This window comes from Lissotriton helveticus, chromosome 2_1, assembly GCF_964261635.1.
Source record: "Lissotriton helveticus chromosome 2_1, aLisHel1.1, whole genome shotgun sequence".
NCBI classification, from domain to species: Eukaryota; Metazoa; Chordata; class Amphibia; order Caudata; family Salamandridae; genus Lissotriton; species Lissotriton helveticus.
The window spans coordinates 1,727,252,218-1,727,324,306 of record NC_136059.1 but is presented as its reverse complement, the minus strand read 5'-3'; positions in this window follow the sequence as shown (position 1 = coordinate 1,727,324,306).

Sequence of the window (72,089 nt, the reverse complement as noted above, 5' to 3'; positions counted from 1 at the left end):
TTAGTCTGTTCCTGTCCCAGTGCATGATGGGAACAGGGCAAACCAAACTACCAAGCCAATTCTTGTACTGGGAAGGAAACAAGCTTCCGGGGACCGGTTTCTGCCATTTCAGGCGTCGTCGGCCCGGCTTGCATGAATCCTGATGGTGCAATGAGCAAGGGACTCACATCTGAGTATACCCTTCCACGCTTATGGTGGACAAAATGATTCAGAAAAGGGGGTGGTGATGAACAGAGTGCCTGAATTAAGCAGACCACTCTTACCCAGTCCAAAGATCAGGGCTTGATCCATCACCGTTCTTTAGCTCACTGCACCATCCCAGCTCAGAACTTGGCTATATGCAAATTAGTCTGTTCCTGTCCCAGTGCATGGTGGGAACAGGGCAAACCAAACTACCAAGCCAATTCTTGTACTGGGAAGGAAACAAGCTTCCGGGGACCGGTTTCTGCCATTTCAGGCGTCGTCGGCCCGGCTTGTTTGAATCCTGATGGTGCAATGAGCAAGGGACTCACATCTGAGTATACCCTTCCACTCTTATGGTGGACAAAATGATTCAGAAAAGGGGGTGGTGATGAACAGAGTGCCTGAATTAAGCAGACCACTCTTACCCAGTCCAAAGATCAGGGCTTGATCCATCACCGTTTTTTAGCTCACTGCACCATCCCAGCTCAGAACTTGGCTATATGCAAATTAGTCTGTTCCTGTCCCAGTGCATGATGGGAACAGGGCAAACCAAACTAGAAAGCCAATTCTTGTACTGGGAAGGAAACAAGCTTCCGGGGACCGGTTTCTGCCATTTCAGGCGTCGTCGGCCCGGCTTGCTTGAATCCTGATGGTGCAATGAGCAAGGGACTCACATCTGAGTATACCCTTCCACGCTTATGGTGGACAAAATGATTCAGAAAAGGGGGTGGTGATGAACAGAGTGCCTGAATTAAGCAGACCACTCTTACCCAGTCCAAAGATCAGGGCTTGATCCATCACCGTTTTTTAGCTCACTGCACCATCCCAGCTCAGAACTTGGCTATATGCAAATTAGTCTGTTCCTGTCCCAGTGCATGATGGGAACAGGGCAAACCAAACTAGAAAGCCAATTCTTGTACTGGGAAGGAAACAAGCTTCCGGGGACCGGTTTCTGCCATTTCAGGCGTCGTCGGCCCGGCTTGCTTGAATCCTGATGGTGCAATGAGCAAGGGACTCACATCTGAGTATACCCTTCCACGCTTATGGTGGACAAAATGATTCAGAAAAGGGGGTGGTGATGAACAGAGTGCCTGAATTAAGCAGACCACTCTTACCCAGTCCAAAGATCAGGGCTTGATCCATCACCGTTTTTTAGCTCACTGCACCATCCCAGCTCAGAACTTGGCTATATGCAAATTAGTCTGTTCCTGTCCCAGTGCATGATGGGAACAGGGCAAACCAAACTACCAAGCCAATTCTTGTACTGGGAAGGAAACAAGCTTCCGGGGACCGGTTTCTGCCATTTCAGGCGTCGTCGGCCCGGCTTGCTTGAATCCTGATGGTGCAATGAGCAAGGGACTCACATCTGAGTATACCCTTCCATGCTTATGGTGGACAAAATGATTCAGAAAAGGGGGTGGTGATGAACAGAGTGCCTGAATTAAGCAGACCACTCTTACCCAGTCCAAAGATCAGGGCTTGATCCATCACCGTTTTTTAGCTCTCTGCACCATCCCAGCTCAGAACTTGGCTATATGCAAATTAGTCTGTTCCTGTCCCAGTGCATGATGGGAACAGGTCAAACCAAACTACCAAGCCAATTCTTGTACTGGGAAGGAAACAAGCTTCCGGGGACCGGTTTCTGCCATTTCAGGCGTCGTCGGCCCGGCTTGCTTGAATCCTGATGGTGTAATGAGCAAGGGACTCACATCTGAGTATACCCTTCCACGCTTATGGTGGACAAAATGATTCAGAAAAGGGGGTGGTGATGAACAGAGTGCCTGAATTAAGCAGACCACTCTTACCCAGTCCAAAGATCAGGGCTTGATCCATCACCGTTTTTTAGCTCACTGCACCATCCCAGCTCAGAACTTGGCTAAATGCAAATTAGTCTGTTCCTGTCCCAGTGCATGATGGGAACAGGGCAAACCAAACTACCAAGCCAATTCTTGTACTGGGAAGGAAACAAGCTTCCGGGGACCGGTTTCTGCCATTTCAGGCGTCGTCGGCCCGGCTTGCATGAATCCTGATGGTGCAATGAGCAAGGGACTCACATCTGAGTATACCCTTCCACGCTTATGGTGGACAAAATGATTCAGAAAAGGGGGTGGTGATGAACAGAGTGCCTGAATTAAGCAGACCACTCTTACCCAGTCCAAAGATCAGGGCTTGATCCATCACCGTTCTTTAGCTCACTGCACCATCCCAGCTCAGAACTTGGCTATATGCAAATTAGTCTGTTCCTGTCCCAGTGCATGGTGGGAACAGGGCAAACCAAACTACCAAGCCAATTCTTGTACTGGGAAGGAAACAAGCTTCCGGGGACCGGTTTCTGCCATTTCAGGCGTCGTCGGCCCGGCTTGTTTGAATCCTGATGGTGCAATGAGCAAGGGACTCACATCTGAGTATACCCTTCCACTCTTATGGTGGACAAAATGATTCAGAAAAGGAGGTGGTGATGAACAGAGTGCCTGAATTAAGCAGACCACTCTTACCCAGTCCAAAGATCAGGGCTTGATCCATCACCGTTTTTTAGCTCACTGCACCATCCCAGCTCAGAACTTGGCTATATGCAAATTAGTCTGTTCCTGTCCCAGTGCATGATGGGAACAGGGCAAACCAAACTACCAAGCCAATTCTTGTACTGGGAAGGAAGCAAGCTTCCGGGGACCGGTTTCTGCCATTTCAGGCGTCGTCGGCCCGGCTTGCTTGAATCCTGATGGTGCAATGAGCAAGGGACTCACATCTGAGTATACCCTTCCACGCTTATGGTGGACAAAATGATTCAGAAAAGGGGGTGGTGATGAACAGAGTGCCTGAATTAAGCAGACCACTCTTACCCAGTCCAAAGATCAGGGCTTGATCCATCACCGTTTTTTAGCTCACTGCACCATCCCAGCTCAGAACTTGGCAATATGCAAAGTAGTCTGTTCCTGTCCCAGTGCATGATGGGAACAGGGCAAACCAAACTACCAAGCCAATTCTTGTACTGGGAAGGAAACAAGCTTCCGGGGACCGGTTTCTGCCATTTCAGGCGTCGTCGGCCCGGCTTGCTTGAATCCTGATGGTGCAATGAGCAAGGGACTCACATCTGAGTATACCCTTCCACGCTTATGGTGGACAAAATGATTCAGAAAAGGGGGTGGTGATGAACAGAGTGCCTGAATTAAGCAGACCACTCTTACCTAGTCCAAAGATCAGGGCTTGATCCATCACCCTTTTTTAGCTCTCTGCACCATCCCACCTCAGAACTTGGCTATATGCAAATTAGTCTGTTCCTGTCCCAGTGCATGATGGGAACAGGGCAAACCAAACTACCAAGCCAATTCTTGTACTGGGAAGGAAACAAGCCTCCGGGGACCGGTTTCTGCCATTTCAGGCGTCGTCGGCCCGGCTTGCTTGAATCCTGATGGTGTAATGAGCAAGGGACTCACATCTGAGTATACCCTTCCACGCTTATGGTGGACAAAGTGATTCAGAAAAGGGGGTGGTGATGAACAGAGTGCCTGAATTAAGCAGACCACTCTTACCCAGTCCAAAGATCAGGGCTTGATCCATCACCGTTTTTTAGCTCACTGCACCATCCCAGCTCAGAACTTGGCTAAATGCAAATTAGTCTGTTCCTGTCCCAGTGCATGATGGGAACAGGGCAAACCAAACTACCAAGCCAATTCTTGTACTGGGAAGGAAACAAGCTTCCGGGGACCGGTTTCTGCCATTTCAGGCGTCGTCGGCCCGGCTTGCATGAATCCTGATGGTGCAATGAGCAAGGGACTCACATCTGAGTATACCCTTCCACGCTTATGGTGGACAAAATGATTCAGAAAAGGGGGTGGTGATGAACAGAGTGCCTGAATTAAGCAGACCACTCTTACCCAGTCCAAAGATCAGGGCTTGATCCATCACCGTTTTTTAGCTCACTGCACCATCCCAGCTCAGAACTTGGCTATATGCAAATTAGTCTGTTCCTGTCCCAGTGCATGGTGGGAACAGGGCAAACCAAACTACCAAGCCAATTCTTGTACTGGGAAGGAAACAAGCTTCCGGGGACCGGTTTCTGCCATTTCAGGTGTCGTCGGCCCAGCTTGCTTGAATCCTGATGGTGCAATGAGCAAGGGACTCACATCTGAGTATACCCTTCCACGCTTATGGTGGACAAAATGATTCAGAAAAGAGGGTGGTGATGAACAGAGTGCCTGAATTAAGCAGACCACTCTTACCCAGTCCAAAGATCAGGGCTTGATCCATCACCATTTTTTAGCTCACTGCACCATCCCAGCTCAGAACTTGGCTATATGCAAATTAGTCTGTTCCTGTCCCAGTGCATGATGGGAACAGGGCAAACCAAACTACCAAGCCAATTCTTGTAATGGGAAGGAAACAAGCTTCCGGGGACCGGTTTCTGCCATTTCAGGCGTCGTCGGCCCGGCTTGCTTGAATCCTGATGGTGCAATGAGCAAGGGACTCACATCTGAGTATACCCTTCCACGCTTATGGTGGACAAAATGATTCAGAAAAGGGGGTGGCGATGAACAGAGTGCCTGAATTAAGCAGACCACTCTTACCCAGCCCAAAGATCAGGGCTTGATCCATCACCGTTTTTTAGCTCACTGCACCATCCCAGCTCAGAACTTGGCTATATGCAAATTAGTCTGTTCCTGTCCCAGTGCATGATGGGAACAGGGCAAACCAAACTACCAAGCCAATTCTTGTACTGGGAAGGAAAAAAGCTTCCGGGGACCGGTTTCTGCCATTTCAGGCGTCGTCGGCCCGGCTTGCTTGAATCCTGATGGTGCAATGAGCAAGGGACTCACATCTGAGTATACCCTTCCACGCTTATGGTGGACAAAATGATTCAGAAAAGGGGGTGGTGATGAACAGAGTGCCTGAATTAAGCAGACCACTCTTACCCAGTCCAAAGATCAGGGCTTGATCCATCACCGTTTTTTAGCTCACTGCACCATCCCAGCTCAGAACTTGGCTATATGCAAATTAGTCTGTTCCTGTCACAGTGCATGATGGGAACAGGGCAAACCAAACTACCAAGCCAATTCTTGTACTGGGAAGGAAACAAGCTTCCGGGGACCGGTTTCTGCCATTTCAGGCGTCGTCGGCCCGGCTTGCTTGAATCCTGATGGTGCAATGAGCAAGGGACTCACATCTGCGTATACCCTTCCACGCTTATGGTGGACAAAATGATTCAGAAAAGGGGGTGGTGATGAACAGAGTGCCTGAATTAAGCAGACCACTCTTACCCAGTCCAAAGATCAGGGCTGGATCCATCACCGTTTTTTAGCTCACTGCACCATCCCAGCTCAGAACTTGGCTATATGCAAATTAGTCTGTTCCTGTCCCAGTGCATGATGGGAACAGGGCAAACCAAACTACCAAGCCATTTCTTGTACTGGGAAGGAAACAAGCTTCCGGGGACCGGTTTCTGCCATTTCAGGCGTCGTCGGCCCGGCTTGCTTGAATCCTGATGGTGCAATGAGCAAGGGACTCACATCTGAGTATACCCTTCCACGCTTATGGTGGACAAAATGATTCAGAAAAGGGGGTGGTGATGAACAGAGTGCCTGAATTAAGCAGACCACTCTTACCCAGTCCAAAGATCAGGGCTTGATCCATCACCGTTTTTTAGCTCACTGCACCATCCCAGCTCAGAACTTGGCTATATGCAAATTAGTCTGTTCCTGTCCCAGTGCATGATGGGAACAGGGCAAACCAAACTACCAAGCCAATTCTTGTACTGGGAAGGAAACAAGCTTCCGGGGACCGGTTTTCTGCCATTTCAGGCGTCGTCGGCCCGGCTTGCTTGAATCCTGATGGTGCAATGAGCAAGGGACTCACATCTGAGTATACCCTTCCACGCTTATGGTGGACAAAATTATTCAGAAAAGGGGGTGGTGATGAACAGAGTGTCTGAATTAAGCAGACCACTCTTACCCAGTCCAAAGATCAGGGCTTGATCCATCACCGTTTTTTAGCTCACTGCACCATCCCAGCTCAGAACTTGGCTATATGCAAATTAGTCTGTTCCTGTCCCAGTGCATGATGGGAACAGGGCAAACCAAACTACCAAGCCAATTCTTGTAATGGGAAGGAAACAAGCTTCCAGGGACCGGTTTCTGCCATTTCAGGCGTCGTCGGCCCGGCTTGCTTGAATCCTGATGGTGCAATGAGCAAGGGACTCACATCTGAGTATACCCTTCCACGCTTATGGTGGACAGAATGATTCAGAAAAGTCGGTGGTGATGAACAGAGTGCCTGAATTAAGCAGACCACTCTTACCCTGTCCAAAGATCAGGGCTTGATCCATCACCGTTTTTTAGCTCACTGCACCATCCCAGCTCAGAACTTGGCTATATGCAAATTAGTCTGTTCCTGTCCCAGTGCATGATGGGAACAGGGCAAACCAAACTACCAAGCCAATTCTTGTACTGGGAAGGAAACAAGCTTCCGGGGACCGGTTTCTGTCATTTCAGGCGTCGTCGGCCCGGCTTGCTTGAATCCTGATGGTGCAATGAGCAAGGGACTCACATCTGAGTATACCCTTCGACGCTTATGGTGGACAAAATGATTCAGAAAAGGGGGTGGTGATGAACAGAGTGCCTGAATTAAGCAGACCACTCTTACCCAGTCCAAAGATCAGGGCTTGATCCATCACCGTTTTTTAGCTCACTGCACCATCCCAGCTCAGAACTTGGCTATATGCAAATTAGTCTGTTCCTGTCCCAGTGCATGATGGGAACAGGGCAAACCAAACTAGAAAGCCAATTCTTGTACTGGGAAGGAAACAAGCTTCCGGGGACCGGTTTCTGCCATTTCAGGCGTCGTCGGCCCGGCTTGCTTGAATCCTGATGGTGCAATGAGCAAGGGACTCACATCTGAGTATACCATTCCACGCTTATGGTGGACAAAATGATTCAGAAAAGGGGGTGGTGATGAACAGAGTGCCTGAATTAAGCAGACCACTCTTACCCAGTCCAAAGATCAGGGCTTGATCCATCACCGTTTTTTAGCTCACTGCACCATCCCAGCTCAGAACTTGGCTATATGCAAATTAGTCTGTTCCTGTCCCAGTGCATGATGGGAACAGGGCAAACCAAACTACCAAGCCAATTCTTGTACTGGGAAGGAAACAAGCTTCCGGGGACCGGTTTCTGCCATTTCAGGCGTCGTCGGCCCGGCTTGTTTGAATCCTGATGGTGCAATGAGCAAGGGACTCACATCTGAGTATACCCTTCCACGCTTATGGTGGACAAAATGATTCAGAAAAGGGGGTGGTGATGAACAGAGTGCCTGAATTAAGCAGACTACTCTTACCCAGTCCAAAGATCAGGGCTTGATCCATCACCGTTTTTTAGCTCACTGCACCATCCCAGCTAAGAACTTGGCTATATGCAAATTAGTCTGTTCCTGTCCCAGTGCATGATGGGAACAGGGCAAACCAAACTACCAAGCCAATTCTTGTAATGGGAAGGAAACAAGCTTCCGGGGACCGGTTTCTGCCATTTCAGGCGTCGTCGGCCCGGCTTGCTTGAATCCTGATGGTGCAATGAGCAAGGGACTCACATCTGAGTATACCCTTCCACGCTTATGGTGGACAGAATGATTCAGAACAGTCGGTGGTGATGAACAGAGTGCCTGTATTAAGCAGACCACTCATACCCAGTCCAAAGATCAGGGCTTGATCCATCACCGTTTTTTAGCTCACTGCACCATCCCAGCTCAGAAATTGGCTATATGCAAATTAGTCTGTTCCTGTCCCAGTGCATGATGGGAACAGGGCAAACCAAACTACCAAGCCAATTCTTGTACTGGGAAGGAAATAAGCTTCCGGGGACCGGTTTCTGCCATTTCAGGCGTCGTCGGCCCGGCTTGCTTGAATCCTCATGGTGCAATGAGCAAGGGACTCACATCTGAGTATACCCTTCCACGCTTATGGTGGACAAAAGGATTCAGAAAAGGGGGTGGTGATGAACAGAGTGCCTGAATTAAGCAGACCACTCTTACCCAGTCCAAAGATCAGGGCTTGATCCATCACCGTTTTTTAGCTCACTGCACCATCCCAGCTCAGAACTTGGCTATATGCAAATTAGTCTGTTCCTGTCCCAGTGCATGATGGGAACAGGGCAAACCAAACTACCAAGCCAATTCTTGTACTGGGAAGGAAACAAGCTTCCGGGGACCGGTTTCTGCCATTTTAGGCGTCGTCGGCCCGGCTTGCTTGAATCCTGATGGTGCAATGAGCAAGGGACTCACATCTGAGTATACCCTTCGACGCTTATGGTGGACAAAATGATTCAGAAAAGGGGGTGGTGATGAACAGAGTGCCTGAATTAAGCAGACCACTCTTACCCAGTCCAAAGATCAGGGCTTGATCCATCACCGTTTTTTAGCTCACTGCACCATCCCAGCTCAGAACTTGGCTATATGCAAATTAGTCTGTTCCTGTCCCAGTGCATGATGGGAACAGGGCAAACCAAACTACCAAGCCAATTCTTGTACTGGGAAGGAAACAAGCTTCCGGGGACCGGTTTCTGCCATTTCAGGCGTCGTCGGCCCGGCTTGCTTGAATCCTGATGGTGCAATGAGCAAGGGACTCACATCTGAGTATACCCTTCCACGCTTATGGTGGACAAAATGATTCAGAAAAGGGGGTGGTGATGAACAGAGTGCCTGAATTAAGCAGACCACTCTTACCCAGTCCAAAGATCAGGGCTTGATCCATCACCGTTTTTTAGCTCACTGCACCATCCCAGCTCAGAACTTGGCTATATGCAAATTAGTCTGTTCCTGTCCAAGCATGATGGGAACAGGGCAAACCAAACTACCAAGCCAATTCTTGTACTGGGAAGGAAACAAGCTTCCGGGGACCGGTTTCTGCCATTTCAGGCGTCGTCGGCCCGGCTTGCTTGAATCCTGATGGTGCAATGAGCAAGGGACTCACATCTGAGTATACCCTTCCACGCTTATGGTGGACAAAATGATTCAGAAAAGGGGGTGGTGATGAACAGAGTGCCTGAATTAAGCAGACCACTCTTACCCAGTCCAAAGATCAGGGCTTGATCCATCACCGTTTTTTAGCTCACTGCACCATCCCAGCTCAGAACTTGGCTATATGCAAATTAGTCTGTTCCTGTCCCAGTGCATGATGGGAACAGGGCAAACCAAACTACCAAGCCAATTCTTGTACTGGGAAGGAAACAAGCTTCCGGGGACCGGTTTCTGCCATTTCAGGCGTCGTCGGCCCGGCTTGCTTGAATCCTGATGGTGTAATGAGCAAGGGACTCACATCTGAGTTTACCCTTCCACGCTTATGGTGGACAAAATGATTCAGAAAAGGGGGTGGTGATGAACAGAGTGCCTGAATTAAGCAGACCACTCTTACCCAGTCCAAAGATCAGGGCTTGATCCATCACCGTTTTTTAGCTCACTGCACCATCCCAGCTCAGAACTTGGCTAAATGCAAATTAGTCTGTTCCTGTCCCAGTGCATGATGGGAACAGGGCAAACAAAACTACCAAGCCAATTCTTGTACTGGGAAGGAAACAAGCTTCCGGGGACCGGTTTCTGCCATTTCAGGCGTCGTCGGCCCGGCTTGCATGAATCCTGATGGTGCAATGAGCAAGGGACTCACATCTGAGTATACCCTTCCACGCTTATGGTGGACAAAATGATTCAGAAAAGGGGGTGGTGATGAACAGAGTGCCTGAATTAAGCAGACCACTCTTACCCAGTCCAAAGATCAGGGCTTGATCCATAACCGTTTTTTAGCTCACTGCACCATCCCAGCTCAGAACTTGGCTATATGCAAATTAGTCTGTTCCTGTCCCAGTGCATGGTGGGAACAGGGCAAACCAAACTACCAAGCCAATTCTTGTACTGGGAAGGAAACAAGCTTCCGGGGACCGGTTTCTGCCATTTCAGGCGTCGTCGGCCCGGCTTGCTTGAATCCTGATGGTGCAATGAGCAAGGGACTCACATCTGAGTATACCCTTCCAAGCTTATGGTGGACAAAATGATTCAGAAAAGAGGGTGGTGATGAACAGAGTGCCTGAATTAAGCAGACCACTCTTACCCAGTCCAAAGATCAGGGCTTGATCCATCACCGTTTTTTAGCTCACTGCACCATCCCAGCTCAGAACTTGGCTATATGCAAATTAGTCTGTTCCTGTCCCAGTGCATGATGGGAACAGGGCAAACCAAACTACCAAGCCAATTCTTGTACTGGGAAGGAAACAAGCTTCCGGGGACCGGTTTCTGCCATTTCAGGCGTCGTCGGCCCGGCTTGCTTGAATCCTCATGGTGCAATGAGCAAGGGACTCACATCTGAGTATACCCTTCCACGCTTATGGTGGACAAAATGATTCAGAAAAGGGGGTGGTGATGAACAGAGTGCCTGAATTAAGCAGAACACTCTTACCCAGTCCAAAGATCAGGGCTTGATCCAACACCGTTTTTTAGCTCACTGCACCATCCCAGCTCAGAACTTGGCTATATGCAAATTAGTCTGTTCCTGTCCCAGTGCATGATGGGAACAGGGCAAACCAAACTACCAAGCCAATTCTTGTAATGGGAAGGAAACAAGCTTCCGGGGACCGGTTTCTGCCATTTCAGGCGTCGTCGGCCCGGCTTGCTTGAATCCTGATGGTGCAATGAGCAAGGGACTCACATCTGAGTATACCCTTCCACGCTTATGGTGGACAGAATGATTCAGAAAAGTCGGTGGTGATGAACAGAATGCCTGAATTAAGCAGACCACTCTTACCCAGTCCAAAGATCAGGGCTTGATCCATCACCGTTTTTTAGCTCACTGCACCATCCCAGCTCAGAACTTGGCTATATGCAAATTAGTCTGTTCCTGTCCCAGTGCATGATGGGAACAGGGCAAACCAAACTACCAAGCCAATTCTTGTACTGGGAAGGAAACAAGCTTCCGGGGACCTGTTTCTGCCATTTCAGGCGTCGTCGGCCCGGCTTGCTTGAATCCTCATGGTGCAATGAGCAAGGGACTCACATCTGAGTATACCCTTCCACGCTTATGGTGGACAAAAGGATTCAGAAAAGGGGGTGGTGATGAACAGAGTGCCTGAATTAAGCAGACCACTCTTACCCAGTCCAAAGATCAGGGCTTGATCCATCACCGTTTTTTAGCTCACTGCACCATCCCAGCTCAGAACTTGGCTATATGCAAATTAGTCTGTTCCTGTCCCAGTGCATGATGGGAACAGGGCAAACCAAACTACCAAGCCAATTCTTGTACTGGGAAGGAAACAAGCTTCCGGGGACCGGTTTCTGCCATTTCAGGCGTCGTCGGCCCGGCTTGTTTGAATCCTGATGGTGCAATGAGCAAGGGACTCACATCTGAGTATACCCTTCCACTCTTATGGTGGACAAAATGATTCAGAAAAGGGGGTGGTGATGAACAGAGTGCCTGAATTAAGCAGACCACTCTTACCCAGTCCAAAGATCAGGGCTTGATCCATCACCGTTTTTTAGCTCACTGCACCATCCCAGCTCAGAACTTGGCTATATGCAAATTAGTCTGTTCCTGTCCCAGTGCATGATGGGAACAGGGCAAACCAAACTACCAAGCCAATTCTTGTACTGGGAAGGAAACAAGCTTCCGGGGACCGGTTTCTGCCATTTCAGGCGTCGTCGGCCCGGCTTGCTTGAATCCTGATGGTGCAATGAGCAAGGGACTCACATCTGAGTATACCCTTCCACGCTTATGGTGGACAGAATGATTCAGAAAAGTCGGTGGTGATGAACAGAGTGCCTGAATTAAGCAGACCACTCTTACCCAGTCCAAAGATCAGGGCTTGATCCATCACCGTTTTTTAGCTCACTGCACCATCCCAGCTCAGAACTTGGCTATATGCAAATTAGTCTGTTCCTGTCCCAGTGCATGATGGGAACAGGGCAAACCAAACTACCAAGCCAATTCTTGTACTGGGAAGGAAATAAGCTTCCGGGGACCGGTTTCTGCCATTTCAGGCGTCGTCGGCCCGGCTTGCTTGAATCCTGATGGTGCAATGAGCAAGGGACTCACATCTGAGTATACCCTTCCACGCTTATGGTGGACAAAATGATTCAGAAAAGGGGGTGGTGATGAACAGAGTGCCTGAATTAAGCAGACCACTCTTACCCAGTCCAAAGATCAGGGCTTGATCCATCACCGTTTTTTAGCTCACTGCACCATCCCAGCTCAGAACTTGGCTATATGCAAATTAGTCTGTTCCTGTCCCAGTGCATGATGGGAACAGGGCAAACCAAACTACCAAGCCAATTCTTGTACTGGGAAGGAAACAAGCTTCCGGGGACCGGTTTCTGCCATTTCAGGCGTCGTCGGCCCGGCTTGCTTGAATCCTGATGGTGCAATGAGCAAGGGACTCACATCTGAGTATACCCTTCCATGCTTATGGTGGACAAAATGATTCAGAAAAGGGGGTGGTGATGAACAGAGTGCCTGAATTAAGCAGACCACTCTTACCCAGTCCAAAGATCAGGGCTTGATCCATCACCGTTTTTTAGCTCTCTGCACCATCCCAGCTCAGAACTTGGCTATATGCAAATTAGTCTGTTCCTGTCCCAGTGCATGATGGGAACAGGTCAAACCAAACTACCAAGCCAATTCTTGTACTGGGAAGGAAACAAGCTTCCGGGGACCGGTTTCTGCCATTTCAGGCGTCGTCGGCCCGGCTTGCTTGAATCCTGATGGTGTAATGAGCAAGGGACTCACATCTGAGTATACCCTTCCACGCTTATGGTGGACAAAATGATTCAGAAAAGGGGGTGGTGATGAACAGAGTGCCTGAATTAAGCAGACCACTCTTACCCAGTCCAAAGATCAGGGCTTGATCCATCACCGTTTTTTAGCTCACTGCACCATCCCAGCTCAGAACTTGGCTAAATGCAAATTAGTCTGTTCCTGTCCCAGTGCATGATGGGAACAGGGCAAACCAAACTACCAAGCCAATTCTTGTACTGGGAAGGAAACAAGCTTCCGGGGACCGGTTTCTGCCATTTCAGGCGTCGTCGGCCCGGCTTGCATGAATCCTGATGGTGCAATGAGCAAGGGACTCACATCTGAGTATACCCTTCCACGCTTATGGTGGACAAAATGATTCAGAAAAGGGGGTGGTGATGAACAGAGTGCCTGAATTAAGCAGACCACTCTTACCCAGTCCAAAGATCAGGGCTTGATCCATCACCGTTCTTTAGCTCACTGCACCATCCCAGCTCAGAACTTGGCTATATGCAAATTAGTCTGTTCCTGTCCCAGTGCATGGTGGGAACAGGGCAAACCAAACTACCAAGCCAATTCTTGTACTGGGAAGGAAACAAGCTTCCGGGGACCGGTTTCTGCCATTTCAGGCGTCGTCGGCCCGGCTTGTTTGAATCCTGATGGTGCAATGAGCAAGGGACTCACATCTGAGTATACCCTTCCACTCTTATGGTGGACAAAATGATTCAGAAAAGGGGGTGGTGATGAACAGAGTGCCTGAATTAAGCAGACCACTCTTACCCAGTCCAAAGATCAGGGCTTGATCCATCACCGTTTTTTAGCTCACTGCACCATCCCAGCTCAGAACTTGGCTATATGCAAATTAGTCTGTTCCTGTCCCAGTGCATGATGGGAACAGGGCAAACCAAACTACCAAGCCAATTCTTGTACTGGGAAGGAAGCAAGCTTCCGGGGACCGGTTTCTGCCATTTCAGGCGTCGTCGGCCCGGCTTGCTTGAATCCTGATGGTGCAATGAGCAAGGGACTCACATCTGAGTATACCCTTCCACGCTTATGGTGGACAAAATGATTCAGAAAAGGGGGTGGTGATGAACAGAGTGCCTGAATTAAGCAGACCACTCTTACCCAGTCCAAAGATCAGGGCTTGATCCATCACCGTTTTTTAGCTCACTGCACCATCCCAGCTCAGAACTTGGCAATATGCAAAGTAGTCTGTTCCTGTCCCAGTGCATGATGGGAACAGGGCAAACCAAACTACCAAGCCAATTCTTGTACTGGGAAGGAAACAAGCTTCCGGGGACCGGTTTCTGCCATTTCAGGCGTCGTCGGCCCGGCTTGCTTGAATCCTGATGGTGCAATGAGCAAGGGACTCACATCTGAGTATACCCTTCCACGCTTATGGTGGACAAAATGATTCAGAAAAGGGGGTGGTGATGAACAGAGTGCCTGAATTAAGCAGACCACTCTTACCTAGTCCAAAGATCAGGGCTTGATCCATCACCCTTTTTTAGCTCTCTGCACCATCCCACCTCAGAACTTGGCTATATGCAAATTAGTCTGTTCCTGTCCCAGTGCATGATGGGAACAGGGCAAACCAAACTACCAAGCCAATTCTTGTACTGGGAAGGAAACAAGCTTCCGGGGACCGGTTTCTGCCATTTCAGGCGTCGTCGGCCCGGCTTGCTTGAATCCTGATGGTGTAATGAGCAAGGGACTCACATCTGAGTATACCCTTCCACGCTTATGGTGGACAAAGTGATTCAGAAAAGGGGGTGGTGATGAACAGAGTGCCTGAATTAAGCAGACCACTCTTACCCAGTCCAAAGATCAGGGCTTGATCCATCACCGTTTTTTAGCTCACTGCACCATCCCAGCTCAGAACTTGGCTAAATGCAAATTAGTCTGTTCCTGTCCCAGTGCATGATGGGAACAGGGCAAACCAAACTACCAAGCCAATTCTTGTACTGGGAAGGAAACAAGCTTCCGGGGACCGGTTTCTGCCATTTCAGGCGTCGTCGGCCCGGCTTGCATGAATCCTGATGGTGCAATGAGCAAGGGACTCACATCTGAGTATACCCTTCCACGCTTATGGTGGACAAAATGATTCAGAAAAGGGGGTGGTGATGAACAGAGTGCCTGAATTAAGCAGACCACTCTTACCCAGTCCAAAGATCAGGGCTTGATCCATCACCGTTTTTTAGCTCACTGCACCATCCCAGCTCAGAACTTGGCTATATGCAAATTAGTCTGTTCCTGTCCCAGTGCATGGTGGGAACAGGGCAAACCAAACTACCAAGCCAATTCTTGTACTGGGAAGGAAACAAGCTTCCGGGGACCGGTTTCTGCCATTTCAGGTGTCGTCGGCCCAGCTTGCTTGAATCCTGATGGTGCAATGAGCAAGGGACTCACATCTGAGTATACCCTTCCACGCTTATGGTGGACAAAATGATTCAGAAAAGAGGGTGGTGATGAACAGAGTGCCTGAATTAAGCAGACCACTCTTACCCAGTCCAAAGATCAGGGCTTGATCCATCACCATTTTTTAGCTCACTGCACCATCCCAGCTCAGAACTTGGCTATATGCAAATTAGTCTGTTCCTGTCCCAGTGCATGATGGGAACAGGGCAAACCAAACTACCAAGCCAATTCTTGTAATGGGAAGGAAACAAGCTTCCGGGGACCGGTTTCTGCCATTTCAGGCGTCGTCGGCCCGGCTTGCTTGAATCCTGATGGTGCAATGAGCAAGGGACTCACATCTGAGTATACCCTTCCACGCTTATGGTGGACAAAATGATTCAGAAAAGGGGGTGGCGATGAACAGAGTGCCTGAATTAAGCAGACCACTCTTACCCAGTCCAAAGATCAGGGCTTGATCCATCACCGTTTTTTAGCTCACTGCACCATCCCAGCTCAGAACTTGGCTATATGCAAATTAGTCTGTTCCTGTCCCAGTGCATGATGGGAACAGGGCAAACCAAACTACCAAGCCAATTCTTGTACTGGGAAGGAAAAAAGCTTCCGGGGACCGGTTTCTGCCATTTCAGGCGTCGTCGGCCCGGCTTGCTTGAATCCTGATGGTGCAATGAGCAAGGGACTCACATCTGAGTATACCCTTCCACGCTTATGGTGGACAAAATGATTCAGAAAAGGGGGTGGTGATGAACAGAGTGCCTGAATTAAGCAGACCACTCTTACCCAGTCCAAAGATCAGGGCTTGATCCATCACCGTTTTTTAGCTCACTGCACCATCCCAGCTCAGAACTTGGCTATATGCAAATTAGTCTGTTCCTGTCACAGTGCATGATGGGAACAGGGCAAACCAAACTACCAAGCCAATTCTTGTACTGGGAAGGAAACAAGCTTCCGGGGACCGGTTTCTGCCATTTCAGGCGTCGTCGGCCCGGCTTGCTTGAATCCTGATGGTGCAATGAGCAAGGGACTCACATCTGCGTATACCCTTCCACGCTTATGGTGGACAAAATGATTCAGAAAAGGGGGTGGTGATGAACAGAGTGCCTGAATTAAGCAGACCACTCTTACCCAGTCCAAAGATCAGGGCTGGATCCATCACCGTTTTTTAGCTCACTGCACCATCCCAGCTCAGAACTTGGCTATATGCAAATTAGTCTGTTCCTGTCCCAGTGCATGATGGGAACAGGGCAAACCAAACTACCAAGCCATTTCTTTTACTGGGAAGGAAACAAGCTTCCGGGGACCGGTTTCTGCCATTTCAGGCGTCGTCGGCCCGGCTTGCTTGAATCCTGATGGTGCAATGAGCAAGGGACTCACATCTGAGTATACCCTTCCACGCTTATGGTGGACAAAATGATTCAGAAAAGGGGGTGGTGATGAACAGAGTGCCTGAATTAAGCAGACCACTCTTACCCAGTCCAAAGATCAGGGCTTGATCCATCACCGTTTTTTAGCTCACTGCACCATCCCAGCTCAGAACTTGGCTATATGCAAATTAGTCTGTTCCTGTCCCAGTGCATGATGGGAACAGGGCAAACCAAACTACCAAGCCAATTCTTGTACTGGGAAGGAAACAAGCTTCCGGGGACCGGTTTTCTGCCATTTCAGGCGTCGTCGGCCCGGCTTGCTTGAATCCTGATGGTGCAATGAGCAAGGGACTCACATCTGAGTATACCCTTCCACGCTTATGGTGGACAAAATGATTCAGAAAAGGGGGTGGTGATGAACAGAGTGCCTGAATTAAGCAGACCACTCTTACCCAGTCCAAAGATCAGGGCTTGATCCATCACCGTTTTTTAGCTCACTGCACCATCCCAGCTCAGAACTTGGCTATATGCAAATTAGTCTGTTCCTGTCCCAGTGCATGATGGGAACAGGGCAAACCAAACTACCAAGCCAATTCTTGTAATGGGAAGGAAACAAGCTTCCAGGGACCGGTTTCTGCCATTTCAGGCGTCGTCGGCCCGGCTTGCTTGAATCCTGATGGTGCAATGAGCAAGGGACTCACATCTGAGTATACCCTTCCACGCTTATGGTGGACAGAATGATTCAGAAAAGTCGGTGGTGATGAACAGAGTGCCTGAATTAAGCAGACCACTCTTACCCTGTCCAAAGATCAGGGCTTGATCCATCACCGTTTTTTAGCTCACTGCACCATCCCAGCTCAGAACTTGGCTATATGCAAATTAGTCTGTTCCTGTCCCAGTGCATGATGGGAACAGGGCAAACCAAACTACCAAGCCAATTCTTGTACTGGGAAGGAAATAAGCTTCCGGGGACCGGTTTCTGCCATTTCAGGCATCGTCGGCCCGGCTTGCTTGAATCCTCATGGTGCAATGAGCAAGGGACTCACATCTGAGTATACCCTTCCACGCTTATGGTGGACAAAAGGATTCAGAAAAGGGGGTGGTGATGAACAGAGTGCCTGAATTAAGCAGACCACTCTTACCCAGTCCAAAGATCAGGGCTTGATCCATCACCGTTTTTTAGCTCACTGCACCATCCCAGCTCAGAACTTTGCTATATGCAAATTAGTCTGTTCCTGTCCCAGTGCATGATGGGAACAGGGCAAACCAAACTACCAAGCCAATTCTTGTACTGGGAAGGAAACAAGCTTCCGGGGACCGGTTTCTGTCATTTCAGGCGTCGTCGGCCCGGCTTGCTTGAATCCTGATGGTGCAATGAGCAAGGGACTCACATCTGAGTATACCCTTCGACGCTTATGGTGGACAAAATGATTCAGAAAAGGGGGTGGTGATGAACAGAGTGCCTGAATTAAGCAGACCACTCTTACCCAGTCCAAAGATCAGGGCTTGATCCATCACCGTTTTTTAGCTCACTGCACCATCCCAGCTCAGAACTTGGCTATATGCAAATTAGTCTGTTCCTGTCCCAGTGCATGATGGGAACAGGGCAAACCAAACTAGAAAGCCAATTCTTGTACTGGGAAGGAAACAAGCTTCCGGGGACCGGTTTCTGCCATTTCAGGCGTCGTCGGCCCGGCTTGCTTGAATCCTGATGGTGCAATGAGCAAGGGACTCACATCTGAGTATACCATTCCACGCTTATGGTGGACAAAATGATTCAGAAAAGGGGGTGGTGATGAACAGAGTGCCTGAATTAAGCAGACCACTCTTACCCAGTCCAAAGATCAGGGCTTGATCCATCACCGTTTTTTAGCTCACTGCACCATCCCAGCTCAGAACTTGGCTATATGCAAATTAGTCTGTTCCTGTCCCAGTGCATGATGGGAACAGGGCAAACCAAACTACCAAGCCAATTCTTGTACTGGGAAGGAAACAAGCTTCCGGGGACCGGTTTCTGCCATTTCAGGCGTCGTCGGCCCGGCTTGTTTGAATCCTGATGGTGCAATGAGCAAGGGACTCACATCTGAGTATACCCTTCCACGCTTATGGTGGACAAAATGATTCAGAAAAGGGGGTGGTGATGAACAGAGTGCCTGAATTAAGCAGACTACTCTTACCCAGTCCAAAGATCAGGGCTTGATCCATCACCGTTTTTTAGCTCACTGCACCATCCCAGCTAAGAACTTGGCTATATGCAAATTAGTCTGTTCCTGTCCCAGTGCATGATGGGAACAGGGCAAACCAAACTACCAAGCCAATTCTTGTAATGGGAAGGAAACAAGCTTCCGGGGACCGGTTTCTGCCATTTCAGGCGTCGTCGGCCCGGCTTGCTTGAATCCTGATGGTGCAATGAGCAAGGGACTCACATCTGAGTATACCCTTCCACGCTTATGGTGGACAGAATGATTCAGAACAGTCGGTGGTGATGAACAGAGTGCCTGTATTAAGCAGACCACTCATACCCAGTCCAAAGATCAGGGCTTGATCCATCACCGTTTTTTAGCTCACTGCACCATCCCAGCTCAGAAATTGGCTATATGCAAATTAGTCTGTTCCTGTCCCAGTGCATGATGGGAACAGGGCAAACCAAACTACCAAGCCAATTCTTGTACTGGGAAGGAAATAAGCTTCCGGGGACCGGTTTCTGCCATTTCAGGCGTCGTCGGCCCGGCTTGCTTGAATCCTCATGGTGCAATGAGCAAGGGACTCACATCTGAGTATACCCTTCCACGCTTATGGTGGACAAAAGGATTCAGAAAAGGGGGTGGTGATGAACAGAGTGCCTGAATTAAGCAGACCACTCTTACCCAGTCCAAAGATCAGGGCTTGATCCATCACCGTTTTTTAGCTCACTGCACCATCCCAGCTCAGAACTTGGCTATATGCAAATTAGTCTGTTCCTGTCCCAGTGCATGATGGGAACAGGGCAAACCAAACTACCAAGCCAATTCTTGTACTGGGAAGGAAACAAGCTTCCGGGGACCGGTTTCTGCCATTTTAGGCGTCGTCGGCCCGGCTTGCTTGAATCCTGATGGTGCAATGAGCAAGGGACTCACATCTGAGTATACCCTTCGACGCTTATGGTGGACAAAATGATTCAGAAAAGGGGGTGGTGATGAACAGAGTGCCTGAATTAAGCAGACCACTCTTACCCAGTCCAAAGATCAGGGCTTGATCCATCACCGTTTTTTAGCTCACTGCACCATCCCAGCTCAGAACTTGGCTATATGCAAATTAGTCTGTTCCTGTCCCAGTGCATGATGGGAACAGGGCAAACCAAACTACCAAGCCAATTCTTGTACTGGGAAGGAAACAAGCTTCCGGGGACCGGTTTCTGCCATTTCAGGCGTCGTCGGCCCGGCTTGCTTGAATCCTGATGGTGCAATGAGCAAGGGACTCACATCTGAGTATACCCTTCCACGCTTATGGTGGACAAAATGATTCAGAAAAGGGGGTGGTGATGAACAGAGTGCCTGAATTAAGCAGACCCCTCTTACCCAGTCCAAAGATCAGGGCTTGATCCATCACCGTTTTTTAGCTCACTGCACCATCCCAGCTCAGAACTTGGCTATATGCAAATTAGTCTGTTCCTGTCCCAGTGCATGATGGGAACAGGGCAAACCAAACTACCAAGCCAATTCTTGTACTGGGAAGGAAACAAGCTTCCGGGGACCGGTTTCTGCCATTTCAGGCGTCGTCGGCCCGGCTTGCTTGAATCCTGATGGTGCAATGAGCAAGGGACTCACATCTGAGTATACCCTTCCACGCTTATGGTGGACAAAATGATTCAGAAAAGGGGGTGGTGATGAACAGAGTGCCTGAATTAAGCAGACCACTCTTACCCAGTCCAAAGATCAGGGCTTGATCCATCACCGTTTTTTAGCTCACTGCACCATCCCAGCTCAGAACTTGGCTATATGCAAATTAGTCTGTTCCTGTCCCAGTGCATGATGGGAACAGGGCAAACCAAACTACCAAGCCAATTCTTGTACTGGGAAGGAAACAAGCTTCCGGGGACCGGTTTCTGCCATTTCAGGCGTCGTCGGCCCGGCTTGCTTGAATCCTGATGGTGTAATGAGCAAGGGACTCACATCTGAGTTTACCCTTCCACGCTTATGGTGGACAAAATGATTCAGAAAAGGGGGTGGTGATGAACAGAGTGCCTGAATTAAGCAGACCACTCTTACCCAGTCCAAAGATCAGGGCTTGATCCATCACCGTTTTTTAGCTCACTGCACCATCCCAGCTCAGAACTTGGCTAAATGCAAATTAGTCTGTTCCTGTCCCAGTGCATGATGGGAACAGGGCAAACAAAACTACCAAGCCAATTCTTGTACTGGGAAGGAAACAAGCTTCCGGGGACCGGTTTCTGCCATTTCAGGCGTCGTCGGCCCGGCTTGCATGAATCCTGATGGTGCAATGAGCAAGGGACTCACATCTGAGTATACCCTTCCACGCTTATGGTGGACAAAATGATTCAGAAAAGGGGGTGGTGATGAACAGAGTGCCTGAATTAAGCAGACCACTCTTACCCAGTCCAAAGATCAGGGCTTGATCCATAACCGTTTTTTAGCTCACTGCACCATCCCAGCTCAGAACTTGGCTATATGCAAATTAGTCTGTTCCTGTCCCAGTGCATGGTGGGAACAGGGCAAACCAAACTACCAAGCCAATTCTTGTACTGGGAAGGAAACAAGCTTCCGGGGACCGGTTTCTGCCATTTCAAGCGTCGTCGGCCCGGCTTGCTTGAATCCTGATGGTGCAATGAGCAAGGGACTCACATCTGAGTATACCCTTCCAAGCTTATGGTGGACAAAATGATTCAGAAAAGAGGGTGGTGATGAACAGAGTGCCTGAATTAAGCAGACCACTCTTACCCAGTCCAAAGATCAGGGCTTGATCCATCACCGTTTTTTAGCTCACTGCACCATCCCAGCTCAGAACTTGGCTATATGCAAATTAGTCTGTTCCTGTCCCAGTGCATGATGGGAACAGGGCAAACCAAACTACCAAGCCAATTCTTGTACTGGGAAGGAAACAAGCTTCCGGGGACCGGTTTCTGCCATTTCAGGCGTCGTCGGCCCGGCTTGCTTGAATCCTCATGGTGCAATGAGCAAGGGACTCACATCTGAGTATACCCTTCCACGCTTATGGTGGACAAAATGATTCAGAAAAGGGGGTGGTGATGAACAGAGTGCCTGAATTAAGCAGAACACTCTTACCCAGTCCAAAGATCAGGGCTTGATCCAACACCGTTTTTTAGCTCACTGCACCATCCCAGCTCAGAACTTGGCTATATGCAAATTAGTCTGTTCCTGTCCCAGTGCATGATGGGAACAGGGCAAACCAAACTACCAAGCCAATTCTTGTAATGGGAAGGAAACAAGCTTCCGGGGACCGGTTTCTGCCATTTCAGGCGTCGTCGGCCCGGCTTGCTTGAATCCTGATGGTGCAATGAGCAAGGGACTCACATCTGAGTATACCCTTCCACGCTTATGGTGGACAGAATGATTCAGAAAAGTCGGTGGTGATGAACAGAGTGCCTGAATTAAGCAGACCACTCTTACCCAGTCCAAAGATCAGGGCTTGATCCATCACCGTTTTTTAGCTCACTGCACCATCCCAGCTCAGAACTTGGCTATATGCAAATTAGTCTGTTCCTGTCCCAGTGCATGATGGGAACAGGGCAAACCAAACTACCAAGCCAATTCTTGTACTGGGAAGGAAACAAGCTTCCGGGGACCTGTTTCTGCCATTTCAGGCGTCGTCGGCCCGGCTTGCTTGAATCCTCATGGTGCAATGAGCAAGGGACTCACATCTGAGTATACCCTTCCACGCTTATGGTGGACAAAAGGATTCAGAAAAGGGGGTGGTGATGAACAGAGTGCCTGAATTAAGCAGACCACTCTTACCCAGTCCAAAGATCAGGGCTTGATCCATCACCGTTTTTTAGCTCACTGCACCATCCCAGCTCAGAACTTGGCTATATGCAAATTAGTCTGTTCCTGTCCCAGTGCATGATGGGAACAGGGCAAACCAAACTACCAAGCCAATTCTTGTACTGGGAAGGAAACAAGCTTCCGGGGACCGGTTTCTGCCATTTCAGGCGTCGTCGGCCCGGCTTGCTTGAATCCTGATGGTGCAATGAGCAAGGGACTCACATCTGAGGATACCCTTCCACGCTTATGGTGGACAAAATGATTCAGAAAAGGGGGTGGTGATGAACAGAGTGCCTGAATTAAGCAGACCACTCTTACCCAGTCCAAAGATCAGGGCTTGATCCATCACCGTTTTTTAGCTCACTGCACCATCCCAGCTCAGAACTTGGCTATATGCAAATTAGTCTGTTCCTGTCCCAGTGCATGATGGGAACAGGGCAAACCAAACTACCAAGCCAATTCTTGTACTGGGAAGGAAACAAGCTTCCGGGGACCGGTTTCTGCCATTTCAGGCGTCGTCGGCCCGGCTTGCTTGAATCCTGATGGTGCAATGAGCAAGGGACTCACATCTGCGTATACCCTTCCACGCTTATGGTGGACAAAATGATTCAGAAAAGGGGGTGGTGATGAACAGAGTGCCTGAATTAAGCAGACCACTCTTACCCAGTCCAAAGATCAGGGCTGGATCCATCACCGTTTTTTAGCTCACTGCACCATCCCAGCTCAGAACTTGGCTATATGCAAATTAGTCTGTTCCTGTCCCAGTGCATGATGGGAACAGGGCAAACCAAACTACCAAGCCATTTCTTGTACTGGGAAGGAAACAAGCTTCCGGGGACCGGTTTCTGCCATTTCAGGCGTCGTCGGCCCGGCTTGCTTGAATCCTGATGGTGCAATGAGCAAGGGACTCACATCTGAGTATACCCTTCCACGCTTATGGTGGACAAAATGATTCAGAAAAGGGGGTGGTGATGAACAGAGTGCCTGAATTAAGCAGACCACTCTTACCTAGTCCAAAGATCAGGGCTTGATCCATCACCCTTTTTTAGCTCTCTGCACCATCCCACCTCAGAACTTGGCTATATGCAAATTAGTCTGTTCCTGTCCCAGTGCATGATGGGAACAGGTCAAACCAAACTACCAAGCCAATTCTTGTACTGGGAAGGAAACAAGCTTCCGGGGACCGGTTTCTGCCATTTCAGGCGTCGTCGGCCCGGCTTGCTTGAATCCTGATGGTGTAATGAGCAAGGGACTCACATCTGAGTATACCCTTCCACGCTTATGGTGGACAAAGTGATTCAGAAAAGGGGGTGGTGATGAACAGAGTGCCTGAATTAAGCAGACCACTCTTACCCAGTCCAAAGATCAGGGCTTGATCCATCACCGTTTTTTAGCTCACTGCACCATCCCAGCTCAGAACTTGGCTAAATGCAAATTAGTCTGTTCCTGTCCCAGTGCATGATGGGAACAGGGCAAACCAAACTACCAAGCCAATTCTTGTACTGGGAAGGAAACAAGCTTCCGGGGACCGGTTTCTGCCATTTCAGGCGTCGTCGGCCCGGCTTGCATGAATCCTGATGGTGCAATGAGCAAGGGACTCACATCTGAGTATACCCTTCCACGCTTATGGTGGACAAAATGATTCAGAAAAGGGGGTGGTGATGAACAGAGTGCCTGAATTAAGCAGACCACTCTTACCCAGTCCAAAGATCAGGGCTTGATCCATCACCGTTTTTTAGCTCACTGCACCATCCCAGCTCAGAACTTGGCTATATGCAAATTAGTCTGTTCCTGTCCCAGTGCATGGTGGGAACAGGGCAAACCAAACTACCAAGCCAATTCTTGTACTGGGAAGGAAACAAGCTTCCGGGGACCGGTTTCTGCCATTTCAGGTGTCGTCGGCCCAGCTTGCTTGAATCCTGATGGTGCAATGAGCAAGGGACTCACATCTGAGTATACCCTTCCACGCTTATGGTGGACAAAATGATTCAGAAAAGAGGGTGGTGATGAACAGAGTGCCTGAATTAAGCAGACCACTCTTACCCAGTCCAAAGATCAGGGCTTGATCCATCACCATTTTTTAGCTCACTGCACCATCCCAGCTCAGAACTTGGCTATATGCAAATTAGTCTGTTCCTGTCCCAGTGCATGATGGGAACAGGGCAAACCAAACTACCAAGCCAATTCTTGTAATGGGAAGGAAACAAGCTTCCGGGGACCGGTTTCTGCCATTTCAGGCGTCGTCGGCCCGGCTTGCTTGAATCCTGATGGTGCAATGAGCAAGGGACTCACATCTGAGTATACCCTTCCACGCTTATGGTGGACAAAATGATTCAGAAAAGGGGGTGGCGATGAACAGAGTGCCTGAATTAAGCAGACCACTCTTACCCAGTCCAAAGATCAGGGCTTGATCCATCACCGTTTTTTAGCTCACTGCACCATCCCAGCTCAGAACTTGGCTATATGCAAATTAGTCTGTTCCTGTCCCAGTGCATGATGGGAACAGGGCAAACCAAACTACCAAGCCAATTCTTGTACTGGGAAGGAAAAAAGCTTCCGGGGACCGGTTTCTGCCATTTCAGGCGTCGTCGGCCCGGCTTGCTTGAATCCTGATGGTGCAATGAGCAAGGGACTCACATCTGAGTATACCCTTCCACGCTTATGGTGGACAAAATGATTCAGAAAAGGGGGTGGTGATGAACAGAGTGCCTGAATTAAGCAGACCACTCTTACCCAGTCCAAAGATCAGGGCTTGATCCATCACCGTTTTTTAGCTCACTGCACCATCCCAGCTCAGAACTTGGCTATATGCAAATTAGTCTGTTCCTGTCACAGTGCATGATGGGAACAGGGCAAACCAAACTACCAAGCCAATTCTTGTACTGGGAAGGAAACAAGCTTCCGGGGACCGGTTTCTGCCATTTCAGGCGTCGTCGGCCCGGCTTGCTTGAATCCTGATGGTGCAATGAGCAAGGGACTCACATCTGCGTATACCCTTCCACGCTTATGGTGGACAAAATGATTCAGAAAAGGGGGTGGTGATGAACAGAGTGCCTGAATTAAGCAGACCCCTCTTACCCAGTCCAAAGATCAGGGCTGGATCCATCACCGTTTTTTAGCTCACTGCACCATCCCAGCTCAGAACTTGGCTATATGCAAATTAGTCTGTTCCTGTCCCAGTGCATGATGGGAACAGGGCAAACCAAACTACCAAGCCAATTCTTGTACTGGGAAGGAAACAAGCTTCCGGGGACCGGTTTCTGCCATTTCAGGCGTCGTCGGCCCGGCTTGCTTGAATCCTGATGGTGCAATGAGCAAGGGACTCACATCTGAGTATACCCTTCCACGCTTATGGTGGACAAAATGATTCAGAAAAGGGGGTGGTGATGAACAGAGTGCCTGAATTAAGCAGACCACTCTTACCCAGTCCAAAGATCAGGGCTTGATCCATCACCGTTTTTTAGCTCACTGCACCATCCCAGCTCAGAACTTGGCTATATGCAAATTAGTCTGTTCCTGTCCCAGTGCATGATGGGAACAGGGCAAACCAAACTACCAAGCCAATTCTTGTACTGGGAAGGAAACAAGCTTCCGGGGACCGGTTTCTGCCATTTCAGGCGTCGTCGGCCCGGCTTGCTTGAATCCTGATGGTGTAATGAGCAAGGGACTCACATCTGAGTTTACCCTTCCACGCTTATGGTGGACAAAATGATTCAGAAAAGGGGGTGGTGATGAACAGAGTGCCTGAATTAAGCAGACCACTCTTACCCAGTCCAAAGATCAGGGCTTGATCCATCACCGTTTTTTAGCTCACTGCACCATCCCAGCTCAGAACTTGGCTAAATGCAAATTAGTCTGTTCCTGTCCCAGTGCATGATGGGAACAGGGCAAACAAAACTACCAAGCCAATTCTTGTACTGGGAAGGAAACAAGCTTCCGGGGACCGGTTTCTGCCATTTCAGGCGTCGTCGGCCCGGCTTGCATGAATCCTGATGGTGCAATGAGCAAGGGACTCACATCTGAGTATACCCTTCCACGCTTATGGTGGACAAAATGATTCAGAAAAGGGGGTGGTGATGAACAGAGTGCCTGAATTAAGCAGACCACTCTTACCCAGTCCAAAGATCAGGGCTTGATCCATAACCGTTTTTTAGCTCACTGCACCATCCCAGCTCAGAACTTGGCTATATGCAAATTAGTCTGTTCCTGTCCCAGTGCATGGTGGGAACAGGGCAAACCAAACTACCAAGCCAATTCTTGTACTGGGAAGGAAACAAGCTTCCGGGGACCGGTTTCTGCCATTTCAAGCGTCGTCGGCCCGGCTTGCTTGAATCCTGATGGTGCAATGAGCAAGGGACTCACATCTGAGTATACCCTTCCAAGCTTATGGTGGACAAAATGATTCAGAAAAGAGGGTGGTGATGAACAGAGTGCCTGAATTAAGCAGACCACTCTTACCCAGTCCAAAGATCAGGGCTTGATCCATCACCGTTTTTTAGCTCACTGCACCATCCCAGCTCAGAACTTGGCTATATGCAAATTAGTCTGTTCCTGTCCCAGTGCATGATGGGAACAGGGCAAACCAAACTACCAAGCCAATTCTTGTACTGGGAAGGAAACAAGCTTCCGGGGACCGGTTTCTGCCATTTCAGGCGTCGTCGGCCCGGCTTGCTTGAATCCTCATGGTGCAATGAGCAAGGGACTCACATCTGAGTATACCCTTCCACGCTTATGGTGGACAAAATGATTCAGAAAAGGGGGTGGTGATGAACAGAGTGCCTGAATTAAGCAGAACACTCTTACCCAGTCCAAAGATCAGGGCTTGATCCAACACCGTTTTTTAGCTCACTGCACCATCCCAGCTCAGAACTTGGCTATATGCAAATTAGTCTGTTCCTGTCCCAGTGCATGATGGGAACAGGGCAAACCAAACTACCAAGCCAATTCTTGTAATGGGAAGGAAACAAGCTTCCGGGGACCGGTTTCTGCCATTTCAGGCGTCGTCGGCCCGGCTTGCTTGAATCCTGATGGTGCAATGAGCAAGGGACTCACATCTGAGTATACCCTTCCACGCTTATGGTGGACAGAATGATTCAGAAAAGTCGGTGGTGATGAACAGAGTGCCTGAATTAAGCAGACCACTCTTACCCAGTCCAAAGATCAGGGCTTGATCCATCACCGTTTTTTAGCTCACTGCACCATCCCAGCTCAGAACTTGGCTATATGCAAATTAGTCTGTTCCTGTCCCAGTGCATGATGGGAACAGGGCAAACCAAACTACCAAGCCAATTCTTGTACTGGGAAGGAAACAAGCTTCCGGGGACCTGTTTCTGCCATTTCAGGCGTCGTCGGCCCGGCTTGCTTGAATCCTCATGGTGCAATGAGCAAGGGACTCACATCTGAGTATACCCTTCCACGCTTATGGTGGACAAAAGGATTCAGAAAAGGGGGTGGTGATGAACAGAGTGCCTGAATTAAGCAGACCACTCTTACCCAGTCCAAAGATCAGGGCTTGATCCATCACCGTTTTTTAGCTCACTGCACCATCCCAGCTCAGAACTTGGCTATATGCAAATTAGTCTGTTCCTGTCCCAGTGCATGATGGGAACAGGGCAAACCAAACTACCAAGCCAATTCTTGTACTGGGAAGGAAACAAGCTTCCGGGGACCGGTTTCTGCCATTTCAGGCGTCGTCGGCCCGGCTTGCTTGAATCCTGATGGTGCAATGAGCAAGGGACTCACATCTGAGGATACCCTTCCACGCTTATGGTGGACAAAATGATTCAGAAAAGGGGGTGGTGATGAACAGAGTGCCTGAATTAAGCAGACCACTCTTACCCAGTCCAAAGATCAGGGCTTGATCCATCACCGTTTTTTAGCTCACTGCACCATCCCAGCTCAGAACTTGGCTATATGCAAATTAGTCTGTTCCTGTCCCAGTGCATGATGGGAACAGGGCAAACCAAACTACCAAGCCAATTCTTGTACTGGGAAGGAAACAAGCTTCCGGGGACCGGTTTCTGCCATTTCAGGCGTCGTCGGCCCGGCTTGCTTGAATCCTGATGGTGCAATGAGCAAGGGACTCACATCTGCGTATACCCTTCCACGCTTATGGTGGACAAAATGATTCAGAAAAGGGGGTGGTGATGAACAGAGTGCCTGAATTAAGCAGACCACTCTTACCCAGTCCAAAGATCAGGGCTGGATCCATCACCGTTTTTTAGCTCACTGCACCATCCCAGCTCAGAACTTGGCTATATGCAAATTAGTCTGTTCCTGTCCCAGTGCATGATGGGAACAGGGCAAACCAAACTACCAAGCCATTTCTTGTACTGGGAAGGAAACAAGCTTCCGGGGACCGGTTTCTGCCATTTCAGGCGTCGTCGGCCCGGCTTGCTTGAATCCTGATGGTGCAATGAGCAAGGGACTCACATCTGAGTATACCCTTCCACGCTTATGGTGGACAAAATGATTCAGAAAAGGGGGTGGTGATGAACAGAGTGCCTGAATTAAGCAGACCACTCTTACCTAGTCCAAAGATCAGGGCTTGATCCATCACCCTTTTTTAGCTCTCTGCACCATCCCACCTCAGAACTTGGCTATATGCAAATTAGTCTGTTCCTGTCCCAGTGCATGATGGGAACAGGGCAAACCAAACTACCAAGCCAATTCTTGTACTGGGAAGGAAACAAGCTTCCGGGGACCGGTTTCTGCCATTTCAGGCGTCGTCGGCCCGGCTTGCTTGAATCCTGATGGTGTAATGAGCAAGGGACTCACATCTGAGTATACCCTTCCACGCTTATGGTGGACAAAGTGATTCAGAAAAGGGGGTGGTGATGAACAGAGTGCCTGAATTAAGCAGACCACTCTTACCCAGTCCAAAGATCAGGGCTTGATCCATCACCGTTTTTTAGCTCACTGCACCATCCCAGCTCAGAACTTGGCTAAATGCAAATTAGTCTGTTCCTGTCCCAGTGCATGATGGGAACAGGGCAAACCAAACTACCAAGCCAATTCTTGTACTGGGAAGGAAACAAGCTTCCGGGGACCGGTTTCTGCCATTTCAGGCGTCGTCGGCCCGGCTTGCATGAATCCTGATGGTGCAATGAGCAAGGGACTCACATCTGAGTATACCCTTCCACGCTTATGGTGGACAAAATGATTCAGAAAAGGGGGTGGTGATGAACAGAGTGCCTGAATTAAGCAGACCACTCTTACCCAGTCCAAAGATCAGGGCTTGATCCATCACCGTTTTTTAGCTCACTGCACCATCCCAGCTCAGAACTTGGCTATATGCAAATTAGTCTGTTCCTGTCCCAGTGCATGGTGGGAACAGGGCAAACCAAACTACCAAGCCAATTCTTGTACTGGGAAGGAAACAAGCTTCCGGGGACCGGTTTCTGCCATTTCAGGTGTCGTCGGCCCAGCTTGCTTGAATCCTGATGGTGCAATGAGCAAGGGACTCACATCTGAGTATACCCTTCCACGCTTATGGTGGACAAAATGATTCAGAAAAGAGGGTGGTGATGAACAGAGTGCCTGAATTAAGCAGACCACTCTTACCCAGTCCAAAGATCAGGGCTTGATCCATCACCATTTTTTAGCTCACTGCACCATCCCAGCTCAGAACTTGGCTATATGCAAATTAGTCTGTTCCTGTCCCAGTGCATGATGGGAACAGGGCAAACCAAACTACCAAGCCAATTCTTGTAATGGGAAGGAAACAAGCTTCCGGGGACCGGTTTCTGCCATTTCAGGCGTCGTCGGCCCGGCTTGCTTGAATCCTGATGGTGCAATGAGCAAGGGACTCACATCTGAGTATACCCTTCCACGCTTATGGTGGACAAAATGATTCAGAAAAGGGGGTGGCGATGAACAGAGTGCCTGAATTAAGCAGACCACTCTTACCCAGTCCAAAGATCAGGGCTTGATCCATCACCGTTTTTTAGCTCACTGCACCATCCCAGCTCAGAACTTGGCTATATGCAAATTAGTCTGTTCCTGTCCCAGTGCATGATGGGAACAGGGCAAACCAAACTACCAAGCCAATTCTTGTACTGGGAAGGAAAAAAGCTTCCGGGGACCGGTTTCTGCCATTTCAGGCGTCGTCGGCCCGGCTTGCTTGAATCCTGATGGTGCAATGAGCAAGGGACTCACATCTGAGTATACCCTTCCACGCTTATGGTGGACAAAATGATTCAGAAAAGGGGGTGGTGATGAACAGAGTGCCTGAATTAAGCAGACCACTCTTACCCAGTCCAAAGATCAGGGCTTGATCCATCACCGTTTTTTAGCTCACTGCACCATCCCAGCTCAGAACTTGGCTATATGCAAATTAGTCTGTTCCTGTCACAGTGCATGATGGGAACAGGGCAAACCAAACTACCAAGCCAATTCTTGTACTGGGAAGGAAACAAGCTTCCGGGGACCGGTTTCTGCCATTTCAGGCGTCGTCGGCCCGGCTTGCTTGAATCCTGATGGTGCAATGAGCAAGGGACTCACATCTGCGTATACCCTTCCACGCTTATGGTGGACAAAATGATTCAGAAAAGGGGGTGGTGATGAACAGAGTGCCTGAATTAAGCAGACCACTCTTACCCAGTCCAAAGATCAGGGCTGGATCCATCACCGTTTTTTAGCTCACTGCACCATCCCAGCTCAGAACTTGGCTATATGCAAATTAGTCTGTTCCTGTCCCAGTGCATGATGGGAACAGGGCAAACCAAACTACCAAGCCATTTCTTTTACTGGGAAGGAAACAAGCTTCCGGGGACCGGTTTCTGCCATTTCAGGCGTCGTCGGCCCGGCTTGCTTGAATCCTGATGGTGCAATGAGCAAGGGACTCACATCTGAGTATACCCTTCCACGCTTATGGTGGACAAAATGATTCAGAAAAGGGGGTGGTGATGAACAGAGTGCCTGAATTAAGCAGACCACTCTTACCCAGTCCAAAGATCAGGGCTTGATCCATCACCGTTTTTTAGCTCACTGCACCATCCCAGCTCAGAACTTGGCTATATGCAAATTAGTCTGTTCCTGTCCCAGTGCATGATGGGAACAGGGCAAACCAAACTACCAAGCCAATTCTTGTACTGGGAAGGAAACAAGCTTCCGGGGACCGGTTTTCTGCCATTTCAGGCGTCGTCGGCCCGGCTTGCTTGAATCCTGATGGTGCAATGAGCAAGGGACTCACATCTGAGTATACCCTTCCACGCTTATGGTGGACAAAATGATTCAGAAAAGGGGGTGGTGATGAACAGAGTGCCTGAATTAAGCAGACCACTCTTACCCAGTCCAAAGATCAGGGCTTGATCCATCACCGTTTTTTAGCTCACTGCACCATCCCAGCTCAGAACTTGGCTATATGCAAATTAGTCTGTTCCTGTCCCAGTGCATGATGGGAACAGGGCAAACCAAACTACCAAGCCAATTCTTGTAATGGGAAGGAAACAAGCTTCCAGGGACCGGTTTCTGCCATTTCAGGCGTCGTCGGCCCGGCTTGCTTGAATCCTGATGGTGCAATGAGCAAGGGACTCACATCTGAGTATACCCTTCCACGCTTATGGTGGACAGAATGATTCAGAAAAGTCGGTGGTGATGAACAGAGTGCCTGAATTAAGCAGACCACTCTTACCCTGTCCAAAGATCAGGGCTTGATCCATCACCGTTTTTTAGCTCACTGCACCATCCCAGCTCAGAACTTGGCTATATGCAAATTAGTCTGTTCCTGTCCCAGTGCATGATGGGAACAGGGCAAACCAAACTACCAAGCCAATTCTTGTACTGGGAAGGAAATAAGCTTCCGGGGACCGGTTTCTGCCATTTCAGGCATCGTCGGCCCGGCTTGCTTGAATCCTCATGGTGCAATGAGCAAGGGACTCACATCTGAGTATACCCTTCCACGCTTATGGTGGACAAAAGGATTCAGAAAAGGGGGTGGTGATGAACAGAGTGCCTGAATTAAGCAGACCACTCTTACCCAGTCCAAAGATCAGGGCTTGATCCATCACCGTTTTTTAGCTCACTGCACCATCCCAGCTCAGAACTTTGCTATATGCAAATTAGTCTGTTCCTGTCCCAGTGCATGATGGGAACAGGGCAAACCAAACTACCAAGCCAATTCTTGTACTGGGAAGGAAACAAGCTTCCGGGGACCGGTTTCTGTCATTTCAGGCGTCGTCGGCCCGGCTTGCTTGAATCCTGATGGTGCAATGAGCAAGGGACTCACATCTGAGTATACCCTTCGACGCTTATGGTGGACAAAATGATTCAGAAAAGGGGGTGGTGATGAACAGAGTGCCTGAATTAAGCAGACCACTCTTACCCAGTCCAAAGATCAGGGCTTGATCCATCACCGTTTTTTAGCTCACTGCACCATCCCAGCTCAGAACTTGGCTATATGCAAATTAGTCTGTTCCTGTCCCAGTGCATGATGGGAACAGGGCAAACCAAACTAGAAAGCCAATTCTTGTACTGGGAAGGAAACAAGCTTCCGGGGACCGGTTTCTGCCATTTCAGGCGTCGTCGGCCCGGCTTGCTTGAATCCTGATGGTGCAATGAGCAAGGGACTCACATCTGAGTATACCATTCCACGCTTATGGTGGACAAAATGATTCAGAAAAGGGGGTGGTGATGAACAGAGTGCCTGAATTAAGCAGACCACTCTTACCCAGTCCAAAGATCAGGGCTTGATCCATCACCGTTTTTTAGCTCACTGCACCATCCCAGCTCAGAACTTGGCTATATGCAAATTAGTCTGTTCCTGTCCCAGTGCATGATGGGAACAGGGCAAACCAAACTACCAAGCCAATTCTTGTACTGGGAAGGAAACAAGCTTCCGGGGACCGGTTTCTGCCATTTCAGGCGTCGTCGGCCCGGCTTGTTTGAATCCTGATGGTGCAATGAGCAAGGGACTCACATCTGAGTATACCCTTCCACGCTTATGGTGGACAAAATGATTCAGAAAAGGGGGTGGTGATGAACAGAGTGCCTGAATTAAGCAGACTACTCTTACCCAGTCCAAAGATCAGGGCTTGATCCATCACCGTTTTTTAGCTCACTGCACCATCCCAGCTAAGAACTTGGCTATATGCAAATTAGTCTGTTCCTGTCCCAGTGCATGATGGGAACAGGGCAAACCAAACTACCAAGCCAATTCTTGTAATGGGAAGGAAACAAGCTTCCGGGGACCGGTTTCTGCCATTTCAGGCGTCGTCGGCCCGGCTTGCTTGAATCCTGATGGTGCAATGAGCAAGGGACTCACATCTGAGTATACCCTTCCACGCTTATGGTGGACAGAATGATTCAGAACAGTCGGTGGTGATGAACAGAGTGCCTGTATTAAGCAGACCACTCATACCCAGTCCAAAGATCAGGGCTTGATCCATCACCGTTTTTTAGCTCACTGCACCATCCCAGCTCAGAAATTGGCTATATGCAAATTAGTCTGTTCCTGTCCCAGTGCATGATGGGAACAGGGCAAACCAAACTACCAAGCCAATTCTTGTACTGGGAAGGAAATAAGCTTCCGGGGACCGGTTTCTGCCATTTCAGGCGTCGTCGGCCCGGCTTGCTTGAATCCTCATGGTGCAATGAGCAAGGGACTCACATCTGAGTATACCCTTCCACGCTTATGGTGGACAAAAGGATTCAGAAAAGGGGGTGGTGATGAACAGAGTGCCTGAATTAAGCAGACCACTCTTACCCAGTCCAAAGATCAGGGCTTGATCCATCACCGTTTTTTAGCTCACTGCACCATCCCAGCTCAGAACTTGGCTATATGCAAATTAGTCTGTTCCTGTCCCAGTGCATGATGGGAACAGGGCAAACCAAACTACCAAGCCAATTCTTGTACTGGGAAGGAAACAAGCTTCCGGGGACCGGTTTCTGCCATTTTAGGCGTCGTCGGCCCGGCTTGCTTGAATCCTGATGGTGCAATGAGCAAGGGACTCACATCTGAGTATACCCTTCGACGCTTATGGTGGACAAAATGATTCAGAAAAGGGGGTGGTGATGAACAGAGTGCCTGAATTAAGCAGACCACTCTTACCCAGTCCAAAGATCAGGGCTTGATCCATCACCGTTTTTTAGCTCACTGCACCATCCCAGCTCAGAACTTGGCTATATGCAAATTAGTCTGTTCCTGTCCCAGTGCATGATGGGAACAGGGCAAACCAAACTACCAAGCCAATTCTTGTACTGGGAAGGAAACAAGCTTCCGGGGACCGGTTTCTGCCATTTCAGGCGTCGTCGGCCCGGCTTGCTTGAATCCTGATGGTGCAATGAGCAAGGGACTCACATCTGAGTATACCCTTCCACGCTTATGGTGGACAAAATGATTCAGAAAAGGGGGTGGTGATGAACAGAGTGCCTGAATTAAGCAGACCCCTCTTACCCAGTCCAAAGATCAGGGCTTGATCCATCACCGTTTTTTAGCTCACTGCACCATCCCAGCTCAGAACTTGGCTATATGCAAATTAGTCTGTTCCTGTCCCAGTGCATGATGGGAACAGGGCAAACCAAACTACCAAGCCAATTCTTGTACTGGGAAGGAAACAAGCTTCCGGGGACCGGTTTCTGCCATTTCAGGCGTCGTCGGCCCGGCTTGCTTGAATCCTGATGGTGCAATGAGCAAGGGACTCACATCTGAGTATACCCTTCCACGCTTATGGTGGACAAAATGATTCAGAAAAGGGGGTGGTGATGAACAGAGTGCCTGAATTAAGCAGACCACTCTTACCCAGTCCAAAGATCAGGGCTTGATCCATCACCGTTTTTTAGCTCACTGCACCATCCCAGCTCAGAACTTGGCTATATGCAAATTAGTCTGTTCCTGTCCCAGTGCATGATGGGAACAGGGCAAACCAAACTACCAAGCCAATTCTTGTACTGGGAAGGAAACAAGCTTCCGGGGACCGGTTTCTGCCATTTCAGGCGTCGTCGGCCCGGCTTGCTTGAATCCTGATGGTGTAATGAGCAAGGGACTCACATCTGAGTTTACCCTTCCACGCTTATGGTGGACAAAATGATTCAGAAAAGGGGGTGGTGATGAACAGAGTGCCTGAATTAAGCAGACCACTCTTACCCAGTCCAAAGATCAGGGCTTGATCCATCACCGTTTTTTAGCTCACTGCACCATCCCAGCTCAGAACTTGGCTAAATGCAAATTAGTCTGTTCCTGTCCCAGTGCATGATGGGAACAGGGCAAACAAAACTACCAAGCCAATTCTTGTACTGGGAAGGAAACAAGCTTCCGGGGACCGGTTTCTGCCATTTCAGGCGTCGTCGGCCCGGCTTGCATGAATCCTGATGGTGCAATGAGCAAGGGACTCACATCTGAGTATACCCTTCCACGCTTATGGTGGACAAAATGATTCAGAAAAGGGGGTGGTGATGAACAGAGTGCCTGAATTAAGCAGACCACTCTTACCCAGTCCAAAGATCAGGGCTTGATCCATAACCGTTTTTTAGCTCACTGCACCATCCCAGCTCAGAACTTGGCTATATGCAAATTAGTCTGTTCCTGTCCCAGTGCATGGTGGGAACAGGGCAAACCAAACTACCAAGCCAATTCTTGTACTGGGAAGGAAACAAGCTTCCGGGGACCGGTTTCTGCCATTTCAAGCGTCGTCGGCCCGGCTTGCTTGAATCCTGATGGTGCAATGAGCAAGGGACTCACATCTGAGTATACCCTTCCAAGCTTATGGTGGACAAAATGATTCAGAAAAGAGGGTGGTGATGAACAGAGTGCCTGAATTAAGCAGACCACTCTTACCCAGTCCAAAGATCAGGGCTTGATCCATCACCGTTTTTTAGCTCACTGCACCATCCCAGCTCAGAACTTGGCTATATGCAAATTAGTCTGTTCCTGTCCCAGTGCATGATGGGAACAGGGCAAACCAAACTACCAAGCCAATTCTTGTACTGGGAAGGAAACAAGCTTCCGGGGACCGGTTTCTGCCATTTCAGGCGTCGTCGGCCCGGCTTGCTTGAATCCTCATGGTGCAATGAGCAAGGGACTCACATCTGAGTATACCCTTCCACGCTTATGGTGGACAAAATGATTCAGAAAAGGGGGTGGTGATGAACAGAGTGCCTGAATTAAGCAGAACACTCTTACCCAGTCCAAAGATCAGGGCTTGATCCAACACCGTTTTTTAGCTCACTGCACCATCCCAGCTCAGAACTTGGCTATATGCAAATTAGTCTGTTCCTGTCCCAGTGCATGATGGGAACAGGGCAAACCAAACTACCAAGCCAATTCTTGTAATGGGAAGGAAACAAGCTTCCGGGGACCGGTTTCTGCCATTTCAGGCGTCGTCGGCCCGGCTTGCTTGAATCCTGATGGTGCAATGAGCAAGGGACTCACATCTGAGTATACCCTTCCACGCTTATGGTGGACAGAATGATTCAGAAAAGTCGGTGGTGATGAACAGAGTGCCTGAATTAAGCAGACCACTCTTACCCAGTCCAAAGATCAGGGCTTGATCCATCACCGTTTTTTAGCTCACTGCACCATCCCAGCTCAGAACTTGGCTATATGCAAATTAGTCTGTTCCTGTCCCAGTGCATGATGGGAACAGGGCAAACCAAACTACCAAGCCAATTCTTGTACTGGGAAGGAAACAAGCTTCCGGGGACCTGTTTCTGCCATTTCAGGCGTCGTCGGCCCGGCTTGCTTGAATCCTCATGGTGCAATGAGCAAGGGACTCACATCTGAGTATACCCTTCCACGCTTATGGTGGACAAAAGGATTCAGAAAAGGGGGTGGTGATGAACAGAGTGCCTGAATTAAGCAGACCACTCTTACCCAGTCCAAAGATCAGGGCTTGATCCATCACCGTTTTTTAGCTCACTGCACCATCCCAGCTCAGAACTTGGCTATATGCAAATTAGTCTGTTCCTGTCCCAGTGCATGATGGGAACAGGGCAAACCAAACTACCAAGCCAATTCTTGTACTGGGAAGGAAACAAGCTTCCGGGGACCGGTTTCTGCCATTTCAGGCGTCGTCGGCCCGGCTTGCTTGAATCCTGATGGTGCAATGAGCAAGGGACTCACATCTGAGGATACCCTTCCACGCTTATGGTGGACAAAATGATTCAGAAAAGGGGGTGGTGATGAACAGAGTGCCTGAATTAAGCAGACCACTCTTACCCAGTCCAAAGATCAGGGCTTGATCCATCACCGTTTTTTAGCTCACTGCACCATCCCAGCTCAGAACTTGGCTATATGCAAATTAGTCTGTTCCTGTCCCAGTGCATGATGGGAACAGGGCAAACCAAACTACCAAGCCAATTCTTGTACTGGGAAGGAAACAAGCTTCCGGGGACCGGTTTCTGCCATTTCAGGCGTCGTCGGCCCGGCTTGCTTGAATCCTGATGGTGCAATGAGCAAGGGACTCACATCTGCGTATACCCTTCCACGCTTATGGTGGACAAAATGATTCAGAAAAGGGGGTGGTGATGAACAGAGTGCCTGAATTAAGCAGACCACTCTTACCCAGTCCAAAGATCAGGGCTGGATCCATCACCGTTTTTTAGCTCACTGCACCATCCCAGCTCAGAACTTGGCTATATGCAAATTAGTCTGTTCCTGTCCCAGTGCATGATGGGAACAGGGCAAACCAAACTACCAAGCCATTTCTTGTACTGGGAAGGAAACAAGCTTCCGGGGACCGGTTTCTGCCATTTCAGGCGTCGTCGGCCCGGCTTGCTTGAATCCTGATGGTGCAATGAGCAAGGGACTCACATCTGAGTATACCCTTCCACGCTTATGGTGGACAAAATGATTCAGAAAAGGGGGTGGTGATGAACAGAGTGCCTGAATTAAGCAGACCACTCTTACCCAGTCCAAAGATCAGGGCTTGATCCATCACCGTTTTTTAGCTCACTGCACCATCCCAGCTCAGAACTTGGCTATATGCAAATTAGTCTGTTCCTGTCCCAGTGCATGATGGGAACAGGGCAAACCAAACTACCAAGCCAATTCTTGTACTGGGAAGGAAACAAGCTTCCGGGGACCGGTTTTCTGCCATTTCAGGCGTCGTCGGCCCGGCTTGCTTGAATCCTGATGGGGCAATGAGCAAGGGAGTCACATCTGAGTATACCCTTCCACGCTTATGGTGGACAAAATGATTCAGAAAAGGGGGTGGTGATGAACAGAGTGCCTGAATTAAGCAGACCACTCTTTCCCAGTCCAAAGATCAGGGCTTGATCCATCACCGTTTTTTAGCTCACTGCACCATCCCAGCTCAGAACTTGGCTATATGCAAATTAGTCTGTTCCTGTCCCAGTGCATGATGGGAACAGGGCAAACCAAACTACCAAGCCAATTCTTGTACTGGGAAGGAAACAAGCTTCCGGGGACCGGTTTCTGCCATTTCAGGCGTCGTCAGCCCGGCTTGCTTGAATCCTGATGGTGCAATGAGCAAGGGACTCACATCTGAGTATACCCTTCCACGCTTATGGTGGACAAAATGATTCAGAAAAGGGGGTGGTGATGAACAGAGTGCCTGAATTAAGCAGACCACTCTTACCCAGTCCAAAGATCAGGGCTTGATCCATCACCGTTTTTTAGCTCACTGCACCATCCCAGCTCAGAACTTGGCTATATGCAAATTAGTCTGTTCCTGTCCCAGTGCATGATGGGAACAGGGCAAACCAAACTACCAAGCCAATTCTTGTACTGGGAAGGAAACAAGCTTCCATGGACCGGTTTCTGCCATTTCAGGCGTCGTCGGCCCGGCTTGCATGAATCCTGATGGTGCAATGAGCAAGGGACTCACATCTGAGTATACCCTTCCACGCTTATGGTGGACAAAATGATTCAGAAAAGGGGGTGGTGATGAACAGAGTGCCTGAATTAAGCAGACCACTCTTACCCAGTCCAAAGATCAGGGCTTGATCCATCACCGTTTTTTAGCTCACTGCACCATCCCAGCTCAGAACTTGGCTATATGCAAATTAGTCTGTTCCTGTCCCAGTGCATGATGGGAACAGGGCAAACCAAACTACCAAGCCAATTCTTGTACTGGGAAGGAAACAAGCTTCCGGGGACCGGTTTCTGCCATTTCAGGCGTCGTCGGCCCGGCTTTCTGAATCATTTTGTCCACCATAAACGTGGAAGGGTATACTCAGACATGAGTCCCTTGCTCACTGCTCCATCAGGATTCAAGCAAGCCGGGCCGACGACACCTGAAATGGCAGAAACCGGTCCCCGGAAGTTTGTCTCCTTTCTGATGAAGAATTGGCTTGGTAGTTTGGTCTGCCCTGTTCCCATGATGCACTGGGCCAGGGACAGACTAATTTGCATATAGCCAGGTTCTGAGCTGGGATGGGGCAGTGAGCTAAATAACGGTGATGGATCAAGCCCTGATCTTTGGACTGGGTAAGAGTGGTCTGCTTAATTCAGACACTCTGTTCATCACCACCCCCTTTTCTGAATCATTTTGTCCACCATAAGCGTGGAAGGGTATACTCAGACATGAGTCCCTTGCTCACTGCTCCATCAGGATTCAAGCAAGCCGGGCCGACGACGCCTGAAATGGCAGAAACCGGTCCCCGGAAGCTTGTCTCCTTTCTGGTGAAGAATTGGCTTGGTAGTTTGGTCTGCCCTGTTCCCATGATGCACTGGGCCAGGGACAGACTAATTTGCATATAGCCAGGTTCTGAGCTGGGATGGGGCAGTGAGCTAAATAACGGTGATGGATCAAGCCCTGATCTTTGGACTGGGTAAGAGTGGTCTGCTTAATTCAGACACTCTGTTCATCACCACCCCTTTTCTGAATCATTTTGTCCACCATAAGCGTGGAAGGGTATACTCAGACATGAGTCCCTTGCTCACTGCTCCATCAGGATTCAAGCAAGCCGGGCCGATGACGCCTGAAATGGTAGAAACCGGTCCCCGGAAGCTTGTCTCCTTTCTGGTAAAGAATTGGCTTGGTAGTTTGGTCTGCCCTGTTCCCATGATGCACTGGGCCAGGGACAGACTAATTTGCATATAGCCAGGTTCTGAGCTGGGATGGGGCAGTGAGCTAAATAACGGTGATGGATCAAGCCCTGATCTTTGGACTGGGTAAGAGTGGTCTGCTTAATTCAGACACTCTGTTCATCACCACCCCCTTTTCTGAATCATTTTGTCCACCATAAGCGTGGAAGGGTATACTCAGACATGAGTCCCTTGCTCACTGCTCCATCAGGATTCAAGCAAGCCGGGCCGACGACGCCTGAAATGGCAGAAACCAGTCACCGGAAGCTTGTCTCCTTTCTGGTGTAGAATTGGCTTGGTAGTTTGGTCTGCCCTGTTCCCATGATGCACTGGGCCAGGGACAGACTAATTTGCATATAGCCAGGTTCTTATCTGGGATGGGGCAGTGAGCTAAATAACGGTGATGGATCAAGCCCTGATCTTTGGACTGGGTAAGAGTGGTCTGCTTAATTCAGACACTCTGTTCATCACCACCCCCTTTTCTGAATCATTTTGTCCACCATAAGCGTGGAAGGGTATACTCAGACATGAGTCCCTTGCTCACTGCTCCATCAGGATTCAAGCAAGCCGGGCCGACGGCGCCTGAAATGGCAGAAACCGGTCCCCGGTAGCTTGTCTCCTTTCTGGTGAAGAATTGGCTTGGTAGTTTAGTCTGCCCTGTTCCCATGATGCACTGGGCCAGGGACAGACTAATTTGCATATAGCCAGGTTCTGAGCTGGGATGGGGCAGTGAGCTAAATAACGGTGATGGATCAAGCCCTGATCTTTGGACTGGGTAAGAGTGGTCTGCTTAATTCAGACACTCTGTTCATCACCACCCCCTTTTCTGAATCATTTTGTCCACCATAAGCGTGGAAGGGTATACTCAGACATGAGTCCCTTGCTCACTGCTCCATCAGGATTCAAGCAAGCCGGGCCGACGACACCTGAAATGGCAGAAACCGGTCCCCGGAAGCTTGTCTCCTTTCTGGTGAAGAATTGGCTTGGTAGTTTGGTCTGCCCTGTTCCCATGATGCACTGGGCCAGGGACAGACTAATTTGCATATAGCCAGGTTCTGAGCTGGGATGGGGCAGTGAGCTAAATAACGGTGATGGATCAAGCCCTGATCTTTGGACTGGGTAAGAGTGGTCTGCTTAATTCAGACACTCTGTTCATCACCAACCCCTTTTCTGAATCATTTTGTCCACCATAAGCGTGGAAGGGTATACTCAGACATGAGTCCCTTGCTCACTGCTCCATCAGGATTCAAGCAAGCCGGGCCGACGACGCCTGAAATGGCAGAAACCGGTCCCCGGAAGCTTGTCTCCTTTCTGGTGAAGAATTGGCTTGGTAGTTTGGTCTGCCCTGTTCCCATGATGCACTGGGCCAGGGACAGACTAATTTGCATATAGCCAGGTTCTGAGCTGGGATGGGGCAGTGAGCTAAATAACGGTGATGGATCAAGCCCTGATCTTTGGACTGGGTAAGAGTGGTCTGCTTAATTCAGACACTCTGTTCATCACCACCCCCTTTTCTGAATCATTTTGTCCACCATAAGCGTGGAAGGGTATACTCAGACATGAGTCCCTTGCTCACTGCTCCATCAGGATTCAAGCAAGCCGGGCAGACGACGCCTGAAATGGCAGAAACCGGTCCCCGGAAGCTTGTCTCCTTTCTGGTGAAGAATTGGCTTGGGAGTTTGGTCTGCCCTGTTCCCATGATGCACTGGGCCAGGGACAGACTAATTTGCATATAGCCAGGTTCTGAGCTGGGATGGGGCAGTGAGCTAAATAACGGTGATGGATCAAGCCCTGATCTTTGGACTGGGTAAGAGTGGTCTGCTTAATTCAGACACTCTGTTCATCACCACCCCCTTTTCTGAATCATTTTGTCCACCATAAGCGTTGAAGGGTATACTCAGACTTGAGTCCCTTGCTCACTGCTCCATCAGGATTCAAGCAAGCCAAGCCGACGACGCCTGAAATGGCAGAAACCGGTCCCCGGAAGCTTGTCTCCTTTCTGGTAAAGAATTGGCTTGATAGTTTGGTCTGCCCTGTTCCCATGATGCACTGGGCCAGGGACAGACTAATTTGCATATAGCCAGGTTCTGAGCTGGGATGGGGCAGTGAGCTAAATAACGGTGATGGATCAAGCCCTGATCTTTGGACTGGGTAAGAGTGGTCTGCTTAATTCAGACACTCTGTTCATCACCACCCCCTTTTCTGAATCATTTTGTCCACCATAAGCGTGGAAGGGTATACTCAGACATGAGTCCCTTGCTCACTGCTCCATCAGGATTCAAGCAAGCCGGGCCGACGACGCCTGAAATGGCAGAAACCGGTCCCCGGAAGCTTGTCTCCTTTCTGGTGAAGAATTGGCTTGGTAGTTTGGTCTGCCCTGTTCCCATGATGCACTGGGCCAGGGACAGACTAATTTGCATATAGCCAGGTTCTGAGCTGGGATGGGGCAGTGAGCTAAATAACGGTGATGGATCAAGCCCTGATCTTTGGACTGGGTAACAGTGGTCTGCTTAATTCAGACACTCTGTTCATCACCACCCCCTTTTCTGAATCATTTTGTCCACCATAAGCGTGGAAGGGTATACTCAGACATGAGTCCCTTGCTCACTGCTCCATCAGGATTCAAGCAAGCCGGGCCGACGACGCCTGAAATGGCAGAAACCGGTCCCCGGAAGCTTGTCTCCTTTCTGGTGAAGAATTGGCTTGGTAGTTTGGTCTGCCCTGTTCCCATGATGCACTGGGCCAGGGACAGACTAATTTGCATATAGCCAGGTTCTGAGCTGGGATGGGGCAGTGAGCTAAATAACGGTGATGGATCAAGCCCTGATCTTTGGACTGGGTAAGAGTGGTCTGCTTAATTCAGACACTCTGTTCATCACCACCCCCTTTTCTGAATCATTTTGTCCACCATAAGCGTGGAAGGGTATACTCAGACATGAGTCCCTTGCTCACTGCTCCATCAGGATTCAAGCAAGCCGGGCCGATGACGCCTGAAATGGCAGAAACCGGTCCCCGGAAGCTTGTCTCCTTTCTGGTGAAGAATTGGCTTGGTAGTTTGGTCTGCCCTGTTCCCATGATGCACTGGGCCAGGGACAGACTAATTTGCATATAGCCAGGTTCTGAGCTGGGATGGGGCAGTGAGCTAAATAACGGTGATGGATCAAGCCCTGATCTTTGGACTGGGTAAGAGTGGTCTGCTTAATTCAGACACTCTGTTCATCACCACCCCCTTTTCTGAATCATTTTGTCCACCATAAGCGTGGAAGGGTATACTCAGACATGAGTCCCTTGCTCACTGCTCCATCAGGATTCAAGCAAGCCGGGCCGACGACGCCTGAAATGGCAGAAACCAGTCCCCGGAAGCTTGTCTCCTTTCTGGTGTAGAATTGGCTTGGTAGTTTGGTCTGCCCTGTTCCCATGATGCACTGGGCCAGGGACAGACTAATTTGCATATAGCCAGGTTCTGAGCTGGGATGGGGCAGTGAGCTAAATAACGGTGATGGATCAAGCCCTGATCTTTGGACTGGGTAAGAGTGGTCTGCTTAATTCAGACACTCTGTTCATCACCACCCCCTTTTCTGAATCATTTTGTCCACCATAAGCGTGGAAGGGTATACTCAGACATGAGTCCCTTGCTCACTGCTCCATCAGGATTCAAGCAAGCCGGGCCGCCGACGCCTGAAATGGCAGAAACCGGTCCCCGGTAGCTTGTCTCCTTTCTGGTGAAGAATTGGCTTGGTAGTTTAGTCTGCCCTGTTCCCATGATGCACTGTGCCAGGGACAGACTAATTTGCATATAGCCAGGTTCTGAGCTGGGATGGGGCAGTGAGCTAAATAACGGTGATGGATCAAGCCCTGATCTTTGGACTGGGTAAGAGTGGTCTGCTTAATTCAGACACTCTGTTCATCACCACCCCCTTTTCTGAATCATTTTGTCCACCATAAGCGTGGAAGGGTATACTCAGACATGAGTCCCTTGCTCACTGCTCCATCAGGATTCAAGCAAGCCGGGCCGACGACGCCTGAAATGGCAGAAACTGGTCCCCGGAAGCTTGTCTCCTTTCTGGTGAAGAATTGGCTTGGTAGTTTGGTCTGCCCTGTTCCCATAATGCACTGGGCCAGGGACAGACTAATTTGCATATAGCCAGGTTCTGAGCTGGGATGGGGCAGTGAGCTAAATAACGGTGATGGATCAAGCCCTGATCTTTGGACTGGGTAAGAGTGGTCTGCTTAATTCAGACACTCTGTTCATCACCACCCCCTTTTCTGAATCATTTTGTCCACCATAAGCGTGGAAGGGTATACTCAGACATGAGTCCCTTGCTCACTGCTCCATCAGGATTCAAGCAAGCCGGGCCGACGACGCCTGAAATGGCAGAAACCGGTCCCCGGAAGCTTGTCTCCTTTCTGGTGAAGAATTGGCTTGGGAGTTTGGTCTGCCCTGTTCCCATGATGCACTGGGCCAGGGACAGACTAATTTGCATATAGCCAGGTTCTGAGCTGGGATGGGGCAGTGAGCTAAATAACGGTGATGGATCAAGCCCTGATCTTTGGACTGGGTAAGAGTGGTCTGCTTAATTCAGACACTCTGTTCATCACCACCCCCTTTTCTGAATCATTTTGTCCACCATAAGCGTTGAAGGGTATACTCAGACTTGAGTCCCTTGCTCACTGCTCCATCAGGATTCAAGCAAGCCGGGCCGACGACGCCTGAAATGGCAGAAACCGGTCCCCGGAAGCTTGTCTCCTTTCTGGTGAAGAATTGGCTTGGTAGTTTGGTCTGCCCTGTTCCCATGATGCACTGGGCCAGGGACAGACTAATTTGCATATAGCCAGGTTCTGAGCTGGGATGGGGCAGTGAGCTAAATAACGGTGATGGATCAAGCCCTGATCTTTGGAGTGGGTAAGAGTGGTCTGCTTAATTCAGACACTCTGTTCATCACCACCCCTTTTTCTGAATCATTTTGTCCACCATAAGCGTGGAAGGGTATACTCAGACATGAGTCCCTTGCTCACTGCTCCATCAGGATTCAAGCAAGCCGGGCCGACGACGCCTGAAATGGCAGAAACCGGTCCCCGGAAGCTTGTCTCCTTTCTGGTGAAGAATTGGCTTGGTAGTTTGGTCTGCCCTGTTCCCATGATGCACTGGGCCAGGGACAGACTAATTTGCATATAGCCAGGTTCTGAGCTGGGATGGGGCAGTGAGCTAAATAACGGTGATGGATCAAGCCCTGATCTTTGGACTGGGTAAGAGTGGTCTGCTTAATTCAGACACTCTGTTCATCACCACCCCCTTTTCTGAATCATTTTGTCCACCATAAGCTTGGAAGGGTATACTCAGACATGAGTCCCTTGCTCACTGCTCCATCAGGATTCAAGCAAGCCGGGCCGACGACGCCTGAAATGGCAGAAACCGGTCCCCGGAAGCTTGTCTCCTTTCTGGTGAAGAATTGGCTTGGTAGTTTGGTCTGCCCTGTTCCCATGATACACTGGGCCAGGGACAGACTAATTTGCATACAGCCAGGTTCTGAGCTGGGATGGGGCAGTGAGCTAAATAACGGTGATGGATCAAGCCCTGATCTTTGGATTGGGTAAGAGTGGTCTGCTTAATTCAGACACTCTGTTCATCACCACCCGCTTTTCTGAATCATAAAAACTTATGGGCTGAATCTGACTAGCTACGCAGACGACACCCAATTGGTGTTGGCGGTCCATAAGAATGGTCTGGCAGTTGCATCAAGATTTCAGGAGGCTATGCTAGCCATAGGCTCCTGGATGCTGATGAACTGCCTAAAACTAAATTCGGATAAGACAGAGGTGATGACCTTTGGCAACCTGTCCCCGGTATGGTCTGACATCTGGTGGCCCACTGAATTCGGCCCCCACCAGCACCGGTTGCCAAGGTCAGGAACCTGGGGGTCATATTCGACACCAAATTAACATTTATCCATCATGTCAATACTGTGACCTCATCCTCTTTCTTTACCCTCTGAAAAATCTAAAAACGACTTCCCTTTTTACCTTCAGCTGCAGGAATGACACTTATAACCACTCTAATATTTTCAAAATTGGACTATTGCAATGCCCTCCTGCTAAATGCCCAACAGCAGGTTGTGGATAAACTGCAATTAGTCCAAAATGCGGCAGCTAGGGCACTTCTTTCCATCCCTAAATACCAATCTGTTTCGGCGGCCATACGTCAACTGCACTGGCTCAGAGTCAGAAGCCGCATAGAATTCAAGGCCCTCTGTATTGCATATAAGGCCATTCAAAACTCAGGTCCTCAATTTTTAATAAATGCCTTTAGGATTTACACCCCCAGCAGGTCTCTCCGCTCGGCATCCAACTTCCTTCTTCCTCTTCCTCGCACCAGAACAGTTGCCTGGGGAGACAGACGTTTCTTGGTAGCCACGGCGAGGCTATGGAATACCCTCCCTCTCTTCATCAAAACCAGTCCAACCCTTTTAATTTTCCGAAAACAGTTGAAAACGTGGCTCTTTGATCAATAAATTTACTTTTCATTCATTTCCGTCAAACGTATAATCCTCTGCGCCGAGACACCTTTTGGGTATTTGTGCGCAATACAAATTTAATAAACATAAACATAAACATAAATAAGAGCAGGTATTCGACGAGTTAAATCAATTGGCATATCTATGCAGTCCTGGAGCAAAGTTTCCTCCAAATCATTAATATAAATGGAGAATAGAAAAGGGTCAAGGACGCATCCTTGCCTCACTCCCCTCGCAATGTTAAACATTCTAGTGCACTCCCCACTTTTACCATATCTATCATTGCCCTAGCCCCATTATACAATTCTCTTAGAAATGTAATAATGTTGTCCTCCACTCCCAACCTGGTTAAAATTAGCCATAATTTGCCATGATTAACACAGTCAAAGGCGGATGTCAGATCTACAAATTTTAAAAACAACCTTCCTCCCTTAGCCTTAGTGTATTTCTCTAATAAAATAGATAGGTTAAGTCCTTGGTCGATGGTTCCTACTCCTTCTCTGAAACCATATTGAAGGTCGCTAATGATCTTGTGCTCACCCGCCCATGAGTGCAATCTGTCTAATATGACCCTTCCAATAATGTTAATAGTCGAGTCAAGAAGGGATATGGGCCGATAACATGCACAACTCGCCCTGTCACCCTTTTTAAAAATGGGTACAATGATTGATTTATACCAGGTGCTAATCAATCCTACTGAGCAAGCGGCATTAAAGGTTCTTATAAGCAGTGGCGCCCATAGTGATACATTGTTTTTAAAAATGCCCACCGGGACGCCATCAGGACCAGGTGTCTTACCCCCAAGACTTGAGTTAATACCGTTAATAACTTCTTCCAAGGAAAAGTTAAGGTTCAGCCCTTCATTACTCGTCTCCTTCTCAGTTCGCTCCCATGGTATATCAACAATAGTTGCCTCTGGGTTATAAAGTGTTTCAAAGTATCTAACCCATTCATCCTTGCTGACCGCGATCTCAATCCGGGCCTTTGTATTATCCTTAAAATATGGTACATTAACTGCCTTCCAAAAGGCCGTTATGTCCTTTAATTCGGAGGCCTTTATTAGGGATGTCAACGCTTCCCTCTTCAACGAGTCCCTTCTAGTTTTAAGTGCAGATTTATATTCTTTGCGAAGGTCCCTAATCTGAGTCTGATTTCTATCATGCCTGCACAAAGCCTGTTTCAAATTCTTGTGTGCCTTACTGCACATTTTATCGTACCAGCCCCTAGACTTCCTCAGATTATTCTTATTCTTTGCATTAACCCACAGTCCTTCCTTGATACATGTTGTTATTTTTCTAAAGTTACTAATAATAACGATATCATCAGAGGCCATGTCCAGGCAGGCAGTGAAACGCGTATTACAGGCGTTGATTAGGTTGCACAGAAACTCATCAGGTATCACCTTTGACCATTTTAGAGCGTAACCATTCTGCCTGGCGATTTCAATGTCTCTAGAGTATGTCACTGGTGTGTTATGCACAATCACCCGTGGGTCTGATATTACTACCCTAATAGGGAAATGGTCACTAAGGGGAGTCTCTAGTACATTGTGGCTGGTAACACTGTCCCCATAACATGAGGAAATCAGGAAATAATCAATAGTGGAGGATAGCCCCCTGCCATTAAAAGTAGCAGAGAAAGGTACTTCTGGGTTACACAGTTCATTTGAAAACCCTAAATCGTTCATAAACATAATCTCATTCAGGGCAATCCCCGTTACTGAATGCTCAAAGTGTGACAGTGTGGTATCCCTATCCACCGTTAAACCGCAATTCCCTGTTCCAGCTCTGTTGCAAAGGGCACAATTAAAGTCTACCCCCATATAACAACAAATTGTTTGTAATTACAGCTAATTATGCTGTTGAGTTTGGAGCTAAGGGTTTTAAGCACAGCAAGCAGATCTACTGTAGGGATATTATTATAAAAGTTTACAATCAAAATGCAAAAGGTGTTATTCATATGTAGCCCAACTATATGGTAAAAACAATTATGATAAAAAATCTCAATATCTTTACAGTTAAAAAAGTTTGATACATACGTGCTGAGCCCCCCCTTCGCTCTGCCATGTACTGAACCTATGGCTGGGGTGAATATAGTTTTAAAGCCATTCATGTGATACTCTTCCTTGGCCCATGTCTCCTGCAAGCATATAACATCGCAGTTATTAATTAGTTTAGACAGAAGCGGATTGTCTACTTTAGCTCTAAGTCCAGCAATATTCCAAAAGGTAATGGTCCATTTATCCCTAGTTCCTCCGTTTAAGCCTGCAGCGGTATTCCCAATATTCTCAACAGAAGATACTAATATCCCCCCACTTGGGCTTACATCCCTTGTGATTGTAGCATTACATTTTTCAGGGGATTTAAGTTCTATAATAGCCCTACAGGGTTCTAATCTCTCATATTCAACATGAGCGTGTAATATCCCCCCACTTGGAATTACATCCCTTATAGTTGTGCCATCTGGGCTTTCTGAGCGACCCAGCTCTGTACTAATCCCATCAGGTTTCACTTTTCCAAGGGATTCCAAGTTAACCTGGTATACCGTTGTTTGGGGATTCAGAAAGTTGTCAAAGCTATTCACATTCACATTTACCCTATCCTTCACCTGTCAATCCCCCCCCCAGGCCGGACAGGGAATCAAAACGATTACAAATTGGAACACTAAATTCGTACCCTGCTAGATGTATATTTTGGTGATTGATAGGTTGGTATCCTCTGCACATATTAGTTAGTGGGGGGCCATTAAATTGGTTTCCAACTTGGAAATGATTTTTTCCGAAGTTTGAATAATGGGCTCTCTGTCTGCCGTACCGAGCGGAGGCCGGTGGGTAGAAATAACTTAGATCGAAGGTAAGGATTCCCCCAGAATTGTAACAGTTCTGGAAACCACTTATGAATTGTACGACACGGGGGTCTCTAAAATTCATTTACATGGTTACTAAGACGCGCGGGTATTTTATCCGCCATCTTGTTTAGCATTTCTGTGTTACCCTGTATTAACTTCTCAAGAGCTTCTAGCTGGTTTCCAATCCTTCTAGAGCGTTCCACTAAAGGGAGGATTAGGGATTTCACCAGTAGTTCTACATTTTCCAAAGAACACACTGTACTCCTAATGTCCTCAAACGGGATTTCAACTATTTCCTCACTGGGATTATTTTGTTTAAAAGAGGCTTTCGCCACGTGTATGGTTATATTATTTCTGTCCTCATTTATCTTATTATTGTACTTAGGCGTAACAACCTTAATCTTTTTGGAACATCCGCCCTTCTGTTGTTTTCCCCCGCGTTTACGCTTCGAGTTCAATGCGGATACCGGTGTGCCTTCAGGTTGTTTACATGCTATGTGTGGTTTATTGGCAAGCTGGGAGCTATCATTAGAATCCGGCACCACACTTGGATATGTCAAAAAAGATTTCAAGCTTATGTTAGTCCCACTTATATCTAAAATGGTTGCTAAATCTCGGGGGTATTGGGAGCTTTGTATAGGCTGGATAAGGGGTTGTTCTGGTGATGGTGCTAATGCTATACTCCCAAGTGAGGATCTTCTCAGAAACACTGGGTCAAGAGATAGACGACGTACAGTTAAATCAATCTCCTTTTCCAGTGCAAATGCAGCCCTGGTGATGAAAGCATCTAAGGTACCGGTAATACCTCCTCTCCCTCCCCTAGTTCCAGCTTTGTCACTTTTCTGGTTTTTAAGAGCCATTTCTCTCTTCGATGCCTATGTTTGTACCAAGTTACTAAAACACTCCAATAATTTTACAAAAGCTTGACATAAAATTACTATTAAACACAATATTTAAAGTCTTACTATATGGGAAAATCAATGGGGGGTGGCCCAGTCCAGTCTCTTCCTGTCTCTGACAGGCTCAGACGGGCCCGCCCTTGGCCCGGGCTTCACCCGGCACGTCCCGCGCCGCGGGATGTATTTTCTAATTTATGCTATATGTTGGGAGGGGCTTCTGCAGCGCACCGTTCAGACCCGATGCCTCCTGGGTCTGGTAGTTCCTTTGCCCTCCTTTGGCCTCAATGCTTTAGCCCCAACAGACGCGGTGTCTCCCGTGAAGCGGGAGAGCCGAGGTGGTGATTCAGCATCCGTCCAAGGGCACAGCAGCTTAACAGGTGGGCTCCAATCAGCCCCACAACAGCCCCGTAAAGGGATTAGTGATGCATAGTGTTTCTTGTAATTCCGTTCAGCAGTTCGGGCTGCAGCCGTATCTAATCGTCCTATGGAAAATAACATGGGGAAAACACGTTTTGGGACCCCCCTTTTTTCTCAGCCCCCACTTCACGAATCCCCCCAAAACTTTCAGGGAAGGAGCAGAGTGGAGCGGGCCATCTTCTTTGAGAAAATCACAAAGATTCATCAACTGGCGCCAAAGTTATTCCCAATAGAATGTTGCGGATTTCCTATGGAAACTAGGTCCTAACTATATCTACCTACTGGCGACTGCCAGTAGGTAATATATATCTGTACCTACAGGTTTTCTACCTTGCAAGGTTGCCCACGTATAAACACAGATAATTCATGAGGGTTTCCAAAAGTAATCCTGGGAAACTTGGAACATTGCAGGTTTCCCTGACTACTCATGGAAAAGGCTCTAGAAATAATATTTTACATGCATGGGAAGGTCTTTCTAAATGCATAATTTTAAATAAAGTACAGTTGCACCATGCAAAATTGCCTTCGCATGAGCGCAAATTATTATTTTTTCTTCACTAGTGACATATTCTATTCTCAAGAAGAAATCCCTTCCTTGAGGCACCATCAGTTTTGCCGGGATTCTCTGTCCATTTCAAAACAGGAAGTGCATATACTGCTGCCCCTAATTGGAGTAAATATTTGTCAGTTTGCAAACAAGTTTTTGAATAACTAAAGATCAGGTGGATAAAGTCCTCTTTTTTTCCACTGAGTCTGCATGCAATGGGAATATTATTCTTCCAACTAGGTTGGTCCGCTACTGTTAGTAGCTCGCCAAAACAAACTGCCATCGCCCATTTCTTTAAAAATACTGAGAATGTAAGGCTTAGGTAGGGTGATTGGTTAGGGAGACATTGGGGAGAGGATGTAGACTTATGGCAAGAGCGGTCGACCTTGAAGCTGGAGAACCGGGTTCAAGCCTTGAGAGGGACGCTCAAAATCCTGTGATTCTGGACAAATCACGTATTCTCTCCGTGTCTAACAAAAATGAATGTGTTTGTCTGTAACACAACTGGTGCTCATGTAAAGCACTCTGATACCTGATATCATTGGGTTATAGTTGCTGATTATCATCCCTGTGTGTGTGAGGTGGCTGAACGTGTTTTTGTCTTCTACCAGTGATTGAAGTCAAGCCATTTTGTTGGCAATTCGTCTCAAAGATGGAAAGGACAGGTTTTTGTTCTGCAGGTCACCTGTCTTGGTGGTTTGGAGAGTGTTGTTTAAATATTTATTCTATGATGACTTTTTGTCTTTTTCCACTTCTGTCCAAATTGCTTTAGTGATTTGTGAATGCTCTGAGTTGAGTTTTATTTTGTACCAGCTTTTTATGGTAAGTACATTCTTCGAAATAATTCATTAATCAACCCAAATTTCAACAACGCCTGAGCTGGTGATGCGCTTTTGGGTGGTTGGAAGGTCCGTTTATAAGTGGTGACAACCCGTTTGTTTAGTGTTGGGTCTTTTCCATATTGGGTGCCACTACCATAAGCTATTGTTGGTAGTAGCTTTGCAGCTATCACAGATAATAGTGGTTTGATTGATGGGGACTCAACTTTTTTTGCTATTGTAGTGAAAGATAAAATTAGCGCGCCTGCCCTTTTTAATATGTAGTTCCACTTAGGTAGACTCCTAAGTATTTATAACTGGTGACTTCCTCCAAGATCTGACCATTCAGCCAGATCTAAAGTTGCGGCCTGGTCGGTTTTGGATCAGCATGGTTTTATACCTACTTGTATTAATTTCTAGATTATTGGTTGTAATGTAATCCTGCATTTCTATGAGCACCCACTGGAGGATGAGTTGTGTTAGGCTCAGTAATACCACATAATTGGCGTATGAAAGATGTGACAGGATTATTAAGCCCAGTCAGAGCGAATGGGAATTAGTCTGGTCCAGCCTTTGTGATAAGTCAGACATACACAGGTTGAATAGATGGGGTGCAGCACACATACTTGTTTCAATACCCTATTTGGTAGGATCTTTCTGAAGCCCCTAGTGCCGTTGTCCAATTTCACTCTTACCCAAGTGTGGGTATAGAGTTAGGTTATTCCTCGCATGTTTTCTGGGATATTTCAGCCTTTCAGTTTTTTCCACAGTCTGTGTTGATCTACACAGTCAAAGGCAGCCTTTAGATCTATGAAGCAGAGCTGTAATCTTTTTTTTCCCTTATCATTTGTCGGCATTTTGCTAAACTGCTAGTATGTACGTTGTTGGAAGTGGGGGTCCTTATCCCTCACCGCAGCCACCAAATGTTGGAGGTGGGAGTCATTGTCCCACATCGCTGTCACCAGGTACGAGATCCGGACCCCTCGTTTCAACATTAGGCTAAGTAAAGACACTGTCTGAGATAGCCCTGCTCACCCCCTTAGTAGCTTGGCATGAGCAGCCAGGCTTATCTCCAAGGCACAAGTGTACAGTATGTGTAATCACACTAACAGCAACCCAATGATATCACCACAAATAGACTCCACATGAGTTTTTATAAAACGAGTATAATCTTTATATAAGAAGATATACGATATTGACCACACAATATAAAACCAACATATAATAATGGGTAGTATTCCTTCCGGTGGATTAGTAGGTTCTAATCCCAACCACCGCTTCTAACCAACAGTTAAGCTTACTTCTAACTGTTTCCAAAAGGTAAGGCAAGTTGTATTGCTAAAATCACACACGTTGCAAAAGAAAAGAAATACTGCAATGCGTAACAATATACTACTGTACTGTGCAACAGAGAAACAATGCCATACGTAACGCCACAGTCATGTACTTTGAAATAGAAGGCATGCGTATCACTACCAGCATGCCCTGAGCAAGGAAAAACAAAGCAATGCGTCACGCTACAATCATGTACTGTGCAATGAAGAAATAATGCAATGCGCCAGGTTACAATCATATACTCTGCAAGGGAAAAATATTGCAGTGCGTAGTGCACCAAGCATGTAGTTTGTCAGGCACAAATAAGGTCAGGCGTCATATGACAGTTTGATAATTCATTGGCAGCAATAATGCAAAGTGTAATATGACAGTTTAGGTGCTTTGTTAACAGTTGCCCCCAATATGGATCAACGATGACACAAAAGCACAGCTTCTCAATCCGGCCCCAGTACTGCCCTTCCTTGGGCCAGCACGGGCCTAGATCCGAGCCGAAGCAACAGGCTTCCGCAGCTGACAGAAGCGAGAGGCCGAGAGAGTGTCCCTCCAGGCCCACACCCCACCCCAGGTGGTGATCCACGTTACCTGGGGGGCTTGACCCCACTCTCCTCTCCTCCTTCAGCGACTTGGGCCTTGATCCAGAACTCCGTCAATGGGCACGGTGAGCTCGGGCCGGTGGCTCAGCTCCTCTGGGGCTGCCAGTCCGGGCCGCTGCTGTTTCAATCCGAGGGCCCAATGACCTGGCCCTCCTTCCGGCAGTCTCAGTGGACACCGAGACCCGGCCACAGCACTGTGGAGACTTACTTTGAATTTGGTGCACACACTACCCAGGCACTCCTCAAAAGCGCCTCTGGTTGCACCTCAACACACACACTAGGAAGTCAGTCCATGCCTCCTCTTGAGCGTTCGAGTTGTTAAGGATTATATTTAGTCTGCTCAGTTTGTTTACTTGGTCCCTGAATGCACTCGTAGTCCTTTGCCAGTGAATACTAATTTGTCCAGTTTGCCTCGCACTGTGTTCTTTTTTTCTACCCAGTGTAGCCTTTTGTATTCCTTTCTTAGCTGGCACACTTTCCCCATCCTAGGTGACCAGTATCTGTAGTTTCTGTGTGCCTGACAGCCTTTCTTAATTCTCATTTTAAGGTTTGCATGTTACTTGAAGTGGTGCTTTTTTCCTTCCCTGTTTTTTTCTTGGAACTGCCTGTCATTACTGATGACAGGTTAGTTGTGAGTTCTCTCCAGGAGCTTATAGCATTGATATTTTTGTTGCAGCTGGTCAATGCTAAACTCATTATTCGGCAATTCAGCTCTTGCAGCGATGCATTTGTCCACCTCAGGCATTTTAAGTTTGTGGTGTTGACGATGCCTTGCTGTTCCTGAGTAATCGTATGCCTTCTGGAGTGTAACCCAAAAGAAGTTTGTTGGTTATTGCGGTCACTCTGAGTTGTAAAATGGATTGAATACTAAACTAAATGTGGCATCAGAGATAACGAGATGATTGTGTAGTCCAGTATTGTTGAGTGCTAGCTCCAAGGAATGTGTATTTTTCACGAGAATCATCCGTAGTTCTGCCATTGATGACCCTCATTCCCAGGTGCTCTAACGTAGCCACAAGTGCCTGGCCTGCATGATCTGGATGGTATTGTGGCAGTAGATATTGGTATGGCACTTCCCAATAAGTGTTATCTGATGTCATTTTTTCGTCTTGTCTGGTGTGTAGATCAGATTGGCGTTGAAGCCACCCGTTAGAATTATATCCCAAAGAGGGTGCTTGTTTCTTGCCTCTGAGATGGTAGTAGTAGCGAGTTAAATGTTTTTTTCTTGTTGAAACTGGGGTGTATGTATACGCTGATCAGTAGTACTGTTCTCAGTACAAGGTTCCTCCTGTACATGAGTTTGATTAGTTGCAGGCCAGGGTCTGGAGTATGGAGTTGTTCGGATTTAATGTCAAGTGATGTAGACGCAGAGTCTGCCAGTCTGCCTTATGGGTGGCCACAGCATTAATTTTTTCTCGTTTCTTCGAAGTAGTGAATGTAACCTTCTACGGGCAGATTGTCTAAGACCCATGTCTCCTGGAGTGCTATTAAGTCATATAGTTCCCAGTCTTGGGAAGTATGCCATCCTCTAACAGTTTTTTTTTTGCTCCGGCTATGTTCTATGGGAGGAGTTGTAGATCTTTTTTCTTCGTCTTCTTTGGTGTGTTCACCCTGGGTCATTCTGCCTTGTGCAAGTGTAGGGGCAGGCCAGTTCCACTGTTTGGTTTGAGACTGTTTCCATTCCAAAGTTGTTTTTCTTTAGTGCTGGGTTTGGGGTGCTTCCTTGTGCATTCTACTGAACCAAGTAGACCTGGGTTTTCTCCAGCATTTGTTTGGGAAGTTTTTGGTAGTGAGTTTTTGTCATTAGCGGTTGGGGGTAGCATTTCTTTATTTGTTTTGTTAGTTTTATGCCCCAGTTTTCAAAATATTGCATGTGGTCCAGTATGAGGTGTGCTGTGTCTTCGGACTTTCATGTGGTTAGAGTATGTTCAGGCCACGCAAAATCCTCACTGGGTAAGAATTCCACTGATGACAGGTCTGTTGATACTATGTGTCTCAATCCCGGAATTTTGACAGTCATTTTTAATATGTTCCCCTTGTTTAGAATGTCGTGGCAACCTTGTGAGCTGTATATTGGAGTGAAAATGATTTGTTGTGTGTCCTTGTTGTTTGTGGAGGAGATGTTCCTGATCAGATGGCTATGCCTAATGTTTTCTGGTGAGTTTGCAACGCTTCCCTGAAGTTTGTTAGGGGTGTAGGTCTATTTGTTAGTGCTTTGTCTGTTTGCGTATTCTCTTTCAGAGTGGTGTAAAGACAGGCCAGGTAATCTTCTGGCTTGTTTAATTCTTGATCACCCTGGGTGATCCCCGTTTTAGTGTGCATTGGGGATTTTATTGGACAGAAGCATTGAGCGTGTCTATCCTCTTTGGCTTTTTTAACTCCACTCGTTTAGACATTATTTTAGACATTGTTAGATCTGGGGGTCACTACTGGGCAGAGGTAAGTACCAAGTGTCCAAATAGGGACCCTTACTTCTAGTCAGTGTAAGGGGGAAACACACTGTTGATAACCCCTGCTCACCCCCTTGGTAGCTTGGCACGAGCAGACAGGCTTATCCCCAAGGCAATGTGTAAAGTAGTTGTACCAACACTCACAGTAACACCACAAATGGATGCCACACAAGGTATTTATACAAATATAAATCTCTTTATCCTGATTAGGCAGAATCAAAACGACTAACACCAACATACACAACAAAACAAAGGCGTAAGAAGCAAAACGTTTGGGGATAACCCTGCAAAAAGGGCTATTTTCAACAGACATGATTGTGCAATTGCCTTGGGACTTCCTTTATATTGTATTATCCTGGGTACTGAAGCAGTTGCTGGTGCCACCGCTGTTGTTATTATTGTTTTATGGATTTAGCCATTGCGGTTTTGAACTTGACTGAGTTCCACTACTAGGTTCCATTTTGCTTTGCAATGGTCTTATTTCTTTTATTTCCACTATACAATAATGTTTGCATTTTGTGTTGTTGATGTAAAGTTCAGTGTTCTTTTTGGTGGAGGATGTGGTGTAGGACTGTTTTACCTGATTTTTCTATTGCATCTCCTTCCTCCATGCCCCACTTAGTTAGACCCACATCATCTACTGTGCTGTCATCCTTGGCATTATGTGAGCTAAGTGCCGCCGTGTTGTTTTGAGGTTCTTTGAAGATGGGGTATATCCTTGGTCCTTGTTGGATTATTGCTTGGCCTATTTTTTCCCTCGCTTTCCTGTCCCGTTTTTTTTTGTCTTTCTGATTGTCTTCCCATTCTTGGATCAAGTGTAATTACAACTATTGTCAGTGTGTGGTCTTTGTTCATGATTGTCGTGTTTCATTGTGTTTGCTTTGGTGAAATCGTTATATCTCCTGTGGGTATGAGAGGTTCATCGGGTATCCTTACCCTGCTGTTTCCTTTCTCACAGGGTTTGAGTAGTTTCTTTTTGTGATCTTTATTGTCCTCCTGTGTTTCCAATTGCTGGCCATTGCTTTATTCACCAAATCTGATTTTTTTATACTTATTATTTCTTCCAATATTGCCTGCAAGGAACTTAGCTTGTCAATGATTGGCCTACATTGGCTTGTTGCTTGATTTGGGAAATGGGTCTCTTGTGCCTTTACTACTAAGTTGGTGAGTTTTTCAAGTTTGGTGTTGGTTCTCGAAATGTGTGTGGCCACCATGTTCTTTAAGTCTATTTGAATGTCTACTTTGTCTGATTACATTACCATTGCCCTCGTTGAGGTCTGTAAGGTGTGGAATAGCAAAATAAAGAGGTCTGGTTGACTGCACAGGTCACCTGCTATGCGTTCTTCCTTTTTTTTCTTTTCCAATTTAGTCGCTTTGTTTTAAGTATGATTCATCTGTACTAAGGGGCCTATTAGGATGGCGGACGGACCTGCGTCCGTCCGCCACCCCAGAGGAAGAGGGACCGTCCGCAGGGGCAGCGGCGGTCCCTCCGTGCCAATTAGGATGTGACCGCCACCCTGGCGGTCACATCCTGTATTCTTAACATTGCGGCGGGTGCTGCTTGAAGCAGCACACGCCGCAATGTTAAAAAAATGCATGTTTACCTTTGCATGCACGAAGCTGCAGGCAACGCGTGGTGCCTGCCGCTTCCTGCACGCAAAGGCAGGGGGGTACCATAGGTATCCCCCATGTGCACCCCCCACCCCCCTTCACCCCTGGGGGCCCGCAATGGGCCCCCGAAGACAACACTGTATGCCTTTCCACGGCGGAAATGCCGCCGTGGAAAGGCATATGACCGCAGCTATCCTAATATGGCTGGCGGTGTCTGATAGACACCGCCAGCCATGTTAGTGCTTTTCCGCCGCGGTCGTAAGGCGACCGCGGCGGAAAAGGTGCGGACGGAAAAAAGATCCCCCAGCCATCCTAAACTGGCGGGGGGCTTTTTCCAGTCCGCAGCGGATAATCCGCATCCTCGGGGCCGGCGGTGGATTCCGCCGGCCCAGAGGATGCGGATTATCCGCAATCATAATTGGCCCCTAAGTGTATGATTCCCGTCCCGGTGTCAATTGGTGTTTGGACTAGTCCACTAGAGATGGTACACTTGTCAGTTGATTCCTTGTCATCTTTTATTGATGCTGTGCCCTCGGTTGATATTGTGATAATGCTGATATTGTGTGTCCCCTAATCTTTAGGTTGCGCATTCCTGGTTGATCATTTTTTCGTCCATTGTCTCTAGTAGGTCCCAGTTGCCTGAGAGGGAAAACGATTATATTCAACAGTTTTCTTTGTCGTTCGATTGAAATGCAGCATCAATGTTTAACTCCTCAGGGCTATCCAGGTTTTTTATGGCTTTTGGCGTTGAGTGTATATTTTTTATCCTGTTTAAGTGGGTTGTAATTATTTTGATTTTATCATACACTTTGTGTCTAGTGTCCCGCTTTAGATTTGTTTAACTGATGTGTCTATTGTTTTTTGTTCTGCTTCTGCACCGTTTCTTTCTTCTTTACCCCACTGGGGTCTTGCTTTGTGAATTTGTTGTTATTAGATTTTTGAGTGTCTTACTAAGTGCCTTGGTATCCCATTTTTCTGCCAGTGGGTTATATGAACCCCAAGGCTGGTTTTATTGTCCACGATGTCTTTAGATGTAACACTTGTCAAGTCTAGGTGTGGATGTTTGACATGGAGATTTACTATTTGAGGGGCCAGGAGTAATAGGAGACCTGTCACATTTCCTGGCGTTGAGCAGATTATGGCTCCTGGTTCTTTGATGAAGCTGAACTTTGAGCTTGTTTTCGGTTTCCCAAACATGATTAGAATTGGTGATATGGGGGAACATCTTTGGATGACACTTGCCTCGCCTGCCTTACTTGTCACATTTGTGTTTGTTGGTTTATTCTTTTTTGTTCTCTTGTATGCACGTTTCTGGTTGGAGTTCTTCTGCCTGGGCATCTGTCTTATCCTTCCTGATCTCATTTCTTTTATTTCTTGCCCCTATGTGAGGCAATCTTTGGGGTTTCCTGACTGTTTATGAGCGTATTTTGTCTCGTTGGTTTGGGGGCAGTGAGTCACATCTAGTGTCTGGTGCCTTCAGTTGCTTTGCTGGGCCTTTCTGGGCCTTTCTCGGCCTCTTTTATTTTTCCGCGCCTGCCTTGAATGGTGCGGTGGTCGTTGTAGTTTCTTGGGGCCTCATTTATGAAAAGTGATGAATCGCTGCGTGAAAACAGTGATGCGTCACTTTTCACTGCGCCCTCTTTGCGAGACCAATGATGCGTCATATTTACAGTATGACGCATCTTGGCGCAAGGAGTTACAGATACGTCAGTATTTCTGACGTATCTGTACGGCGCAAAAGTGACGCATTGCTGGAGTGTGTCACAAAAGTGACACAACTTCAGCAATGTGTCCTTTCAAATGGGGCAAGCCCCATGTGAAAGAGCCTGCGTCAGTCTTACGCCTGCTGTGAGGCAGGCGTAAAAATTAACGCATTTGTGTCCTAGAAGTGGAGCAGTAAAATCTTATAGATTTCACTGCGTCACTTCTATGACCCTGCCTTGCGTCAGAACGCCCCACCTGCATACAGTGGGCCTCATTTATGAAAAGTGACGCATCGCTGCGTGAAAACAGCGATGCGTCACTTTTCACTGCGCCCTCCTTGCACAACCAATGATGCGTCATACTTACAGTATGACGCATCATTGCGCAAGGAGTTACAGATACGTCAGTATTTCTGACGTATCTGTATGGCGCATAAGTGGCGCATTGCTGGAGTGTGTCACAAAAGTGACGCAACTCCAGCAATGTATCCTTTCACATGGGGCAAGCCCCATGTGAAAGGGCCTTCGTCAGTCGTACACCTGCTGTGAGGCAGGCGTAAGAAATCGACGCATTTGTGTCCTAGAAGTGGCTCAGTGAAATCACATAGATTTCACTGCGTCACTTCTACGACCCTTTTCTGCATCAATATGCCCCCTTGCATACATTATACCTGGTGCAGGTATAATGTGGAGCAGGGGTTTACAAAGTGACGCATCTACCTAGATGTGTCACTTTGTAAATATGGCGCAACAAGGCGCATTTTTTACACCACTGGTGCGTCATAAAAAGTGACGGACCAGCGCCGTAAAAGTGACGCATAGCCTCATAAATGAGGCCCATTATACCTTGCGTAGGTATAATGTAGTGCAGGGGTTTACAAAGTGACGCATCTACCTAGATGCGTCACTTTGTATATATGGTGCAACAAGGCACATTTTTTACGCTGCTGGTGCGTCACAAAAAGTGACGCACCGGCGGCGTAAAAGTGACACACGTCCTCATAAATGATGCCCCTGGTTTTTAGTAATTGTTATTGGTGGTCCGGGATTGAGATTGTGGCATTTTGGGTTAAGGGTGAGGAGAAAGAAGTGAGTGATGGGCATGTCCTCCCTGGATGGGTCCCCCCTCCCCGAGGGCAAGCTGCACTGGCCAAATGCCAACCGTATCTGCGCTTGGTGGGAGGCTCGCAGTACTAGACCTCACCTCTATACTTCATGCCTTGTATTTGTTGCTTACCATTCCTTCCTCACCCCTCCCTTGCTGTTGTTCTAATCTGTGCTGTTGTCTTCTGCCTGGTAGGGCCGCTTTCCATGCACAGTCACCTTAGTTGCTAAACGACTGTGCTGTTTTCTAGGTGCTAGGTTCTGCACCTAACACCAAACCCCAAGAGTTTTGCATTCAGGTAGGCAAATGTGTTGTAAAGCTGTGCAGTGAAGAGCTGCACAAGGTTGCATGGATTATGTGGATTTTCAGGGGTTGTGGGTCCTCTGGTGAGGATGTCCACCAGTTTGACACTGGCCTCTGGCGGGGAGTTGCCACCAGCCTAGCTTTGCCCATTCATCTCAACCTGGCCACTGCTACTCGTCTTCCATGGCCAGCCGAGACGTACTTTGGCAGCCTCCTTTTCCAGCCACACTGACCCCGCCGGCTACAGTCCTTCCTGCCTCGTGCTTGGTGGGCACGCAGATGGGCTAGGGGCTCTTTGAGGCTCCACTTTCCTCAGCTCGTGACCCAACCTACACCCCAGTGTGAATGTGCGAGGAGTGCCAGGTGCTGGGAGCAGCTGGGAACTGCAGGGAGTAACTCTTCACCTGCCTCGTAGTCACGTAGGAGTCTGACATCAGCGAGTTGGCTGGTCAGACTCAATCAATCATGGTATAGAATTCTTGGATGTTGGTTGATAATTCCCTCCCAGATTTAAGAAGAATTTACTTGCTGTGGTAAGGAAAGAGTCTCGTAATGAATACCTGTAAGTTCAGCAATTTTGGCAAGGTGCAAAACAGTAACCTCACAGTTCAAGAATGTATGGCACACTGCAAAGTTTGTTAAATAATTTGAGGGTGTATTATCCCTTTTATTTTAACGCAGACGAACATGGCTAGATAACAGTAAGAGAGTAGCCTGCACTAACTGCTTGGAAATTGCACTTATAAAATGTAATAAGGTAATCCCTATGTTAACCTATGAGTGAGATGGGCCCTGCAGAAGTGAAAAATAAATGTAATAGTTTTTCACTACTAGCACATGTAAAGCTTCAATGCCCATGTCCTATCCTTTAAATACACTGCACCCTGCCCTTAGGGCTTATATGTATTATAAAGGAAAGTTTGGGCCAGGGAAGAAGGTTAAATTGCCAGGTCGAAACGGCAGTTTAAATCTGCACACACAGGCTCTGCAATGGCAGGCTCGAGACATGCTTAAAGGGCTACATGAGTTGGTGGCACAATCAATGCAGCAGACCCACAAGTAGCATTTAATTTACAGGCCCTTGGCACATGGAGCACGCTTTACCAGGGACTTTTAGGTAAAGTTAAATAGGCCAATTGTGGATATGCCAATGTTACATGTTTTTGGGAGAGAGCCCATGCACTTTAGCACTGGATAACATTGGAATTGCCTTATTCAGTTTTGTAGGTGTAATTTCAAAATGGGAAGAGATAAGCAGTTCATGTCCGGTGTCTCTGGAATCACAATTTAAAATCCCAACTAATGGTGAAGTTGGATTTAAAATTTCAGTTCTGAAAATGGCACTTATCAAAAAATATTGCATACTAAGCACTAATGACACTTTAACTTCTATTCATAACATGTATGATGTCCCATACTACCACACTTCATGGAACGCTAATTATTCACGCACGGTTTCAGTTGCAATATGGCCACCAAGCTGGGTGCACTATCTTTGGTGAGCGGCATAGTCAGCACGCGACCACGCGACCAGAACCTCTACTTTAGGGCTTCTGCCTCGAAACCACAGTGTTCCAGGAAAACAGAGGAGGGTAGTTGAGACCACTGCGTCCCATCAACCCACAAGTAAGTGCCGGGGAGGGCTCTCAATACCAAGACATTGTAGTGTAGTTCCTATTTTCCCAATAGGCTCTGCGCATTGGAATAATATCTTCAATAGTATAGACGTAGGACTGTGGTTATCTAGATCTTCTACTGACGATATTAGACTTAAAGTTATGTGTGCCAGCTAGCTCAGAGTTCACTAGAAACTTTCTCGAATAGGCAAGGAGGAGTTTAACCTCCCTGGATAGACAAGAAGGGATTTAGTTTCTGACAACCATAGAACATGACAACTTTGCTCCCACCTAATCAAGAGTATATCTCTAGAGTCGTGTGAAAACAAAAGACAACTAATTTCACTCAGTCAGTACGTGCATACTTAGTTTCACCAGATTGTAGAGAAAAGGAAGAGACGGGCGTTTTCAATAAAAAAGGTGTTATTTATTGATCAGTCTCTTTTCTCATACAAGAGAAATGAATCGCTATTATTGCAATACTTATAGTTAAGTAAAGTGCATACAGTAAAAGCAGGATTATAAAATAATACTGTAAAAGCATTTATATGGTTTCTTAGCCATATGATACTTAAAATGGATAAAAGATATACATACATATATACATTGACTAATCGTTCTCAACTGGTGCTTCTAACTACGCCCACCCCGGTGTACCTGACCTAAGCCTAATACGTGGGCGGGAGTAAATAAGTAGCAGTTTAAGTTAAGTTTGTTTTGCCAAGGATCTGACTCAAGAATTCTCTGTAAGGGGTTAGTCAGTTCAGTACCTGGGATTTAGAAGGCTGGAGGGTTGGTATCTCTGTCTCAGGACTCGATATCCCAGTTACCCGCGAGGGCGGCTGGATTTCTCGGCAGGAGAAAAGGCAGCGTCTCTCTCAGCGCGTCAAAAGGGAGGGGCAGCGTCCGTGGGATTTCTGCATCAGCTGGGCTCTCCGGCAAGTAGCGCTTCTCCAAGCTTGTCACCACCGTGTCTTTGCTTAGGGCAGCGTCGGTATATTTATACCTGAAAGGTGCCGAGTTTGACGTAAGGATGGACATAAGACGTCAGTAAGAATGTCATAAGGACTGGTCGTTCTTACATTCTTTTCAGGAGTTCTCGAGCGAAATCAAAACAATAGCTGCGGGGGATTTCCCAGGTCTGCTGGAGGTTTGTTTTGTTTTGAGAACTCGGTGTGCTTTCTAGGGGGCTGGAGGGATAGTGCTTGCTTAATGTGACAGCATGCGCTATGACCTAATCTGAAAACGGGTTTCTGTGCCGTTGTATGGACATTAGTGAATTAATAACCGGACAAGGGTCAGAAATAGGAGTATCAATATAGGTACCTAGATAAACACACTACACCCACTCCACGATTTTATGTACATATTTACTAACCTAAGCAATAGTAAACGTAACTAACAGTGCATGTGTATACCGAACCACCCCAAAAACATTTTTTTTTTGTATTTGAAAAATGGCGTATGCAAAATGCACGAAATGAGTATAGGTACTGTATGCATTCAAGCAGTATAATAATTCAAAAAAGAGATGCACATGTTATATCAGCATGAATGATTTGCGAAATTACACATGAAATGGCTCTTGATACAGAAAAAATTGCGAGACCATCTCATCACATATAAACACAATTAATTGCATATAAGCTAGAGGTTGAGGTAATGTAATTGTCTATAGAATTCCTAAGAATAGAAGCTCTGTTCTCTAAGAATAGTTTTACTTTAAGCAGAAGATAAGTGCCAAAAAGGTAAATATTTTGGAATTGGAAAAAAGTTTTCGCTTTTCAGGGGAGAAGGGAAAAAATTGTTCACAGTCACTTTGTTTTCAAAAGACTGAAGGCCAAATTCAGAGTTCAGGGAACGCCGTGTGCAAGTTTGTTTAAAGTCATTCTCTCTGTTCCGGTGAAAACATCATTTCAGACAGACTCTCGAAAAAACAGTCTACAGCTTCTGTTGAAAGTTTGACTAGGTTGGAAAACGTCGCTACCATGCAGTCATGCGCATGATTGCTTTCAATGATGGTTCGATCAGAACTGCTTACAGAAGGTCGTACCTGGTCGATGCTGCTTTCATCTTGTACTTCACTACCCTTCAATCGTAGTGGTGAAGTCTCCACGAATGCCGTCATCAGGATAGGTAGCCGCTGGGGACAGCACAATGCATGAGCCTTTACTGGACCCAACAAAGTATCTGCATCCAATGGTACTTCCGATTGTAGTGTAAGACAGGTGTCCAACACGCATTCTTCGCCGCATAGCATGCACCTTAATACAGGCATAACACAATTCTGCCAGATGGGTCTGAATGAAAGAAACCAGGTCATATTCAGATCTCGTAGCCGGGCTAAGCCAAGGACTTTAGTTATGCGGTCCCGGTAGCGGATAGCTAGGATCGTTTCTTCCATTGTTGCTGGAGTCTTGTCTGTGACATGGCTTGCCATAACAAAGCAAGAGTAGCAAGAATAAAATGCCTGCTACGAGTCCCAATAGGAGTGGAAGTCCGCCAAAGATGGAATGGACGAAATTTGGAAAAATACCCAGGATCGCTTTGAATGGGGTTAAAGCTCCTGAAAAAACTGTCTTAAATACACTTGCGATACCACTTGTATCAGAATTATTTAAGATTTCGTTCAGCATTTCTGCGAAGTGTAGGGGGCAATTTGTTGATAACATTGAATGAATCTCTGCCGTTGTCCTTGCAACTTGGAGATCATACGTTTCTTTTGATGACGTCAACTGGGTTGGCGTCTGTAGGAGCACAGTCTTCATTCTGCTTAAAGTGTCAATTCGAATAGAAGAGATTTTTAAACTGGGCCATAACCTTCCCTCCCTGTCTGGAGCATCATTCGGGAACAATACTCTTTCACAGCACATGACCCTGGAAGTCAATCTTACAAGATAAGGTTTTCCTGGCAGCAAGCCACAACATATGTGATCTACAATTAGAATGTAACTCCCGTTCGAAAGTCTTCTAAAGAATGGTTCTATTTGTGTTGCAGGTGTGCCTAACTGGTGACATGAAAGGTTATTTGAAGTCCCTTCACAGGCCCCATGCAAACTTATACCCTGACACAGAAGTATGCCACTTAGTGATTTTTCACAATTATTACCACTAAGAAATACACTCTGTCCTTTATTACTGACACATGCGTGTGTATAGGGCAAGTTCCATGTTGACTTAACGTATCCTTTACCCAACCTTTCATACCGGCGTGCCTGTATATTTTTTTGGCAGTATTGAAACTGGAAAGTTGTTATCAGAATATTTATTATCCCATGTATTATCCATTCAATGACGGTAATCTCTCAAGTTTTTCAATGCTCAGAATTGTATAGTCAGCACCCTTTTGTGCCAAACTGATTTGTTTATCAGTAAGGTTAAAGATATTAAATAGTGACGTTGTGTTGATTAAACACCAAGGCACATAGCCTGAACGCAGATTTTGTAACATCCAGCCTAGCTGTACAATAGAACGTAATTGAGACTGACCGTGTTGCAACATCAGTAAGTCTTGCTCTATTATATCGATTGCAGAAGATACAATACTGTCCAGTGAATATATTCTGGAAGACAGAGTCATTAACCCATTGTCCACAACAGAAAGTGATTTTTCCAAATTAACACGGTCAATTTCCCGTATTTTTTCTGCTGTCTCAATTTGAGTTACTTTCCAAGCTTCGTTGTAAGCTGCATATATAGAGGCCGCTATGAAACGTTTTTGACGCTGTTTGCGTGGTCCCATGATGAAATCCCGCAAGTCAGCACCTTCTTTAAGTAAAGTTAAGTGTTGCTTAATTTCTGACAGTGTGGATGTATGTAGCCATTGAAGGCAGAGTTTCCCCACACTGTAAGTAGTTACTATCCCTGGATGTTGTCTCTGGGAGTATCTTGGGTGTGGCCTGGTCAATGTGAACCCCTGTATTTTGTTCAGGAATCTGTCTTGACAGTTATTTGTGTCTGTGGGCCAGATCAACCATTTTTTCCAATCAGGATGTGTTCTGTTTTGGTTAAAAATATGGGACACGTCTATCTCAACATCCGTAGTGCTATTACTGTTAGGTGTTGGTTTTGGAATAGACGGTTTATTTAAGTCTTTGATTTTTGCTAGGCCAAGACAGGTAGTCTGTTGAATTGTGTCATTCAAAAATATAATTTGTTCTGGGATCATGCAGGCTCTAAATAATGATTCTATACCTTGCACTTGCCAATCTTTTGTGCCCCAGATCGTTTTCGTTTCAATGTTATTGTTCCAGAAATCAAAACCAAATGTATTCATTTTTTCAAAAAATGAGTCCCAATATATCAATTTTGTGTTTGTAAGCATGGTTTTCACTCCTGTCTTATTTGACAATTTGAAATAAAATGTTTCTGCATTACTTGTGTTGAACCCTGAAAAGTATGAATATTTATCAAAAAATGTCTTTGAACTGCCTTTTGGCGGAGTTGCACAATGTTCCCATTGGTTAAAATTTAACACATTTCTAGGTTGAGTAGATTTATGCAGATAATGGTTACTATAATGGTTGTAACAAAACATTTGATCGTAATTAGATGAACCTTGCAAATAATCATGTTCTGTAAATTTAGCTGACATCACTAGATCTGACATCATATCATTATTACTTTCAAAGTCCCAATCATCAGCGAATGTGCTTGGTTTTACAAAGTCACTCAATGAAATCTTGAATTGATGAGGATACTTCAGGAGCTCAACTGGACCATAGATTTCGTAATCAGTTTTGTCCCAGGCTACCCCACCGGGTATAGGATTGGCTGAGAAGTTTACTGAAGAAAGTTCTCTTTTCTCGATGTGTGAAGACTTGTGTGGTGTCAGGACCAAGTTGATATTCTGACTTACTGTGTCCATTGTAGCATATTTTCCCTCAATGAAATGTTCCAAGCATAGTACCACGATGAGCCAAAGTATGAGGACAAATACACCTAGTGACACCCAAATTTCAATCCATGGAGAAATCAGATAGGTTTCTTTTAGTTGATGAAAGAGTTCCTTTGTTTTGTCTTTAAAAGTTTTTGTTGTCGGCTGTTCCTCAGGTTCACTCAGATCCTCAGAAAAATCATCGAAGTTGATGAAGTAGCTGGATGCTGTTCTGTCAATTGTTTCAATTGCTTCTGGATTCCTTTTTGCTTTAGGTATTTGCTTTGTTTCATTAGCATAGTCTGTGGTTACATCACTGTAGAGTGGAGTTTCTTGATGTAAAGCTTTGATTTGGGTTTCAAGAGGTTTAAGTTCCATTGCTTTGTTGCATAGTCCTTGTTGAATCACTGTAGGTTTATCAGGTGTGATTAGTCTTTCAGTTTGAACCTCTGTGATTGTAGCAAATTTTGGTGTTTTGCTACTTCTTGGGAGTCCACTTGGCCTACTACTTGTTCTCTGCCACATGATTGTGGTTTAACCAGGTCGATGGATACAACTCGGTTCTCCTTTTTACCAGCAAGGGGCGGTAGTACTACTGATCTTGTCCCGTTGACAGACAAGACAGGAACTGCTTTTCTGTAAGAAGGCCCAAATTCCTTCTACACCGCGATCTTCTCTCTGACCAGATCCCCGATTTTTGGAATCCAGACAGGCCTTGCTGGGACAGGTGGTTTCTCTTCAGTGGCTGTTGGCTGTTGCTTCAACTTTATGTTGCTCAGGTCTTTTCTTTTTTCATTTAAGTCCTGTAAAATAGCCAAACGATCTTTGCATTTTTCTTTAACCACTGAAGTTTGACTATCGAGGTCCTGGATTAGCATTCTAGTCCCAAACAATAGTTCGTATGGACTGAGACCTCTTAGAGAATTTCTTGGCAGATTATTAAGACTACGTTGGACACTTATTAAATGTTTGACCCATCCAGCTCCCGAACCTAATACCTTCGCCATTATAGATTGCTCTATGCCTTGGTTTTTTCTTTACACTATCCTGTTTCCTTCAGGAAGGAAGTGAGAAGAGTCCCGCAATGCAATGCTCATGCTGGCCATGCCCCCCCCCATAAGCTCGAGAGCTAAAGGCAGGACATTGGTTAGAACGTAGCATGCTCCTAGCGTATATGCCATTATAGACTCGCAAATCTTTGTATAACAGTTCAGACGTCGGCCGAGAGCTGTGGTCTACATTATAAGCGAAAATAGTCTCTACATGTTAATATGACGCATTATTCATACTGGGTATTTTATGTCGATAGCCTAATCCTTTATTGAGCGAAACGCCATGGCAATACACCGTCTCGGTCACCACTGCGATCTCTGTTGCAGTTTGGACAGTTTCTTGCGAATAGGTGATGTTCCAGGCTCATTCCTGGCCACCAGTATGTTGATTGTAATTCTTCCAGAGATTCCTTAAGTTTAAGGTGTCTAAGACCCTCACCCATATGTGCGTCTGCTATTAACAAGCCTCTCCTGTTCGTGTTTGGAATTACTCTATCCCCCACTCCAGGGATTCGAGCAAAAGGAACGGAGTTTGCATCGATTATGTATGTATAACTGAGTGGATACATGATGGGTAGCGCCGAGCAGTCGCCTTTTGATGACGTTTTTACCGCCAGCATTGTTTCCCCGTCAATGTATTTTACTGAACGCTTTTTTGTAGCTACGGAAGCCGATTTAGTTGTTTCCGCTGTGGCTGTCTTAGCCAATTAATATCCTGCAACGTGAACGCCATCACGCTGATAACTCAGTGAGTGTATCACGTGAGTCTATGGTAGTTCTTTCTTTAAAATAACTATTTGTTCCCAAAGCGATTTTTGCTTTATTGTTGCACCTGTGTCATCTTTGTAACCGTTTTGAATCCATTTCTGTAAATCGTTATTGTATGATTTGACGCAGTAATACGAATCGCACACTATTAGTGTCGGGAATTCGCGATCGGCATTATCTAGCGCCATTTTTAATGCTATTATTTCAGTTTGTTGTTCTGAATTATTTTCCACTGAGTGTGTTTTTGTAAACAGAGGTCTCAATTTACCTCCTCGCCACACGTCTTTTACAATCTCGCATGTGGCGTTGTATGCTTGCTCTCCCCAAACTGAGGGTTGAGCATGTCCGTCTGTATGTATTACACAGGCGTACTGTCGTATGGGCAGAATGTCGATTGGCAAAGGATATTCTCTTTCATATTCTAGATTTTTTAATTTTTTCATTTCCGGGTCAAAATAGTATTTCACTCTGTCTGTAGCAAGAGAATCTTCCCATTGTATCCATTTTGGATTTAGTGCCATTGTAGGTAAATTACATGGGCTTGTTAATGCCTCAAAGGCTGATTCTGCTGTTCTGACTGTAATCCGTCTGCCGTCAGCTTGGTATCTTTCTCTTGCTACAGCTGTTTGGACCACATGAACAATGTTTTCCTTAATGCTGAATGTTTTTACAGCTTCTGTGTACAAATGTGATTTGTATGCTATTGGTACCGTTTCTCCCTCATTAGAGGTTAAGCATGTGAATCCGCATCTTCCTGGGATGACTCGGATTACAAGGTTGCGTGTGTTATCGCGTGTTTGTAGTTTTGTTTTAACTAACATGTCTGTTTGTAAAGATCTCAAAATTTCTGTGTATTTTTTAGTCCAATTGATTCTTTTAAAATCTGGTTTTATTAGATCATAGAGGGGTTTAACCCTCTCTGCATAATTTATAATGTAAGTTCTTCCGAAATTTAGGAAACCTAGAATTGATTGCAAGTTTTTCAGTGTTCTAGGTGCTTGGATTACAGCACATTTCTCTAGGAAATTGTCAGCCAGGCTTTTGCCTTCACTTGATAATTCATATCCTAAAAACAGGACCGTTAGATGGGCAATTCTTGACTTTTTGAAGTTAAATTTGTAACCCTCTGCTGCGAACCCAAGTATTATGGTGTTCACTCTTTTCAAGTGAGTATCCAAGTCATTATCTGTTAGATAGATGTCACCGACATAAGATAATGCCTCGTCATCATATATTTGTAGTAACTCTGTTACTCTCGCTGAGAATAATCCTGGGCTGTTTTTGAACCCCTGGGGCAAACAACAGAAATTTTTCTGCCAGCCATTTATTGAGAAAGCGGTCAAATATCTGCTTTCAGGTGCTATATTTTGACAAAAGAATCCATTAGAGATGTCTAATGTTGTTTTGTATTTTTTGCGCACTATGCTATTCATTAGTGCGGCACTGTGTGAGTTTTATACTGCAAACGTTTTGCAGCATGAGTTAAGGTGTCTGTAGTCCAAAACTAGACGATATGAATCATCTGGTTTGGAGACAGGAAACAAAGGATTGTTCATTTGTGAGGTGCATGTTTCAATCACCCCATGGTATTCAAGTTGATCTAAGATCTCCCTGACCTGTTTTTTAGCTTCTTGCTTAATTGGGTACTGCCTCTGTGCAGTCAGTTGAGATTTTAACTGGATCTTGTGAGGAGGAGAGTCCTCATCCCATCCCACATGGTTTTTATATAATGCAGGAGCTTGGGCTACTGCCCACTTTCTTGCAAGTGTATATTTTTTATGAATTGGAATATGATTTGAGAAGGCAGGCATAATCATTTCTTCGCCATGAGGGCACTCCCTGACAAACTCTGGTGGCCAGTCTTTTTCAGCTAGAAGGATGTCATAGCCCTTGGAGAGATTATCCCAAAATAGACCCCTTATTTTCCTAGTCTTAT